Source organism: Lolium perenne, chromosome 5, assembly GCF_019359855.2.
Source record: "Lolium perenne isolate Kyuss_39 chromosome 5, Kyuss_2.0, whole genome shotgun sequence".
In the NCBI taxonomy this organism is placed as follows: Eukaryota; Viridiplantae; Streptophyta; class Magnoliopsida; order Poales; family Poaceae; genus Lolium; species Lolium perenne.
The window spans coordinates 160,175,389-160,245,691 of NC_067248.2; the positions used below are offsets into that span (position 1 = coordinate 160,175,389).

General features: G+C 44.9%; 6 protein-coding genes and 2 non-coding genes across 9 annotated transcripts; 3 read left to right on the forward strand and 5 right to left on the reverse strand.

Moving 5' to 3' along the window:
• Nucleotides 1–8,729: 8,729 nt before the first annotated feature.
• Nucleotides 8,730–12,068, reverse strand: LOC127300383 (uncharacterized). Its single transcript, XR_011745162.1, has 3 exons — nt 11,711–12,068; nt 9,307–9,439; nt 8,730–9,048 (listed from the first exon to the last, which is right to left on the reverse strand). It is a non-coding gene; the product is annotated as an uncharacterized protein (transcript).
• Nucleotides 12,069–25,172: 13,104 nt separating this feature from the next.
• LOC127300384 (CASP-like protein 5B3) lies at nt 25,173–27,904 on the forward strand. The gene is made up of 3 exons (XM_051330491.2): nt 25,173–25,429; nt 26,698–26,830; nt 27,237–27,904. Exons 1-3 carry the CDS (start codon nt 25,299–25,301, stop codon nt 27,438–27,440), a joined length of 468 nt encoding a protein of 155 aa, XP_051186451.1. The 5' UTR covers nt 25,173–25,298; the 3' UTR covers nt 27,441–27,904.
• Nucleotides 27,905–28,875: 971 nt separating this feature from the next.
• On the forward strand, nt 28,876–31,348 carry LOC127300385 (CASP-like protein 5B3). The gene is made up of 3 exons (XM_051330492.2): nt 28,876–29,229; nt 30,318–30,450; nt 30,918–31,348. The coding sequence occupies exons 1-3, from the start codon at nt 29,099–29,101 to the stop codon at nt 31,119–31,121; spliced, it is 468 nt and encodes a 155-aa protein (XP_051186452.1). The 5' UTR covers nt 28,876–29,098; the 3' UTR covers nt 31,122–31,348.
• Nucleotides 31,349–32,046: 698 nt separating this feature from the next.
• Nucleotides 32,047–35,942, reverse strand: LOC127300386 (protein RDM16). The gene is made up of 6 exons (XM_051330493.1): nt 35,185–35,942; nt 34,470–34,742; nt 33,955–34,374; nt 33,674–33,868; nt 33,433–33,596; nt 32,047–33,347 (listed from the first exon to the last, which is right to left on the reverse strand). The coding sequence occupies exons 1-6, from the start codon at nt 35,815–35,817 to the stop codon at nt 32,483–32,485; spliced, it is 2,550 nt and encodes an 849-aa protein (XP_051186453.1). The 5' UTR covers nt 35,818–35,942; the 3' UTR covers nt 32,047–32,482.
• A 1,537-nt stretch (nt 35,943–37,479) lies between these two features.
• TRNAL-CAA (transfer RNA leucine (anticodon CAA)) lies at nt 37,480–37,560 on the forward strand. The gene has a single exon. It is a non-coding gene; the product is annotated as a tRNA-Leu (tRNA).
• Nucleotides 37,561–37,804: 244 nt separating this feature from the next.
• On the reverse strand, nt 37,805–39,395 carry LOC127300388 (uncharacterized). The gene is made up of 4 exons (XM_051330494.2): nt 39,075–39,395; nt 38,776–38,883; nt 38,341–38,415; nt 37,805–38,135 (listed from the first exon to the last, which is right to left on the reverse strand). The coding sequence occupies exons 1-4, from the start codon at nt 39,206–39,208 to the stop codon at nt 37,904–37,906; spliced, it is 549 nt and encodes a 182-aa protein (XP_051186454.1). The 5' UTR covers nt 39,209–39,395; the 3' UTR covers nt 37,805–37,903.
• A 5,520-nt stretch (nt 39,396–44,915) lies between these two features.
• On the reverse strand, nt 44,916–46,007 carry LOC127303699 (BTB/POZ and MATH domain-containing protein 3-like). The gene has a single exon (XM_051334407.1). The coding sequence runs from the start codon at nt 46,005–46,007 to the stop codon at nt 44,916–44,918; it is 1,092 nt and encodes a 363-aa protein (XP_051190367.1).
• Nucleotides 46,008–52,066: 6,059 nt separating this feature from the next.
• LOC127300389 (uncharacterized) lies at nt 52,067–62,202 on the reverse strand. 2 transcript variants are annotated; one of them, XM_051330496.2, is made up of 13 exons: nt 62,045–62,202; nt 59,219–59,635; nt 58,803–59,049; nt 57,703–57,815; nt 57,463–57,542; nt 56,836–56,977; nt 56,668–56,748; nt 56,003–56,107; nt 55,323–55,505; nt 53,991–54,083; nt 52,734–52,873; nt 52,600–52,666; nt 52,067–52,490 (listed from the first exon to the last, which is right to left on the reverse strand). In XM_051330496.2, exons 2-13 carry the CDS (start codon nt 59,609–59,611, stop codon nt 52,383–52,385), a joined length of 1,752 nt encoding a protein of 583 aa, XP_051186456.1. In that variant the 5' UTR covers nt 59,612–59,635; nt 62,045–62,202; the 3' UTR covers nt 52,067–52,382. The 2 variants fall into 2 exon arrangements, with proteins under 2 accessions (XP_051186456.1, XP_051186455.1); XM_051330495.2 differs by having other exon boundaries at nt 52,067–52,502.
• Nucleotides 62,203–70,303: the final 8,101 nt, after the last annotated feature.

Sequence of the window (70,303 nt, forward strand, 5' to 3'; positions counted from 1 at the left end):
GGAATGACAACTACGACTCCGAGGACTCTATCCTTAGATTACGCCGCCATCCATGTTGGGAAAAAATATCCTTCGCCACATCCTCCAACCGTGTAGAAACCTCCATAAAGAGGTCTCGGCTCTCTGGCTTCTGAAGCAAGGACCACGAACGGAGCAAAGCGGTGGATCGGTTGATAACCTGCAAACATGAAGAATTAGTATCATGGAAAATCTTGTCATTTCTACATAGCCAAAGCGACCAAATAATGGCAATCGCCCCCACCCTAATAAAAGTTTTATACCTACGATCTACCCCATTGAGCCAGTCACCAAAAAAATTGGCAACACTCTGAGGAGGATACAAGGTCGAACCTATTTGGGTTATTGACCATATAGATCTCGCAAATTGACAGTTGAAAAAAAGATGATCAATTGTCTCGTCATGATGACAAAAGACACACTTTTTACTACCTTGCCAATTACGCTTTACAAGATTATCCTTAGTAAGAATTATCCCCCTACGAAGATACCACACAAATATCTTTGTTTTTAGTGGTATCTTCATAGACCAGATTTTTTTATTGGTAAAAACTGGCGTATCTGATTGGATTAACGCTTTATACATTGAATCTACCGAGAATTTTCCACTCTCATTTAGATTCCATCTAACCACATCGGACCCCTGCATCAACTGAACCCTTTCGAGTCGTTGCAGCAAGGAATTCCATGATTCTAGCCGAGGGCCAAGGAGATCCCTTCTGAATGCCATGTTACTCGGAGAATCATGCATCACCGTTGCAATGGTGTCAGATTTGTGGCGAACAATACTGTATAAAACAGGATACTGTTCTCGAAGGGTGGTATTACCTAACCATTTATCCTCCCAAAACCGTATCTGAGATCCATCTCTGATCGAGAAAGATGTGTATGGGAAAAAGAATTTCTTTGTCGCCATAAGACCAGCCCAAAAGTGTGAGTCCCCAGGTCTCCAAACCACTTGGGACAAAGCCTTTGAACCCACATACTTTCTCTTTAGAATCGTTTGCCATATACCTTCTTCTGAAAGAAGTTTAAATAACCATTTTCCAAGTAATGCTCGATTTTTGATCTCAAGATCATGGATACCGAGCCCCCCCTGGTCTTTTGGTCGACAAAGTATATTCCATTTAGCCAGACGATATTTCTTTTTTTCACCATCTCCTTGCCAAAAAAATCTAGATCGAAAATAATCTAATCGATGCAAGACTCCTTTAGGCAATTGGAAGAAGGAAATCATATACAGTACCATATTGCTTAGCACTGAATTAATGAGGACTAACCTTCCACCAAGAGACAGTAGCTGTCCTTTTCAACTCGTTAGACGTTTCTGAAGTCTTTCCTCAACTTGTTTCCACTCAGTTCAGGCTCCTGTCCAACAAAGATTACAAATGACATACCTCCACCTCATTTTTTGCACCTTCCATCCATATCTTGGTCACACACAAGCAATTCACATGGCCAGTTCTTTTACTTATGCTGAAAAGGATGGATAGAGTCAGAGACCAATCATTGGAGATGCATCTGCTCGCTTCGTCTATTCGTCTCCTTGATGTCAGGAACTAATCTTTGCACATCATTGCTCTGGTATTTAGAAAATCTCTCAAAATCAGCAATGGAAAACATGATGTTTCTCCTGGCAAAAGGAGCGCCAAATTCACTTAAAAATTCATCGAGCGTCATTATTTCTCCTACAAGAATATTGTAGAGAAACTAGGCGAGGTTCCATGAGGATCAGAGAAGAGAGTGCACTGGAGCAGTATTTGCATTCTCACAGTTGAGCGAATGCTTGCCTAAAGGAGGAACCGATTACTCGATTGGATCTTTGATCAAGATTGGGTGCCATGCCTCTGGTTGAAGGAGATTAATATCCCCAGGGGTGGCGCAATGAGAAAGTGCTAGAAAATCTAGGATTAGAGACGTGAGTCCAACCGCTCTTATGTCATATAGAGAATATTAAATCCTAATTGTTGGTGTTGTATTCCCCTAACCCTTTAAGGATTTTTAAAGAGGTACACAAAGGAATGAAACTTGGAGTAGAAGAAGACATAGAGTCCTAGTTTATTCTAACTCGTATACGTATAAAACATTGATTATATGATCTCAGACACACTATACTAGTCTCCCCCAAGTTGGCACTGCCTAGCGCTGGTTGGTTTATTTCTCCCTGATGATTAATTTTTGCGGGTACCCTGGTGATTAACTCCTCATGTGCTCACCGATCTTGACCTGATAGCCTGCCATGGCGACCACGCTGCGGCCTGCAGAGGCCGAGTAGGCAAGGCTAGGAGGATTGCGAGCCAGTGTTGGGCTTGCAGAGGTCGAGGAGGCAAGGCCAGGACGCAATTCATGGGCATACATAACACCAACAGTCTCTTGCAGACCGACATTGAAAGAACATATATTATCAGGTCAAAAAATAAAGAACATATTTTGGAGTTAGAAGTTTCTTTCTTTGCATAGCATTGCTGTGGTATTTAGACAGACTATCGCACGCAGCCAACAGAAAATCTTTTTGATAATGAGCGCTTTATTACTTATAGAGAAGCGATTACATCCGACCTCTGCATAGCTAAGATGTACACAACCGTTTAAAAAGTTTGGAGTACTAAAAAAGGCGAATTACATATCCGACATGAGCAAATGTAAAACACCTAAAGTGAAGGCGGAGGCCCAATCCGTAGATTATGCTGCCACCCATGTAGGGAAAAAGTATCCCTCGCCGTGTCCTCCAGCCATGTACAGACTTCTGTAAACAGGTCGCGGTTCTCCACCTTTTGCAGTGCAGACCACGAACGGAGAGTAGCGGTACCTGTAGATAACCTGCAAGAGAGAATAATTCTTGTCATTAAAAACTTTTTCATTTCTACACAGCCATAACGACCATATAATGGCAAGCGTTCCCACCCTAATAAATGTTCTAAATCTGTGGTCGATACCATGAAGCCAATTATCAAAGATATTAGCCACACTAGTCAGGGGGATACAGATCAGAAGCTACTTGGATGCATGATCATATAGACCTGCCAAACCGATATTAGAAGAACAAGTGTTTAATTGTCTCATTGTGTTGACAAAAAACACACTGCGTACTCACATGCCAATTGCGTTTTGCAAGATTATCTTTGGTTAGGATTACTCCACGGCGCAAATACCAGCAATTTTTTTTTAATTTTAAGCGGTATTTTCATCTTCCAAATCTTCTTGTTTTTCTCAACTGGTATTTCCGGTTGGATAATGACATTGTACAAAGAACTTACAGAGAATTTTCCATTGGAATGTAAGTTCCAACGAAATTCATCATGTTCTTCAGACAATTGAATGGATTCCAAACGTAACAGTAAGTCATTCCATGCGAGAAGTCTCGGACCGATTAAATCTCGTCTAAACGTCACTGTCAGGGGTGAGGTTGTCATTACTAATGCAATGGTATCACTTCTGCGACGAACAATACTATATAACGCTGGATATTGTTCACAGAGAGGTCTATTACCTAGCCATGTATCCTCCCAGAACCGTATCTGCGATCCATCCTTAATATTGAAAGTACCATATCTGAAGAAAAATTTCTTCGGTTGCCATTAGGCCAGCCCAAAAATGCGAGTCTCCCGATTTCCAAAGGATCTAGGATAACGCTTTGGTGCCTATGTACTTTCTTCTAACCATGGTCTGCCATACGCTATCTTCGGTTAGTAGCTTATAAAGTCACTTACCTAATAAGGCTGCGTTCTTGACTTCGGGATCGTGAACTCCTAGCCACCCATATCTTTAGCACGGCATACGACATACCATTTGACCAGTCGATATTTCTTTTTTTCACTATCCCCTTGCAAAAAGAATCTCGATCTATAATAATCGACTTGTGAAATACACCTTTTGAAAGGATGAAGAAGGATATCACATACAACAACATATTGGTTAGAACTGCATTAATGAGAACCAATCTTCCTCCAAGGGATAGCATTTTACCTTTCCAACTACTAAGTCTCTTCTGAAGTCTTTCCTCGACTAGTTTCCACTCAGCCATCGTTAATCTCCGATAATGAATCGGGATACCCAGATAGTTGATAGGAAACTAGTCTTACCCACAGCCAAACAGTTCCGAATATTCGGTGACTAAATCCTAAGCATCGCCAAAACAAAACAATTCACTTTTATGAAAGTTTATTTTAAGTCCAGATAAATGCTTAAAAGCTGCCAAAATTAGCTTTAAATTTCGAGCTTTATTGAGATCATGTTTCATAAATAAATTTGTATCATCAGCGTCTTGAAGAATTGATAAACCCCCATCTACTAGATTTAGCATGTTCTATCATGATAGCGAGCATATCCGCCACAATGTTGAATAAAAATGGTGATAGAGGATCGCCTTGGCGTAAACTTTTTCTTGTCTGGAAGAAGCGTCCCGTATCATCATTGACACGAATAGCTACACTTTCTCCATACACAAAATTATTGATCAACGCTCTCCACTCCGGTGAAAAACCTTTCATCCTGAGTGTCTGATTGAGGAAAGACCAATTGACTTTATCATGAGCTTTCTCGAAATCAAGTTTCAAGATTAACCCATTCATCTTTTTGGTATGCAGTTCATGAACCGCCTCATGTAGAACCACAACTCCATCTAGGATATTACTTCCTTGCATGAAAGCGGTTTGCGACGGCCTAACCACATGATCAGCCACTGTATTCAGTCTAATGGTGGCCACTTTCGTGAATATCTGGAAACTTACATTTAAAAGGAAAATGAATCTATATTGTTGGATCCTTTCCGCCTCTTTAACTTTGGATAACAAGATAACCTCACCAAAATTTAGACGGAATAATTCGAGTTGTTCAGCGTTTAAAACACTAAACATTTCTAGGAGGTCGTCTTTAATAGTATCCAAAAAAGTCTGATAAAATTCAGTAGAGAAACCATCTGGATCCGGGGCTTTATTATGTTCCATTTGGAAAATAGCCTTATTAACTTCCTCCTCCGACTAAGGAGCCGCTAAAATAGCATTCTCCTCCTGAGACACTTGGGGTATATCTGCTATTTGGGACTCATCCAGAGAGAAGGAAGTCTCATCTGGCGAACCAAATAGACCCTTATAATAATTAGTAATATAAGATTTGAGTTGTTCATGGCCTTCGAATGAATACGCTTTTTTCCTGTGACGACCATTGACAATCCCATGAAAATATCTCGTATTCGAATCTTCGTCCAGAATGAATTGGAATTTTGAACGCTGGTACCATTTCAACTCTTCTTCCCGAAGAAGACCTGCTATTTGAGCATTAGATTGATTTTTCAAATCCAATTCCATGCTCGACAGCGGTTTCACTTCAGCAAGCGCTTCTAACTCATCTATGATATTCGATAAGCGAAGCTTCTCCTTTTTAAGAATACCAGCTGTATGCCTCACCCATCCAGAAAGGTGTTTGCGAACAGCTCGCATCTTTTTATTCCACCTTATAACCGGATTGTCGGCATACACTGGTCTTTCCCATACATTTTTAACCATCTCGTGAAAACCTTCCCGCTGTAACCATCCAAGTTCAAACTTAAATGGTTTCTTAGACAACGGTCTTGTTCCGGTAGATAAAAATATGGGAGCATGGCCCGACAGTTTTTCAATACGTTCTAGAGCGCGGACTGGCACCATCGGATATTTATCCTCCCGCCTGGTGTCCATTTACACGCGGTCTAATTTTTCGTATGTTGGGTCAGGTAAACTGTTAGCCCATGTAAACTGTCGGCCTGCCATCTCAACATCTCTCAAGTCTAAGCTATCTATGACAGCATTAAACAAGAAAGGCCAATGGCCATTAAAAAGGCTTTTACTTTTCTCATGGTGGAATCTCAGCAAATTGAAATCTCCCCCTATGAAAATAGGGTGTGGATCATCCTTTGCAAGATTCACAAGCTCACGTAAAAAGTCAGCCTTAAAGTTGTCCTGAGCCGCACCATAACCGGAGACCAGACTCCAACTGAAATTATCAGCTCTATTCCGAATAGTGAGTTTGATATGATACTCACCATCAGAATTAGCCACAACTTCCATAAAATCTGTCCGGACTCCATGAGCAAGCCACCAGACCTATCTCTAGGTGGGCGAGAAAACCATTCAAAGTATATGCCACCGTATAACCGGTTTAAAATAATTTGAGAGTAATCACACTTACCCATCTTAGAAATAACAATAAAATCTAAATTATAGTCCTTACAACAACCGGCCATATGAGAATGCTTAGCCAAGTCACAAAGACCTCTGCTATTCCTAGACATGCCATTCATTTGGAAACTAACTTAGATTTTGTGGCCAAACCCGACCTATGCTTCTTCTTCTTTTCCGCAGAGGACTTAGAAGACCGTCTAGAGGTTTTTAGGTCATAAAATGACCCTAACCCCGACTGTTCTAAAATCTGATGTGTCGAGCACCAAAATCCAATTAAAATTGTCCGGTGCCATTATTTCCTATAAAAATAGTATATAAATTGGATGTAGAGAACCCAGGTGTGGCTCGTGAGACTCAGACAAGAGAGTGCACTGAAACCATATTTGTAATTCATACAATTAAGTGAATGCTTGCTTGGGGCCTCAGATAAAGGAACGTTTTTTTAATAAAGGAAATATATTAATATCAAAAGATACCAATTACACCTAGCCTCTGCAACAACGCAACACCCTAATTGCAGTAGGGATGCACACAACGAAAAAATATAAAAGAAAATTAAGAAAGAAAAGTCCCGCTATAGTATCCTAGGCCTAGCACCAATAATACATCCACCCCCTAGACAACACTTGAAAAACAGACTCTCCAAAAGCGACGCCTCCAAGAAGGGAACAGTGCACCAGCGTCGTCGTCGCCCAATCAAAGATCTTAGATTTTCAACCTGAAGATAGTACCCGCTCTCAAAATGATGCCTCCAACAAGGTCATTGCCAGGCATAACCACTTAAGGCCAGACCTTGGGTTTTCACCCTGAAAGGTAGGACTATGAACTTCACCTGTGCTACCACTGCTGCGAATTCCAGAACACCAAGCAAGTCCCTCAACATCGCGGAGACTTGAACCTTCTTTGGCTAATCCCCCAATCCCGCCTTCATGAAATTCTCTGCTTTTGACTTCACCATGGACCAAAAGTCTCTTGATGGCAACACAAAACAGAGCTTCGCGTCGCTCTCTCCAGAACCAAACGGTCGGAATAAAAGCATGGGTGCGCGCGATCGAATACCACCCGATCATGTGATTTCCAGGCAAAAGACGCACTGCTCCATTCGCTGTCGAAGCCTTCGAGAATCATCACTCCGGCTAGATGAAGAAAGATCGACATCCGGAATGTCTTCATCTTCGCGAAAGAAGAACCCTAGGACCACCACCATGAAAGCCGGAATGGTCGGCCCCCACGCCGCCGCCATGGCTGGGAACCGCAGTCCATCTTTCTCCTCCAACCCGGCCGGTGGAGGTCAGCAGCGATCCCGCTGCCGCCCTTTCCCCGCCGAGTTCCGCCACACCACCGCGTCTCCCGCCATGATCTAGGTGAAGTAACCGAAGGCCACCGCCACCAGACCCGCCGTCCACCGCCGCGGCCCCTGGAAGACCCCGCCTCCGCGCGAAGGGGAGTCCATGGACGCGCCACCACCGCCCCCTAACTTTGGCAGTCGGACGCGTCCGCCACCGCCGACTCCGACGACGGCAGCGGCCAGGAGGAGGAGATGTTCCGCCTCTTCTTGGGTTCGGGTCGTCGCCCGGAGCCACCTCGCGCGAGACGATCCCGGGGGGGGGGGGGGGAGGGGGGAGGTGGGAAGGGAGGAGAGGGGATGGGAGAGGACGGTGGTGGAGGGAGGGAGGGGCGGCAGCGGCGCTGGGAGGATGGAGGGTGGAGGGGTGGCGGCTAGGTCAGGGACAGGCGGCGGCTAGGGAGGGGAACTTGGTAGGCCGTGGCTCACAGTAATTACTGTGATTGTCAGTCTTAACTTCTGATGTGAACTGAACTGATGCGCATTACCAATAGCAAAAGACAACATATGAGCATCTGATTGCAGAGAGGATTTGCGCACACTGCATCCTGCAAAATAGAGTTAGCTCTAGTTTTTATTTCCTACTGCTGTCATTTCCCACAATAAATTGTAAACATGCACGTGCACGTGTAATACTGGACTTTGTTTGCTCGTCCTACAATTTGGACTGGATTAAACTGGAGTTCCTTCTAAAATTATAATGAACACATTGGTTGAACAGAACCGTGGGTATGAAACTGCATTGAGGCTTGCTTCGGTGTCCCCCTCACCAAAACTTGAAGAGGTAAATTTTTCCCAGTGCTTTCTTTTTTTAGCCGTTAAAAATCCATATCAAGCCCTATATACCCTTGTATAGATATTCTAGGTGTACTCAATGTTTCTACTAGTCGATGTGCCCGATGGAATATTTTACCACAGACGTTTAGGCTTTCAGCGTACACCGTTAACCCGTTGTCTGCGCGCCTGAACAATATAGACTTAAACGGACCGTACGGGGTACTCTAGGGCTTGTACTTATGTCATTTTATTCACTTTTAATCATTGCGCCCCTAGTACGAAGAGATCATGGCCGTTCATATGTTTCATTCCACCAAAGTTTCAATGTCTGCATGTGGGGGGTGTGTGTGTGTGGGGTGTGTGTGTGTGTGGGGGGGGGGACCCGAAGGAAAGGTGAACTGCATTGCCCAAATCACAAGTCACAAGCTCAATAACGGGATAACCAAAGCATAATCTTCATCTTAATTGGTTCCACATCATCTGAGCACAGTGCAATCAATCTACGGTCCTGACAATTAGCACAACGTGACGTTGATTACAGACTCGCAAAGATCACTAGGAAAATGAAGCATGTAGCCCAAACATGGAGAAAAAGTATGTAGCCACCAACAAAAACGCGATGAATGCCAGGACGATCGAAAGCACGATTTGACCGCAGGCCACCTTTGTGCAGAAGTGCACATCCCACACAAAGAGAGTCGATACACCGGCGGAGGCACATGCTGCTGTGAAAGTGAGAAGCGCCATGATCTGCAATGCATCCAAAATCATTGTGAGCTCCTAGCTAGGCCTGCTAGCTCAGTCAAAAGTGATTTGCTGGATATCTAAACGGCATCCGTTAGATGTGACAATTTCGGTTTAGCTCATACAGGAAAAAAAAGCTTTCACAGACTATACAGGTTGTTAACCAAAATTAATGCAAAGCACATTAGTAGTTTTTCATCCCTCATTCAAAATATTCTCAGTACAAGTGAACTATATATTTTGGTGAATCAAGGATTTACTTACCCCGTCACCGACAACCAAGAAGAATACAAACGTTCGTTCGTGAAGGTCTTTTCTATTCCTCATAGCATATATATCAACACAAGCAAGGCCCAAACTCCACACAAGCTGCAGGGGCATCATAGTACCCATAAAGCTGAAACAAAGAGAGACCATTATACACCCAGTAGGGTTAGATGATGTCAAGAATACACACTTCAGATTCTTCCCACACACTTCTGAACAATACTCAAGAATTTAATATTTGGTGCAGTTCATGATCTCAATAACATAAACTTAATATAGAATCCAACTTTAAACTCTGAGTGTGGTTTAACAATCCTTATAAAATAATACGAATCGGTACGCAGCGGAAACAGCCAGAGGCGGCGCAAGAAGCTACAAAACCCATCTAGGGTTCCGTCCTCCTCGCCGGTGATACCGCTGGTCCGCTCCACCTCCGGTGGCCTTGGGGCCTTGGAGGTGTGGTGGATCACGGTCCCTCGCCGGCGGGGAGTTTTCGTCCTTAATTTAGTTTGCTTTTCAGTCTCTTCTTTGGGATGGTGAGGCGGCGGCTACATCCTGAAGTCAGAATAATGTCCTCCCCGCCCTATCCTCGCTCCGGTGGTGCATCTAGCGCTGACGGAGGGCGCGTGGAGTTGTGTGCCCGTCGGATCTCCTGGGATCCGGTCGGTTTTCGTGTTAGTTGGTGTCGTTTCATGTCAGTCTCTTCCGATCTATGGTTGTCATCATTGGCGATGGTTACTGCTCTGGTGTGCTGGTCCTTTGGGACCTTAGCACGACGACTTCCCGTCTGTCTACTACAACAAGCTCTACTACGACAAGCTTTGCCTGACTCCGGCGATGGAGGGGCGAGGACAGCGGCGCGCCTTCGGCTCGTGCTAGTGTCTGTAGTCGTCGCTAGGTGGTCCGAGTACCAATTTGTAATTTCTTTTACTTTTTGGGCTAGTTGTACTACTGTTGATGATTATTAATAGATCGGTGGATTTCTCGCAAAAAAACAATCCTTATAAAATAGTACTATCACCGCATAAAAAAACTACAGGTAATACAAACATACCATCGCATGACATGTATGAACACATCAACACACGCATAAAAAAACATGCCCAGTATTCCAGTTTCATTTAATAAATTGTAATAAGTATGGTGTTACTCATCCCTTTCCAGCAAAAGTTGAGCTCGGGAAATCCTAGCAAACACTTTGGGAAAACCACAAACTTGTGTGAACAAGCAAATTAATTAATTTAGAATGCATACTCCACTCAAGTAAAGGAGCACAGGTGCACTCATGCACACACAAGACAAGAGTCCATATGACATACTTACAGAAAGCGACCAACTGTATTTCTAGCATTAAGTAGTATATATAATTGTTTTTTTCTGTGCCAAAGCCTGCATATTGAACCAAGGTTGGTCCTCATGTGTTTACACTGATTTATGGGAATTAGCTCAAAATTAACCATGTTCGAGATTAGTTTTGTCGGTGGAAACTTTGGCAAAAATACCCATCAAAAGATAAATCACCCTTAATCCACGAAATGAGACAGAGTAGACACTTTTCACTTGATTAGATTTCTTCCTTGATCTGTTCCCATAATAAGAAATTCTAGAAAGATCTGTAGCTAAGACATGATTCTAATTCGTATATTCCACATCCTATGTTATCTGCAAAAACTTGGGCAGCGCTTTTGTACATGACTTTATGGCTGAAGAAAAATCACAATAGACAGCAACGCAACTTATTCTGTTTAGGCAACTCCCCTAAAAAAAACTGCCAAAGTGAACACACACAAAAAATGAAGAAAAAAATTGCAGGAGCAAGAAAATCGACGATCAAACCGATCTGTTGGGGCTGGCCTCGGCGACACACGCCGAACCAGCCCTCCGGCGACAAACGCCGCTGCCCTCTCTCTCGCACAGACGGAGGTAGAAGAAGAAGTGGACAACACAATGGAGACAACACAGAAATTTTCCCGGCCGGCGCACGAACGCCGCCGTGGGCGCACCAACGCCCTAGTCTTTTTCCTTTTCTTCTCGTCACACCCACGGCCATGTACTCTAGCCCCTTATATAGGCAGGACCTGTGCATAAGCCACTAACACCACCTACACTCACGCACGCACACAGGCTGATCCTGCCACTAACTCACGACCTACAAGCACGCACACCACACCAGCCATCCACACATAACCCGGCCAAACACATCGGCCTGCATGGGCTAGCTAACAAACTCCAGTAAGCTAGCTAACAACTTGGTCATGGACCTGTGCCGCTCACGAGCACGCACACACGGGCGCACCTGACGTGGTTTACTCCAACACGATCAAAGTGCCAGACTCACTAGGAATGCAGGATATGAGAGGAAAACAAAATTATAGATGGTGTGGGGAGGACATAGACATACCACATGGCAGGGCTGTCCATCAAATAGAAGAAGGCGGGGCTCTCCGAGAAGAGGAAAGCGGTGAGCATGGCACAGACGGATGCGGCGGCGAAGACGCATTGCGACACCCGCAGCACCATTCCGCTCCATGTCCCTGGGCTCCCCACCATCTGCTCCATCCTCTTCGCCTTGGTCATGCTGGTTTCTCTGCTGCCGGGGGTGGTAGGAGACTAGGAGAGTTGAGAGAGCAGCGTGTAGAGGGTGGAGAAGCCAGCCGGGGAGTGGTCGATGTGATATTTTCGAGTGCTTAAGCCAAGGGCTCTCATTCTCTTCTTCTATAAGAATCAGGTCCCCATCGCCAAGCAATTCCCGTGATCTTCCAATTTTGGCCAGCGGGAGCAGGGCCATGTGAACCCAAGTTAAAGCAGCGTACTCCGCGCTTTACCCTTGCACCAAATAGGGAACTGGCATTTTTCTCTTTGCAGTAGGTAGTGAGCTGCCTCAAACGATGATCCAGGACCAGTAGTGACTGATGAGAGCAGTGGTAAAACCGTGAAATGCACCCGGGGAGTCGATACCTTTACTACCCACACTGACTAGATAGGCACAACATGCTACATCTGGTGGGAGTAGTATCCTTTGCTAATGCTACGGCACTAAATGTTGTGTTTTTTTCTTCTCAAATCAGTTCCTCTCTGTTTCTCCTAGTCGTCTCCAAACGCGTGCACTGACAAAGATTATCTACCACAGTTCAAAAATAAAACAAAAAAAGGTTAAACCGGTGCCTAGCTGATTCTGGATTTCGTGCTAACTTGATACCATGTGTCCTGTAATTTGAAACTCAAACCACTGATATACGCACGCTTTCTTCGCTTAGGACCTGAGCTTATCAGTTTTGTATATTTTTTGGGTAAAATTGAAGAAGCCTTTTTGGATCCTTGCTTCCACTTCGTCTTCAGACCGATGACCACTACGGGAAAGCAAGACTTTGCCGTGCAAGGATTTGCACGGCAAAGGACCCCATATGAACGGCAAAGCCTTTGCCGTGCGACGGCGCACAGCAAAGATCGCACGGCAATATCTTCGACGGCAAAGCAATCTTTGCCGTTCGCCTGGCCAATGTTACGCGGCAAAGCCTTTGCCGTGCGTCTAGTTCTCTGCCGTGCGCCCCTCGCGCTGCCGTGCACCCGAGCTTTGCCGTGCGCCCGGACGTTGCCGTGTGGCGCTTGCGTTGCCGTGCGCGTCGGCTTTGCCGTGGGCCTGCTCTGTGCCATGGTGGCCGGCTTTGCCGTACGCCCGCACCCAAACACGCACGGCAAAGATAGTTCCAGACACGCCCTTCCCCTGTGCGAAGAGCACAGGCTTGCGCCACGTGGTGTGAACAAGTGTCCTTTGCCGTGTGCATACACACGACAAATGCCCTAAGCTATTTTCAGTAATTGCAGTTTTTGATTATTCCCTGCATTTCAAAATAGAGCATATACATATATATTCATTTAGAGTCCACATAACATCACCAACACCACAAACATATCAACAACACCACAAATACAACAAACACACATAGTCCATACATAAGGTCCATACATATAGTCCACATAACAAGTGAAAGTAGCAATTCATGCCATATAATGGCTAAAGTTCACATAGTCCATACATAACAAGTGAAATGCATCTCATGGCATGCATCTCATGCCATCAACCTTGTCCTCCTCCATTGCTTCCCATGGAATCTTCTCCATTGCTTTGTTCTTCTCCTACAAGGTAAAAATGAGAAGCATGACATGAGATGCATTTTCAACAAGTATTAGCATGGCATGGCTACATTTTCAAGTCTAATGGCATGAAAAGGAAAAGCATGACATGAGATGCATTTTCAACAAGTATTAGCATGGCATGGCTACATTTTCAAGTCTAATGACATGGTGGCATGGAATGGCTAAATTTTCAAGTTGAAAGTTTACAAATGGCATGACATGGCTAAAAATAAAGTTTGGGCACAAGTGTCATGGAATTCTACAACCTAGAAGCGCGTTGGGAACAAGTGTAGGACAACTCACCTGGGATCAGTTCCGGATGACGTTCGTGTTGTTGACGGTGAAAGGTGTCACCGGGCTCTGAGTGGCCGGTGCCTGGATGAGCGGCATGTTCGGCATCATATGCTGCTGCATGTTTGGCATCATCTGCGGCGACGTCTGCATCTGATGTCATGATTAGTCAATAAGACAAGAGAAAATAAGATGGAGATATGGAGTTAACCACTTACCCACGGGAAGGCGAAAGGAGGAGTAGGAAGCTGCTGACTCCCCGGTGGAAATAGAGCGGCTTGGCTCATCATCCAACTCATCATCTGTTGCTGCTGCATCATCTGTTGTTGCTGCTGTTGGTAGTCCCTAAGCTGCTGCTCCAGCTACGCCTGCCGCTTCTGGCCTGTTGTTCCCTTGCTGCCATCTCCATCTACGTTGTGTTGCCGCGGTGTCATTTACACTTCAATGGAAAGCATGTAAAGAAACGTAGAGGATCGAGGAAGAACATACCCGTAACCACTCGACAGCTAGATCTGAAGCTTTTGAAGATTGTCTTGAAGAACAAGTTACCGATAAGGGTGGCTCATGTGATAATGGCTGCGGGTATACCGGAGGCTACCATGTGCCAAAGGGTCCCAAGCTTGGTTTTCCATGTGCATATGCCCTAAACAAACCTAAAACAATGAAAAAGTACATTGGTGGAACCTCGCGCAGAGAAATCTAGGGGGTAGACCCACCGCGGCACACATACCGCTGTTCTGGGGGGGAGGAGGGGGAGAATGACTGCTGGAGCACCGGAATCCCACCAAAACTTGCATGTGGACCTATGATATGTGTGAAAGTGTGGTGGAAGGTGTAATGGTGCAAAAATAGCTCCCGTAAACCCTAAACTGGGGAGGCTTCGACTAATGCAACTACACCTGCTGACACGGGAGCTGCAACACCCTAAATCCTAAACCCTAACCCTAAACCCTAACCCTAACCCTAAACCTAACCATAACCCTAAATCCTAACCCTAAACCTAACCCTAACCCTAAATCCTAACCCTAACCCTAAACCCTAACCCTAACCTTAACCAGTAGATCAAGGCAGCTCTTCTTGGAATAATGTGCCAAAGTGCCGTCAGCGCATGTGGACTACCTTGTTGAACACAACGAGATGGATGATATCTGCTTACCACCAGAATTGGATGGGAACCTTGGTATATATGCCCACTTTTGAAGATTGTCTTGAAGAACAAGTTACCGAGAAGGGTGGCTCATGTGATAATGGTTGTGGGTATACCGGAGGCTACCATGTGCCAAAGGGTCCCAAAGCTTGGTTTTCCATGTGTATATTGATGGGTTCGTTGCATAGAAAACAAAAAATTTCTACCATGAACAAGAACAAAACCAAGATCCAATCTAGGAAAAGCCAATATCTAATCTATGAAGATCGAAGCAACGAGATGCATGTGAGACTAACCCTCGAAGATTTCCAAAGCCTACGAGATTAGATCTCGTTGTTGATGTAGTCGATCATCCTGTGCTGCAATTCGGCAGCACTTCCGTACTCGGTTGTGCGTACGGTGTCGATGAAGCCCGTCCTCTCCCCGTTCCAGCGGGCAGCGGAGGTTTGGTAGATCCCCTCGGAATCCTAGCAGAACGACGGCATGGTGGTGGAAGTGGAGGAGAAATTCCTGCAGGGCTTCGCCAAGCCTGCGTAGGAAGAAGGAGGAGGGAGAGAGGGGAGGTTAGGGCTTGGGGGGATGATGTGCTGCGCCCCAGCCCTCCCCTCCCTCTTATATAGGCGTGGGGGGGCTGCCTTAGCCCCTCCTCCAAGCCAAAGGGTCGGCCAAAACAAGGGGGGGGACTTCCCCCCAAGTTAAGTCCCTATTTTCAAGGGATTTGATCTTATCCACTTGGTACAGCCACATGGGCCTTGGGGGGCTGGTGTGCATGGCCCATGTAGGCCTATGTGACCCCTCCGGTCCATGTTGGTCGTCCAGGATAGGTGGGCCCCACATGGTACCCTCCGGAACCTTCTAGAACCTCCGGTACAATACCGAAAAATCCTGAACTTTTCCGGTAACCCTGAAAATGACTTCCCATATATGAATCTTATTCTCCGGACCATTCCGGACCTCCTCGTGATGTCCTGGATCCCATCCGAGACTCCGAACAAACTTCGGTCTCCATCTCATATTCCGAATCTACTTATGCGACATCGAACCTTAAGCGCGTCACCCTACGGTTCGTGAACTATGCAGACATGATCGAGACTCCTCTCCGAGCAATAACCAATAGCGGGATCTGGAGATCCATAATGGCTCCCACATATTCAACGATAACTTAGTGATCGATTGAACCATTTACATACGATACCGATTCCCTTTGTCACACGATACTTTACTTGTCCGAGGTTCGATCATCGGTATCTCCATACCTTGTTCAACCTCGTTACCGATAAGTACTCTTTACTCGTAACTGTGGTATGTCATCTCTTGTGATCCAATCACATGCTTGCAAGCTAATCAGACGACATTCCACCGAGAGGGCCCAGAGTATATCTATCCATCATTCGGATGGAAAAATCCCACGTTTGATCCATATGCCTCAACTCACACTTTCCGGATACTTAATTCCATCTTTATAACCACCCATTTACACAATGGCGTTTTATGTAATCAAAGTACCCTTCCGGTGTTAGTGATTTACATGATCTCATGGTCGAAGGACTAGGTAACTATGTATCGAAAGCTTATAGCAAGTTGAACTTAATGACTTGATCTCATGCTACGCTTATTTGGGTGTATGTCCATTATATCATTCACCCAATGACATAACCTTGTTATTAACAACATCCAATGTTTATGATCACGAAACCATGATCATCTATTAATCAACAAGCTAGTTATACAAGAGGCTTACTAGGGACTCCTTGTTGTTTACATGACACACATGTATCAATGTTTCGGTTAATACAATTATAGCATGGGATGTAAACATTTATCATGAACACTAAGATATAACAATAACTAATTTATTATTGCCTCTTGGGCATATCTCCAACAGTCTTCCACTGGCACTAGAGTCAATAATCTAGTTTACATTTGTAAAGATATAACACCTTGGCCTTCTGGTGCTTATCATGTTTCGCTCACGGGAGAGGTTTTAGTCAACGGATTTGACACGCTCAGAAACGTATGTATTTTGCAATTCATTTGCGTCTCAACACATCACTCATTTTCCAAATGAGTCGGCATATATGCTTAGTCCTCTGGTGGAACCTGATACGTCTCCAACGTATCTATAATTTCTTATGTTCCATGCTTGTTTTATGACAATACCTATGATACGTCCATTTTGCATCATTATTTTATATCATAATTTACTGTTATTCATTGATATATTTCATATTTAGAGATGATACTTATGTTATTTCATCTATTTTGCATGTTTCATGGTTATTGGAGAATCGCGCACCGGAGTCAGGATTCTGCTGGAAAAAAGCACCGTCAGAATGCAATATTTCGGAAGATCAACAATTGACGGAAATTACACGGAAAATCTTATTTTTCCAGAAGATGGAGATAGCCAAAACGAGGAGCCAAGGAGGGCCGCCATGGCCCCCCCCATAGGCCGGCGCGGGCCCAGGCCTGGCCGCGCCGCCTTGTGGGGAGGGGGCCCACAGCCCCCTCTGGCCTCCTCTCCTTCGCGTATTTCTTCGTCCCGAAAACCTAAGCTCCAGAAGATAGTCGCGAAGAGTCACAGCCGCCTCTGCGGGGCGGAAAAACACCAGAGAGAAAAGAGCTCTCCGGGAGGCTGAAATCTGCCGGGGAAATTCCCTCTCGGAGGGGGAAATCGACGCTATCGTCACCGTCATCGAGCTGGACATCATTATGATCATCATCACCATCATCTCCATCATCATCACCGCCATCTCCACCGCTGCACCTCGTCACCGCTGTAACATCTAGGGTTGAATCTTGATTGTTTGATAGGGGAAACTCTCCCGGTATTGATTTCTACTTGTTATTGATGCTATTGAGTGAAACCATTGAACCAAGGTTATGTTCAGATTGTTATTCATCATCATATCACCTCTGATCATGTTCCATATGATGTCTCGTGAGTAGTTCGTTTAGTTCTTGAGGACATGGGTGAAGTCTAAATGTTAGTAGTGAATTATGTTGGGTAATATTCAATGTTATGATATTTAAGTTGTGGTGTTATTCTTCTAGTGGTGTCATGTGAACGTCGGCTACATGATACTTCACCTTTATGGGCCTAGGGGAATAAATCTTGTATTCGTTTGCCGATTGCGGGGTTGCCGGAGTGACAGAAACCTAAACCCCCGTTGGTATATCGATGCAGGAGGGATAGCAGGATCTCAGAGTTTAAGGCTGTGGTTAGATTTATCTTAATTACTTTCTTGTAGTTGCGGATACTTGCAAAGGGTATAATCACAAGTATGTATTAGTCCTAGGAAGGGCGGTGCATTAGCATAGGTTCACCCACACAACACTTATCAAAACAATGAAGATTAATCAGCTATATGAAGCGAAAGCACTAGACTAAATTCCCGTGTGTCCTCAAGAACGTTTGGTCATTATAAGTAAACAAACTGGCTTGTCCTTTGTGCTAAAAAGGATTGGGCCACTCGCTGTAATTATTTCTCTCGCATTTTACTTACTCGTACTTTACTTATCTGCTATATAAAACCCCCCTGAATATTTGTCTGTGAGCATTTACAGTGAATCCTTCATCGAAACTGCTTGTCAACACCTTCTGCTCCTCGTTGGGTTCGACACTCTTATTTATCGAAATTACTACGATACACCCCCTATACTTGTGGGTCATCAGCCTACATGTTTTAGTCACACTTTATATCATTTTTATGCATTTTCTGGGACTAACCTATTAACAAGATGCCGCAGTGCCAGTTCCTGTTTTCTGCTGTTTTTGGTTTCAGAAATTCTACACAGGAAATATTCTCGGAATTGGACGAAACAAAAGCCCACGGTCTTATTTTCCACGGAGCCTTCCAGAACACCAAAGAGGAGACGAAGAGGGACCACGAGGCGGCCACACCATAGGGGGCGCAGCCCCACCCCTGGCCGCGCCGCCATATGGGGTGGGCCCCTCGGGCGTCCCCCGACTCTGCCCCTTCGCCTATATAATCCTTCCGTCGCGAAAACCCTATTACCGAGAGCCACGATACGAGAATAGTTCCAGAGACGCCGCCGCCGTCAACCCTACCTCGGGGGGTTCAGAAGATCGCCTCCGGCACCCTGCCGGAGAGGAGAATCATCACCGGAGGGCTCTACATCACCATGCCCGCCTTCGGACTGATGCGTGAGTAGTTTATCCTTGGACTAGGGGTCCATAGCAGTAGCTAGATGGTTATCTTCTCCTCTTGTGCTATCATGTTTAGATCTTGTGAGCTGCCTATCATGATCAAGATCATCTATTTGTAATGCTACATGTTGTGTTTGTAGGGATCCGATGAATATGGAATACTATGTCAAGTTGATTATTCATCTATCATATATGTTATTTATGTTATTGCATGCTCTTCGTTGCTAGTAGAGGCTCTGGCCAAGTTGATACTTGTGACTCCAAGAGGGAGTATTTATGCTCGATGGTGGGTTCATGTCTCCACTGAATCTGTGGGAGTGACAGCAACCCCTAAGGTTGTGGATGTGCTGTTGCCACTAGGGATAAAACATCAATGCTTTGTCTAAGGATATATGTATTGTTTACATTACGCACAGTACTTAATGCAATTGTCTGTTGTTTGCAACTTAATACTGAAAGGGGTGCGGATGCTAACCCGAAGGTGGACTTTTTAGGCATAGATGCATGCTGGATGGCGGTCTATGTTCTTTGTCGTAATGCCCTAAGTAAATCTCATAGTAGTCATCACGATATGTATATGCTTCTCTATTTGTCAATTGCCCAACTGTAATTTGTTCACCCAACATGCTATTTATCTTATTGGAGAGACACCACTAGTGAACTGTGGACCCCGGTCCATTCTTTTACATCTGAAATACAACCTACTGCAATCATTGTTTTCTTTTGTTTTCTGCAAGCAAACATAATTCTCCACACCATACGTTTAATCCTTTGTTTTCAGCAAGCCGGTGAGATTGACAACCTCATTGTTAAGTTGGGGCAAAGTAGTTTGATTGTGTTGTGCAGGTTCCACGTTGGCGCCGGAATCACTGGTGTTGCGCCGCACTACACTCCTTCACCAACAACCTTCACGTGGCCTTCATCTCCTACTGGTTCGATAAACCTTGGTTTCTTACTGAGGGAAAACTTGTTGTTATGCTCATCATACCTTCCTCTTGGGGTTCCCAACGGACGTGTGCTTTACCGTCACAAGGAGCTACCACTGGCGTTTTACATCCTAGGGATTTCTAACTCCCTACACGCCAGCAGCTACTTTTCTGGCGCCGTTGCCGGGGAGATCAAGACACGCTGCAAGGGGAGTCTCTCACACCCAATCTCTTTACTTTATTTATTGTATTGCTTTATTTTATTTCCTATTTTCTTTGCTTTCTTTATATCAAAAACACAAAAAATAGTTACTTGCATTTACTTTATTTAATTCGGTTTGCTTTATTATTGCTAAAATGAGTTGTCCAGAAGTTGAAGTTCGTTCGTTTAAGCAACAAGGGGGAGAAAGATTTAAAGATGCTTGGTATAGGTTTAGTAATGCTCATCATAGGTGCACTAAGAAACACTCCACTATTATCCTCATTAGGAACTTTTATGTTGGTATTTCTAGCTGGAATAGGTATGTTCTTGATACTCTTTTAGGGGGTAACTTCCTAGGTACTCCTGCTTTAGAAGCTAGTTGCATCATTGAGAGTCTAGTTGGAACACCACCTGTTAATGAAGCTAAAATTGAAATCTCTCTTGAGGATGTCATGAAAAAGTTGGAGGCCATAGAGAAAAATCTTCCAAGTGTTGATACTAAATTGGGAATATTACTTGATAATACTGATAAACTTGATAAATCCCTAATAGGAATTAATGAAAGAATTTCTGTCTTAGAAACTTGTGCTATCCATGATAATCACACCCATAGGATTGGTGAACTTGAAGAAGGTATGGGAACCTTGGGTTCAACTTTTTCTTCTCTTAAGTTTAAGGAGAAAGCTTATGCGGGTAGGGAGCAAAAATTCATGTATGTCCCTAAGATGCCAAAGTCAAAGAATCATTATGAGCTTAAAATTGATAAAACCCTTAGTACCACTATGGGAAATTTAGATAATGGAGCATCTAAGGTACCCTCTGCGACAAGTTGTGTTTTTAATAAAAATTATGATATTGATGCTTCTTCTCTTGATATTACTTGATTTGCACTTTCTGCGCCTAGCTGAAAGACGTTAAAGAAAAGCACTTATGGGAGACAACCCATTATTTTATTCATGTAATTTTTGTTTTATATTTGAATCAAGGTACTTGTTACTACTGTAGCAATACCTCTGTATCTTTATTTTCTTGTATTTTTGTGCCAAGTAAAGTCTTTGATAGTAAAGTTGATACAAGATTTGGATTTCTGCGTAGAAACAGATTTTTAGCTATCACGAATTTGAGTTGATCTCTTTGTAGGAAACTCGTAAAATGCTGAAAAAATTCATGCGTGATCCTCAGATATGTACGCAACTTTCGTTCAACTGGAGCTTTTCCATCTGAGCCTGTTAAGTGCCTCGAAAAAATTCATCTTTACGGACTATTCTGTTTTGACAGATTCTGCCTTTTATTTCGCATTGCCTCTTTTACTGTGTTGAGTGGATTTCTTTGCTCCATTAAATTTCAGTAGCCTTGGGTAATGTCCAGAAGTGTTGGGAATGATTGTGTCCTTGCTGAACATGTGAATTTTTTATTATGCACTAACCCTCTAATGAGATTGCTTTGAGTTTGGTGTGAAGGAAGTTTTCAAGGATCAAGAGAGGAGGATGATATGATATGATCAAGAAGAGTGAAAAGTCTAAGCTTGGGGATGCCCCCGTGGTTCATCCCTGCATATTTCAAGAAGAATCAAGCGTCTAAGCTTGGGGATGCCCTAGGCATCCCCTTCTTCATCAACAACTTATCAGGTCACCTCTAGTGAAACTATATTTTTATTCCGTCACATCTTATGTATTTTACTTGGAGCGTCTGTTTGTTTTTATTTTTGTTTATGTTTGAATAAAATCGGATCCTAGCAATCCTTGTGTGGGAGAGAGACACGCTCCGCTTTTTCATTTGAACACTTGTGTTCTTCGTTTTTGATGTTCATGGCGAAAGCTGAAAGCCGCAGCACTTATACTTATTGTTATTTTGTTGGAAACAGAAAATGCTTCATATAGTAATTGGTATATTGTCTTGAATAATTTAATACTTGGCAATTGTTTTGAGATCTCAAGTAGATCATGTTTAAGCTCTTGCATCATGTAGTTTAAATATATTAGTGGAGAACTACCGTAGAGCTTGTTGAAAGTTGGATTGCATGATTGGTCTCTCTAAGGTCTAGATATTTTCTGGTAAAAGTGTTTGAAGAACAAGGAAGACAGTGTAGAGTCTTATAATGCTTGCAATATGTTCTTATGTAAGTTTTGCTGTACCGGTTTATACTTGTGTTTGCTTCAAACAACCTTGCTAGCCAAAGCCTTGTACTAAGAGGGAATGCTTCTCGTGCATCCAAAACCTTGAGCCAAAACCTATGTCATTTGTGTCCACCATAACTACCTACTATGTGGTATTTTTCTTCCATTCCAAAGTAAATTGCTTGCGTGCTACCTTTAAAAAATTCATTCCTCGTCTTTGCAATACATACCTCATGGGAAAGTAGCCTAAAAAAAACTATTGTGGTAATGAATATGTCTCTTATGTATCTTAGTTCTTATAAGTTGTTTGTTGAGCGGTAACCATGTTTCTGGGGACGCCATCAACCTGTCACACCTTTGTTGAATATCATGTGAGTTGCTATGCATATTCGTCTTGTCTGAAGTAAGGGAGATTTCTCATGAGTTAAATGGTTTGAGTATGCATATTGTTAGAGAAGAACATTGGGCCGCCAACCAAAGCCATGTATCATGGTGGAACCTCGGACAAGTAAAGTATCGCGTGACAAAGGGAATCAGTATCATATGTAAATGGTTCTTTCGATCAGGAAGTCATCGTTGAATATGTGGGAGCTATTATGGATCTCCAGGTCCCGCTATTAGTTATTGATCGGAGAGGAGTCTCGATCATGTCCACATAGTTCTCGAACCGTAGGGTGACACACTTAAGGTTTGATGTCGTTTTAAGTAGATATGGAATATAGAATGGAGTTCGAATGTTGTTCGGAGCCTCGGATGGGATCCAGGACATCACGAGAAGTTCCGGAATGGTCCAGAGAATAAGATTCATATATAGGAAGTCACATTCCAAGTTTGGGAATGGTCCGATGAATTTATGGAAGGTTGTAGAAGTTTCTAGAATCATCCGGAATAAATCACTATGGAAGGAGGGGTCCCGGAGGGACTCCACCAACCCTAGCCAACCCACCAAGTGGGAAGGTGGAGTCCACCAGTTGGCCGGCCATGAAAGCAAGGAAAGGGAGCAATCCCACTTGACCTAGGTTTCACCAATATGGAATTTTTTGAGTTGGACTCTTATTCGGATTTTGGGTAAACCCTAGGGGGGTTCCACCTATATAATGAGGGGGAGAGGGAGGGTCTGGTTACACTACTTGGCCGCACCACCAAGGGGCTCCCAAGCCGGCGCCCCAAGCCCCTCCTCTCTCCAAATCCTAGCTACTCCCTCCTCCTTCTCCCGCAGCGCTTACGGCGAAGCCCTGCCGGAGATCTCCACCACCACCGTCACCACGCCGTCGTGCTGGCGGGATTCCGAGGAGGATCTACTACATCCGCTGCCCGCTGGAACAGGGAGAAGGACGTCGTCGTCAACACCGAACGTGTGACCGAGTACGGAGGTGCTGCCCAACTGTGGCACCGTCAAGATCTTCTACGCGCTTTTGAAAGCGGCAAGTGATCGACTACATCAACAACGAGATCTAATCTCGTAGGCTTTGGAATCTTCGAGGGTTAGTCTCATGATCTTCTCGTTGCTACCATCTTCTAGTTTAGATCTTGGCTTGTTATTCATTCTTGCGGTAAATTTTTTTTTTTTTCTTTGCTACGAATCCCATCACATAGTTCTCTGCAGTCAACCGAAATGGATTAAATTTTCACTCTAGTTTTTTTTCCTGCGTCCGCCACTCGACATAGGGCTTACTGTCATTGCCAAGTCAATGAAGTTGTTGCGCACGGCCAAAGAGATGGTGGTGATGCAACACATCCAAATTTACTGGGTCGCGTCACCGGCGCTCTTCCATGTGGAAATGTGAGTTTCTTTGGGCTCCACCAGGCCTGGCTCCACAAAAACTGCGACTTAGCAGCTTTTAGCGGGTCCGTCTTAAGGTTTCTTTCTTGTACTGGCCTAGCTCAGAAACGTGTGTGGACTTTCGATTGGCCAAGAATTGTATCTCCATGGCCTTGTCTAGCCTAATGCGGGCTACCACGCAATATTACATGGAACTGTGCAGCTAAATCATGTGGTGAATTTGCAAGTTGTGGTACTGATTGTTACACAAGGTAAGTTAATTTTTTTTTTTTTTTGCGGGTTGTAAGTTAATATGTTTAGCTCAAAAGCAACCCAGTAAACCTTCTGTAAATATTAATAGTCTAGGTTTGTAACTATTCTTTTACCTTCTATAATACTACTACTCCAGGTCTACTTGCCTTTTTTGTTTGTCATTGGCACTGTCCACTAAATCACAAGTCGTCAACCAGGAACCAAAATTTTCGTGGCATGCCAACAAGCTCGAGGGAAACCGAAAGACCCGCCATGAATTCGCTCCTGCCCTACATCCCATTCCACGCGCACATTATGTCACATTGTCCGAGACGCGAGCTCGATTAGCCAGCAGCGACGTATACTACCGACCACACCCTTGGTAATTGATGTTTATTACACGATTTTTATGTACTCCCTTCTTGCCAAAATATAGTGCATATTAGTTTCTTTAAAGTCAAACCATACAAAGTTTAATAAATTATGTAGAAAAAATATCAGCACCTTAAATATCAAATCCGTATCATTAGATAGATGAGGATATATTTGGTGTTGGAGATATAGATGATTTTCTCAATAAATTTGGTCAAACTTTACATCATTTAAGTTTTAAAAAATATTGTATGTGCAATATTATGGTGGCAAGGAGGGAGTATTCTACAGTTTTAACTCATCTTTCCCCTGCTCTTGGATCATCGTTTAGGGCAGTTTCCAATTTGGTGCCGCAAGGGTAAGCGCGTACTTAGCTTTAACTTGGGTTCACATGGCCCTGCTTTCACTTAGCCAAAACTGGAAGAACACGGAAAATTTCTTGCGCATGGTCCAACGGGGACTTGATTCCTATAGAAGAAGAAAATACGAGCACCCGGCTGGAAATATCACATCGTGCACAGTTGAGCTTTTCCCAACGCTGCACTCGCCAGTTTTCTCCTACATTGCACTCGCCTACCACCCCCGGCAGGCGGCAGCACCAAGAACAAGGGGATGAAGCTCATAGTGGGGAGCCCAGGGACATGGAGCAGCATGGCGCTGCGGGTGTCGCAGTGCGTCTTCGCCGCCGCATCCGTCTGTGCCATGGTCACTGCTTTCGGCTACTCCAACTACACAGCCTTCGCGTACTTTCTACCCCTAATTTCATTTTCCTCGCATACCTCTCTTGCAGAGTAGCAATGCTAGTTCTGGCAGCACGGTTGGCTGTGTGTTCAGCTGAATTCCCATATTTTTCCTGTTTTGGTAGGGCTGAATTCCACAAGCATTTGGAAAATCTACCGTAGTTGCAGTTTCCTGAACAAAATCCTAGATGGTGTTGGTGTCCAATATAAGTTTTCCTTCAGCATCATGTCATACAAATCACTGCACAATTTATTCGAGGTGCCACCAGACAAGGAACTGACAAGTTCCTGGTTTTCTCCAAGAAAACCTTCACTTGTTGGATGGGCACCAGTGATCTCTTTTAAAAATTAAATAAAAATCATATTTTTGAGTTTTAAAAAAATCTGGAAAAACAATTCACACATAGACAATGATGTATCCCACAAACGAGCAAAAAATAAATTTTAAATACCTAATATTTTGAGCTACACAAAAATAACAAAATTGTAGATCTGAGTAGTCATTTTCAAATCTCAAAAACATATCAGATTTTGTCATTTTTCTCTAGCTCAAAATAAAAAGAATTTCGGATTGGGATTTTGCATGATTGTGGGATGTATCAATGACATTCTTCAGAATTATTTTCATGATTTTTATAACTTGTAAAAATATTTTTTTTTTTTAACATAGCGAGAGCACTGGCTCGGGAGCTAAAAGCACTTTTCGCACTTGTTGTGACTTCATCCAGAACTTAGATTAATAGATTTAATCTATGTACCTCGGTGTAAATAAAAATCCACCTTGGTTAAATATTCAGGCTTTGGCACGACCGAGTAAATAATTGTAGCAGACAGAACTGGGGTGTGGGTTGTGAGTGGCCGGGATTAGCTCAAGCTCAATTGTCTGCAAAACGGGGTGAATAACACCCTATTTGTTAAAAATGGAACTGGAATATCGGACATGTTTTAGACCCATATGTGTAATGAAGCCTTATGTTTTCATCTACGTACTTGTAGTACTTGTTCTGTCATAATATTTATCATAATTATTAAATTTAGGTTTTATGTGTCAACATTTGAAATGTCTTGACTGTTGTATATATATATGTGTGTGCATGTGTGCTCTGGTGATTTATCCTTTCATATAAAACTCATAATATTTAAACTGTGAACAGCACAGAATCTTCAATTTCTTGACTACTCTTCAGTATTGCTTAGGTAGGAGCTCAAGCTTGTTTTCTTGACACCATCTAACCTACTGACTGCATTATCGCTGTCTCTCTTTATTTCAGCTACATGAGCACTGCGTTGCTCCTGCAGTTCATATGGAGTTTGGGCCTTGCTTGTGTCGATATCTTCTGTGTAAGGAATAAAAAGGATCTTCACTGCCCGTTTATTGTAACCTTCATTGTCATCGGTGACTCGGTAGGTCATTCACTTTATCTATTCTATTATCCATGCAGCTATGTTTGAATGAGTTGAAGGCATGCACTGAGACAACTGAATCCAAACTTCAATCGATAGTTCTTATAACTTCTTGCACAAATGGAAATTTCTAACCAAAATTTAGATGGAACACCTGCGCAAAAAGTCTTTTAAGCATGCCTTCTTCTCTTGAAGGGAGGTAAAACTGGTTAACCAACGTTATAGTCTATCAAATATTTTAGTTTTTTGTTAGAACTGATCGCTCCATTTGTCTCACCCGAAGTTGTTACATCTAAGAAGCACGATTCAAATATCTTGAAAATTTATTTTCGACTCAGAACAGTTTATGGAATAGTCTACTAGCAAGGTCTATCTGAGTGATCACAGTAATTTCCATGCATTGCAGATCATGACAATTCTAGTTTTTGGGGGAGCCTCTGCCTCCGCGAGTGTGACGGTTCTCTTCACGAGGGATATGCACATCTGCAGGGTATACTGGCGACTGGCATGCAGTCAGTTCGCTCTTTCGACCGTCTTGGCGTTCATCGTGTGCTCCTTGGATGCTGCATCTTCTTTCTCCGGGTTCTGGCTACTGGTTTCGTTTTTCTAGTGATCTCACATATATGCCACGGTGTGCTAATTGTCAGTTCACAGTATATCCATTGCAATGTGCTCGGGGCACTTAGATTTGAGTTGATGGAACATCCTTAGTCACTACTAGATATATTTTTGTTTGATAGTTCATCTACTGTAAAAGTTCCCATAAGTCATGCCTCTACATGAAAAATGCTCTGGTCAAGCGAGCAATGGAATTTTATACATACCATGGCAAAAAAAACATGTGGGGTCCACTTGGACATATTTCTCTTCAACCATAATAAATGGATTAAATATATCTTCAGAAGGAAATTCAGTTGACCCATAATTTCTAATCTTGACCCAAGTTGCCTAAGTTGACCTGAATAAGCTGATTTTCGCTCTAGCTAGTCAACTATTTAGAACCACAGTTAAGTTCCTACATCAAAATGTCCCATCAGTAATGATGGACTATTTTATATTAACCAATCATTTATTTGTTTCTTTGTTGTTTTTCTTTTGCATGTAAATAAGGAAAGGAGGACCAATATTTAATTTAGTGTTTTCGTAGTATTATTTGAACTTTTTCACATTTTTCTTCCATTTAATTTTACATTTGTTTGTATTATTCATGGATTACTGAATACTATTTATTTGCAAATCAAATTTCCGAATCTATCTCAGCTTCCATTGTGATGGTGTCATTGGTATTTGTTTTTCTATATTCTCCGAGTTGTGCTAAAAAAAATTAAATTATCAAAGGTTAGTGGAAATTGATGGCAGCCAAATCAAACTTTAAATCGTCCATTTAAGTAAAACTTTGATCCCTGCGTTAACTTTAATCAAAGAGCTAGGTTTTAGTGTTCTAGGTTTTTACATGCATGAATTGAGTGAACATACCTAGAATCTACCCCTTTCAAGTATCTAAGCTATGGGATCTAACAATCTTCACAAAAATGTACTTGGGTGCTATATATATATTTGGTGTGGTAGATCTCAAGAACGTTTTTCCTATAAACTTGATTAAACATTTAAAAAGTTTGATTGATGAAAAAAGTAGTTAGAACTTCAATTAATTCGAGATAGAGTGAAGTAGCTAGCTAATTGAGGTATCTACTCGGGCTTACTATTATTTACACGCCACATGTATTCCACAGTTTTACCAAATCTTTCCCTGCCGTCTGATCATCGTTTAAGGCAATTTCCGATTTGGTGCAGCAAAGGGTAAGCGCGTACGTAGCTTTAACTCGGGTTCACATGGCCCTGCCTCCACTTAGCCAAAACTGGAAGAACACGCGAAATCTCTTGGCAATTCGGACCTGACTCTTATAGGAGAAGAAAACGAGGGCGCTCGATCGGCTGGAAAGGACGTAGAAATATCCAAGTGCTACTAGCAGAGGTACCCCCAGGCAGGCAGTGGATGCTCAGTTACTCGCGTTTCATCTGTCCTTCACAGTTTCACGGCATTTCAACCACCAGCAGAGGCCAGGTACCCCACACGGTGGACGTCACTAGCTCGTTTACATATTCTTTCGTTTTCGCAGTGAGCAGCTCCCCTCTCATCGTTCCTGCCATCAACTTTCCCATCGATCCCACCCGGCGCTGCTAAGCTAGGCATCCACCCGCGGCAGCACACTCGCCGGATTCGATCTCCACCCCCGGCGGCAGCATCCGCCCGACCGATCCAAGGATATGAAGCTCGTAGTGGGGAGCCCGGGGACATGGAGCGGCATGGCGCTGCGGGTGTCGCAGTGCATCTTCGCCGCCGCATCCGTCTGCACCATGGTCACCGCTTTCGGCTTCTCCAACTACACCGCCTTCGCGTAAGTTCTTCCTCCCCGCCACCCCCGATCTCAGTTTCTTCGCATACCTTAGATTGCATTTTGGGTCCGTCAGGGTTTTGGCCTTAGGTTGGGTGATTTCTTCTCCTGCTTTCGAACCGGCGTTATCCTGGATATAGATGTCCCCTTTTATTTTATTTTCGTTCCCCTTCCATCACCACAAGCGTTTGGATAATTCGCCGTAGTTGCAGTTTTCTGGGCGAAGATTTCTGAACAAAAGACTAGATTGTGTTGGTGTCTAGTAAGTAGTATAAATTTTCCTTCAGCATCATGTCATACAAATCACTTCACAATTTATTGGAGGCGCCACTGGAGAAGGAATTGACATGTTCCTGGATTTTTTTCCAATAAAAACCTTCACTTGTTCTGACTTCGTCCTGAACTCGGAGTAATACACTTAATTTCTGCACCTCTATGTAAATAAAAACCTACCTGGGCTCAGTGCCTCAGTCTTCAGGATTTGGCACACATTAAATAACTGTATTAGGGTGTTTGTAAGGATTTCTGAAACAGAACTCGGATGTTGAGGGGCCGAGATTAGTGAGAAGCTCATTTCTCTGCAGAACGGGGTGAACAGCACCATACTCTTTTTTTTTACTGAACAGAACCATACTTGTTAGTTGTTACAAGGGAACTTGAATATTTCTGCACCATATGCTTTCCATGTGTATGTGTTTTTTGTGCCACATGTGTAACGAGTTTAGTGTTTCTAATTTACCTGTAGTAAAATTATCCAGTGATATGTTTTATCAAAAAAAATACAGTATATTTTATTTTTCAACATGTGAAGTGTCTTGACTGTTGTATGTGTGCCGGTGTGCTCCAGTAATTTATCCTTTCAAATCAAGTTCTTGATTAATCTTCAGGGATTACTGAGATTATGAGCTGCATAAATCTTCAATCTCCGATGATTTATCCTTTCATATCAAGTTCATATTAATGAGATTCTGAGCTGCATAAATCTTCAATTTTTTTATTACTCTTCGGAATTGCTTGGGCAGGAGCTCAAGTGTTTTTTTCCTTCACATCATCTAACCTAATGAGCGTGTTATGGTTTCTCTTTATTTCAGCTACATGAACACTGTGTTGATCCTGCAGTTTATCTGGAGTTTGGGCCTTGCTTGTGTTGATATCTTCTCCCTGAGGAACAAAAAGGATCTTCACGACCCCGCTATCGTAACCCTCATTGTTTTCGGTGACTGGGTAGGTCATTCACTTTATCTCCAAAATCGGATGATGTTCGTTGGTTTTTCTTAATGAGTTGAAAGCATGCGCTGTGACAATTGAATCCAAAGTCCTTAAAACTTCTTGCTCAAATGGAAATTCGTAAGCGGAAGTTAGATGGAGCACCTGCGCAAAAAGTCTTTTTAAGGATGTCTTCTTCTCTTAAAGGGAGGTAAAATTAGAATTTAGCCAATAGAGAAGCACGAGTTGCTCTTGTCCTGATTTTTTTTCGTCAGTTAGGGATGAAAAACTGGTTAACCAACTGTATAGTTCATCAAAGGTCCTATTTTTCTGTTACAACTGATCGCTGCCATTGCCTCAGCCAAAGTTGTTACATCGCACAGTTAAAATGCCTTGCAAAATATATTTTTGACTCGAGTGGTTTTTGGAATGTTGAACAAGCAAGGTCCATCTGATTGATCATAGCAACTGTCCATTCATTGCAGATCATGTCTGTTCTCGTTTTCGCGGGAGCCTCTGCCTCCGCCAGTCTGGTGATCCTCTTCACGAAGGATTTGGACTTCTGCAAGGTATACTGGCGACTGGCATGCAGTCAGTTCGTGCTTTCGACCATCTTGGCGTTCATGGTGTGGGCGGTGGACGCTGCGTCTTCTTTCTCTGGGTTCTGGCTACTGGTCTCTTTCTTCTAGCGGTCTCACATGCCATGGTGGGCTAATTGTCAGTCAAACAGTATAGCGATTGCAATGTGCTCGGGGCACTTAGATTTTAGATGGTGATGGACAGCTTCATCCTTCATGACTTCTAGATATAACGTCTGTTTGATAGCCTCATCTTTGTTTCGGGAACTGGTTATGACTTATAGCACCCTGTGTGTAATAGTTATCATTTTGATGATGTGGAACCATTAATATGGAGAGCAATTATATATGGAGACAAGTCACGACTCTACCTGAAAAATGCTCTGCTTCCCAATCTTCTCGCTTGTCAGGTGTGCAATGGAACAATGGAGAAAAACATTAAGCGTCCAGTTGCATACATTTCTCTTGAGCCAAAAGAAATGTGTTAAATATATGTTCATAAGGAAGTTAAGTTTGGTCTTTACCCTAATCTATAACCAGGCTTTAGCCTATGTTCATAAGCAGCCGATTCTATAAAACACACAATTACAAGAGACAAACTGGATATCATAAGAAGTATAACTAGACAACCGCAGTGCAGTCCTGTGGAAGTTTTGACTAGTGGAAGAGCTTTCAGAAAACACTAAGCTAGATTGGCATATCTAAGAAAACCGATCAAAACTGATTTTGACCTATGCTGGACATCCTGGAAGCAAGACGATGCTTCTAATATCAGCACAACCAAAGCATACGCTTTAGCTTCCATTTATCTTCCCAAGCTCAGGAGCATGACAATCTGTCACCAGAGCTTCCATTTATCTTCCCCAAGCTCGGAAGCATGATAATCTGTCGCCAGAACTATGCTGATGCAACACTATACACCATTTATGCTTGGTTCACCAAGCTCATAATATCCACATCATAATCCTTCTATATACAATGCAGGAACAAAAATGCGATTGCATAAGATAACCCAAAGAATGTACAAGCATGAATATGAATGAACAGGAAAAGTTTAGATCATACTAGTTTAGAGATCACAACAGGATTCATCAGAAACAGTGTACCAACTTATTCAAACTAGCATCAGATACAACTCCTTAGAATCGATTCACAACTTAACAGTATTCAAGGCCTGCACAACCTGAGCTCTTATACTGATAGGACTGACTAGATACATCTGAAAGATATACCGCAAAATTCCAATAGCTCTTCCATGTGTTCAGTGTCTAGATAATGTAAGCAGATCTCAGAACAGGCATATCAACAGTCTGAAAATGAAATGTTCGTGACAATTCAAAGTACTACTCGGTCCAGTAAATGTCCACAGTACTAGAAGTAGGCTTTTGCACCTAAAGCAGCCTCACAAACTGCATGTAAATAGTAGATCGATCCACAGCAATTACCCTCCATGAATTGAACAGAAGCTGAGCTCAAGACGAATCTTCCGAAAAGTTGACAGCCAGGTCCCAGTAGTGTGGAACAGAAGCATCTGCAAACACCTTCTTGGCAGCAGCCTCACTGCGGCACTGGTGCACACTGAACTTCGTAAAGGTGCGCTTCCCAACACTACCTTGCCATACTAATGCACAGCTATTCACCGGCTTGTCTGGTTCATCCTCAGCATCATCCTCGCCACCAACTGCAGCAGCCCAGTCAATCCGGTTCAGCATCAGCTTATTGTACCTCTTGATTGACTTCTTCCCTCCTTCCACAACCACAACACTTATACCATCTGCGATAACTGCAGCACCAGTCAGCCGGTTCTCTTGAGCATTCACATCAACCTTGAAGCGTGTCTGAGGGTGTGACAGGTCTCTGATTCTGTACACACAAACAATCCAGTCTAGTGTGTTGGGATCATCAAAAAGCTTCCTCTCCTTCTTCTCACGGCGCTCTGCTGGTGTGAGTTTGCGGGCAATATTGCGATCCACATGAGCCTGCTCACGCTCTGCAGCAGCCGTTCGTATTTCCATCTCCATACGTGTTGGATCCTGTGTAGCCTCTGCACCCAGTACTTTCATAAGGTTGCTCATCTTGACCTTGGGCTTTGGCGGCTCCAAGAGACCTTGCCTAATCATTTCTTGCCTATCTTTTTCCTTTGCGAGGCGCCTCTGTGTTCTGAGCTTCTTCTGCTCCTTCTTAGTCAGCTTAAGAGGCTGAGGTGGTGGTGGTGCAGGCTCAGCAGGTGGTTCCAATGGCTCTGGATGTTCTACATAGATGGTTATCCTATCCATATTAAGCTTTTCCAAAGAGATGTCGTCCTCGTACGTGGCAGAAATTAAAATTTTCGAGTCCCTGCAAAGATATAGAGTAGGCATTAGTTGCTGTATGCTGATAAAGGAAGTCTGGGAACAATCAATAGAGGGTGGTAGCCACAAACCATGGCTCAATGTCAGGAATCTCTTCCTTCTGCTTTTGCTTTGGAGGCCTTCCGCCGGGAGCAATTTCAATTAGGTTTGGATTCATGTCCACTTCGACCTTCGCCTTAGCAAGTTGAGCTTGTTTAACTTTAAGCTCTTTAGCTTGTGCATCACCAAATTGACTCTGCATAATCGAACTTTTAAGTTCAGCTACCAAAGATACAGTAAACAACAACATGACCAACAGGAAAATTTTCAGACCTTAATCCTCTGCAATTCAGCCTGCCTCGTAAGCTTGCCTTCCTCAACAAATACGAATCCTGGCCTTTTAGGACGAAGGAGCTTGGTTGGGTTGATACCCATCCTTTCATCAAAATGAACAGTAGATTTTGCAAGTGACTCCAAGTCAGGTTTGATAATCTGGAACGCATCCTTCTTCTGCTTGTTAATGTTGACCTACCAAAGGTTGAACCAAAAGTAGCAGGTCAATATACAGAACTATATATCATATTGAAATATGTGTTAAGTTACAGAAGTTTTACCTTCAGAGTACTCAGACTGCTTGGCTTGGCCATGCTGATAACATTCCCATGCTCATCAATTTCCCTACCTTGAGCATCAAGACGGAGAACAGGAGCCTTGGCGGGTCTTTGAGAAACAGCTAATTCACTGGATGTACCAGGGAACATGTTGATAACAGGTGCAAACTGTGGATCCTGGCGAAATCCCATACTAGCAGCAAGCTCTTGTGCTCGCTTCACAGCATCCAAATTGGGAATGTTGGTAAGGCCTGAAATACCAGCTGCAACAGCTGCAGCTGCTGCCATCCCAGAGGCAATACTAGCAGGCAGTTCAGAAGCCGCACCAGCATGTCCTGAAGACGCACTCGAGCCAGAAACAGGCTGGGTTTCTTTCTTAGGAGTTTGTGCATCAGAAAGAGCAGTACCAAGTTTATTATTAAGCTGTGTGGGAAAACGTGAACTTAGAATGGTTGCAAAAGTAATAAAAAGAAGAATGAATCTGAAGCAAAGGACAAACAATAGATGTAATGTCTTACCCCAGATAATTTCTTGAGTTTTTCTGAAAGTTCCTTCTTCAGTTGCAAAGCTTTTTTAGCTTTGGCTAAAGCATCAAGACTTAAGTTACTACTTCTGCCAGCGGCTGAATTTGGAGTTCCATCTGTACTAGATTTTCCAGTAACTTGATCAGATCTAATACTAACTCCCCCATTTTCATTGGTGGTAGTAATCGAGGATACCTTTGAAGCAACAGGATCAGCAGATGGCACCGCAACAGCAGGTGCAGAATTAAGCGGCTGCTGAGCACCAGGCTGCAAAATATAATATGCAAAGTCAGCATAGAGATGGACCCAGTGATGAACCTCAACCTCAAAGAAAGCAAGAAGCGCAGACAAAAAAAAAATTCCGAAGAGAACTCAAGTATTTATTATTTCGCTTAACCTCACGTATTTGCTAAACAAGTACCCCCTCCGTCCCATATTAATCGACTCAACCTGAGTTGATTAATTCGGGACAGAGGGGATATCATATACGCCAGCAATGTACACTAGTATGAATTACACAAATGCAACAGCATCTCTTCCTTAAGGACTTCATTCTAATTCAGGAACTAATACTAGTATCACTATCACTATCTACTAGAGTTCATCTAATTGGTACTGAAGCACAATAGGAACCACTTGCCCAAATTTCAGAAACATAAATTGCATCACTAGAACACAACAGTGTACGAGAACAGCGCAGGATACTTACATTAGGCGCCGCGCCGCTGTGTGAACCTCCATTAGCACCAGGCTCTACCTTCCTGTGCTCACGAGATGAACCGTCCCTACCCCTCTTCTGATCGCCATTCTCGTCCCCGTCATCGAACCTCCTGCGCTCTCGCCGGGGCCTCTCCTCCGCCCGCGGGGCCGGATCCACCGCCACGGCCCTGGCCCGCTTCCCACCTTCCCGGTCAGCGGCGGGCTCGTCGCCGTCGCGGCGGCCCCCGCCCTCGTGCTCCTTCCGCTTCCGCGACGGCTGCTGCTCGCGGTCCGCCGGGTCCGCGGAGTCCCGCGGCGCGCGGCTCGAGGAGCGGTCGCGCTTCGCGGGCGGCGGGGACGACTCGGAGGGGGAGCGCGAGCGGCGCCGGCGCGCGCGGCGGCGGTCTTCGTCGGCGACGGCAGCGGCGGAAGTGTCGTCGCCGCCGCGCTTGTGGTGGCGGCGGTCGTCCTCGGCGTCGCGCGGCTTGTGGTGGTGGGTCTCGGCGTCGTGGCGGCGGCGGCGGTGGCGGTCCTCGTCGCGGTCGCGGGTGGCGTGGCGGTCGTCGTCGCGGTCCCGGTCGCGGTCGTCGTCCCGGTCGCGGTCGCGGTCCCGGTCCCGGCGGGAGGAGCGGTCGCGATCCATGGAGTGGGAGGGGGCGGATGGGAGCGGCGCGCCGGAGATGGGGGCGGAGCGGCGCTAGGGTTAGGGCGGGGCGGAGCGGGTGCGTGGTGCGACTGGCAGGCGCCGCTAATGGGCTGGGCCGGGCGATTCCGAGGCGATAGAGGGGTTTAAGAAGGTGTTTGGTTCAGCTTTGTTAACATAGACGGTGCTGGAAGCCTGGAATCAGATCTGAGACACGGGTTGGGGATTCCAGAGAAGAAGCACTGCAAAGAAAGATGATCGGCGACCGCCTCTGCTCTCTACCCGCGCCGGCGCCGGCGCCGCGGCTCGTCGGAGGAGAGGCGCAGCACTGCACGAGCGAAGTCGGTTCTGACCGGCGACGCGATTGGTTTACAATGAACCAAACATGATTAGCGGTATGAGATTAAGAAAAAAAATTGAAAATGAATTATCCGGCCGGCTTGCAATGCTTGAGAAATTGAAAATGGATGTGGTAATATTCGAATCAAGACGTCCATGGGAATGGATGTGGTAAATCTACCCATTCGTTTTACAAATACAAATATAAATGTGTCCACAAAAATGGGGTCTAATCTGCATCAGTCTATTATTTTTTATATATTCGTATCGGTTCCGGATCGAAAAAAATATCCCATCTACATTTGTATTCGAATAACATTCGCTTCAAATTCGTATCCAACAACATCAGTATTCGTATTTGTTTCGAAAACATGAAAACAAATGTGAGAAGGATACTATCCAACCCGCATTCCATCTTTTTCCACCCCTTAACTTATGCGGGCTCTTCTCACAAATTTCTGTTTTGCACTGCCAAGCTATACCGGAGTCTGGCTGAAAATTTTATGGGAGCGCACTTGATATGCGTGTTGAGGTGGATTGGTAAGGATGTTCAGTTACATTTAATCTGATTCAAAGCATAGACTAGTTTCATTTCAAACTGAACCAACATAAATTTCTGAAAAAATAGGCCAATCACGCCGACTTTACATGTCGGTGGTGCCAAGCTTTTGAATCAATGTGGGCGCAAAGTGCTTGACCTTTTGTTCTGTGTTCATGTGTTTTTCCGTCTTAGGAACTCATGTTATATCAATAGAGATGTAAGTGGGATCCCACCAAAATCTCAATTGTTATTTATTTTAAATTTCTTGTTCATATTTTGGGATCAAATTTTGAATTAGAAATAACAAAGTAAATTGTATGTGGAATTTTGGTGGGATCACACTTGACACCTTATATAGTACTCCCTCCGATACATATTACTTACCACTAAAATGGATGTATTTACAAATAAAATATGTCAAGATACATCTATTTTAGTGTCATGTTATGGGTTGTTGGAATTGTTTTCAGACTCGCTTTGTTAGTATGACCCTTTTTCTCCTTAATTAATGAAATGGCAAGCCTTTTGGAACTTTTAAACAAAAGTTTCTGAAACTAAGCAAAAGTTTCTAAAACCACAACCCTAAACGGGAAAACATCTGCACAAATGACCAGGTTCAGAGAAAGCTTGACTTCCATAAAAACGAATACCATAGACAGGAAAATGCAGGGATTTGTAAAACAAAGTGGTAGTTTCAAAGAGATCAAATGCTTACCAGCATGAACTTGCTAATACAGCACCAAGAAATTCAATCAACATGGAATATGATTCACTTTCAAGATGCCTTGATGGTGAAATGGTAGACACGCGAGACTCAAAATCTCGTGCTGAAGAGCGTGGAGGTTCGAGTCCTCTTCAAGGCATAATATGGAGAATGCTCATTCAATCAGCATTCCCCGTAGAAGTATTCCGAAAATCTGCGCCTGGCACTCTCCTCTATCTTCTGAGGTTGCTGCCAACCGCAAAAAAAATGTAAATACTACATTCCAGCATCACGATTTCGGTATGATGCATATCAGCAATTCATCATGTGCAAGGTAAGATGAAATGCATGCAAGTATGAGCTCATTAGGCATTTGCACGTTATAGCTGTTTAGGTCCATTACATAACATACGTGGTAGCCTCAGATTCAGGTTTCAAAAATATCAAAAGCGTAGCTACACCGAAGCACCGACGGTCCCAAACTTTCTACTAAACTACATTCCTCAAATCATGGCATCATAATCATCCAGTGCACCGTTATACTCCATGACCTTCTTCTTGATCTTCGAGGTATCCACCCAGGTGATGAAGTCCTGCATGTTTCTCGTTACAAGAAAGGCTGGATCTGTGACCGTCTCTGGGCCTACACGCACATGCCCTTGTTGGATGTAGGTGACAGCCTCTTTAAGGTGTTCCGCAAACTTGAGCTTCACCAGAACTGTTGCGAGTCTACGCCTACAATAGTTCAGCAAACGATATGGTAAGTGAAATATGACATATCATATTGCTTCATAGTTCTTACAATACAGCTACTAGGGCTATCGAGTGATTCATGTCAATGAACACCTCTAAAAGACTACGTACTGCAAAACAAAATGCACAATTTAATGAAGCTAACAATGATCGAAGGGTAAATCATTGCTGTAACGCAGGGAGGGACCTGCAGAAGGCGCTCACTGAAAGTTTCTCGCAATTGACCAAGCTCTTTTTGGTTGGAATTACACCCATATTGAACCTGAAATTTAAGAAAACTTCCTTAGACTACGCAAATGAGCAGGAAAGTAAAGTATCGAGGATAAACTAAGCGGCAAGCAAGAAGGTAGAGTGCAATTTAGGGAACGATCTATCTATGATCTGTGCAATATTGCAACCGATTTGTATGACTATGCTGTTGATTATATGACAATGCGATTACTATTAATTTGTATGTAAAAGAATTTAGAAAGTTCAATTTTGGAGATTGGTTAGGAATCGGGTTTTTTTAGCGGAGTAAATATACTCCTCTAGAAGAATAGGAAGCCGTTTACACATCTATCTAAATTATACTCCATTCATGTTTTCCCAATTATAAGTGATCGGTTAGAGATGCTCTTACAGCTTATCGATCAGCATGTCCGTCATCTCGATTCTGAAAGGGTCCCTGGGATCCATTTGCTTTATGATGTTCACGAGCTTCTGCGTCATGCAGCAGATCCCATTGTACCTGCCGGGACACAACCATCACAAAGTTAATTACAGAACAACACCCAACAAATTGCTCACGTAGACGACGATATCTCCAACTGAAACACGAGCAGAACAAATCCTGGAAGCGATCAGCACAATGCGAAATTGATCCATAAAGCAGTGGAACAAATAGGGGATTGATTAGGCGAGAGCGGGCAGCGTGTATACTTCTTGTAGTCGTCCCTCTCGACAAGGATGTAGCGCTGCGTGACGGCGGCCTCGCGGTGGCCGCCCTCCCGCGGGTACTCGGGGAAGTTGGTCCTCTTCAGTAGCTTCCTCTCGTGGAACCCGAGCTTCCTCATACTCTCTCAGGCAAGGTATCTGTCGTCGAGCGTGGGAAGCGGCGGTGGCGATCGGTTCGGTTCTTCGGTGTTTTAGAGGAGCAGCCAAAGGGAGGAGAGGCGCACGACGCGGCGTGGTGGCGGCGGCGGATGGCGGTATGGCGGCGACGGGCGCCCGGTGTTGCGATGGTTCACGGGTGGCGGCACATAGGGTTAGAAACGGGCGAGAATTTGGTGAGGGTTCTTCAACAAGATCTTTTATTATTGTTACAGCAAAAGGATTATTGTTACAGCAAAAGGAAAATGTTGATTTCGAGCGGGCATGTCTCGCCAAGAACAATGCAGGATTTGCAAAGGATCTGAAGGAAATCTGATTCGTTTAGACATTCTTCGTCGGACGGAGGGAGTATATTCCTTTCATTCTTAACGTGTTTACAACTAACCTGTGTATCTAGACAAACTAAGATATTTATTTTTCGATAAATGTAGTAATTATGTGTAATTTCTGATTTTTTTAACACATAAGGGCTAGAAGGGTCTCGAATCCACATTATAATGGCGGCGGGCAACCTTTATAGAAAAGACCTCAAAAAAAGGAAAATTACAACATAGACCAATTTTTTTGCACTAAGAAACCTGAAAGACATCGCAAAAACATGATCGAGTCCCTGGTCGCCGCTGATAAAGTTGGGCTCCCAGACACGGCCATCCGTGCATCCACCTCGGACAACACCACTTGGAGATGCTTGGACTTGCTCAGCCGCATTGTACCCATCGAAGATCCTCTGATGTAGGAGAAGAAACTTGAGTTATCAAGCTTGAGGGCAGCAGGGCCATCCCCATGGACGTAGATAGGGAGGCGAGCCTACGACGTCGCTTGGAAGCTGTTGCAGGAGTTGCATATTCCGTTGGCTCCCAAAACCTCATTAGGCTCACAAGGGCCACGGTACTCCTCATCTCCTTCCTACCATCACCACAACCGACCAGAAGGCTGAGAGATGCACCGACCCCGCTGATGAAGAAGCGGTCACCAAGAACCAGCACCACATCGACCTTGACCTCCACATATGGAGGCTGTACTTCAAGCTTATTAAAAAGAGACGACGCAGAGAAACTCCTCCCCGTCTCCGGCTCCAAACTCTGGAGCTCCATGGTGAGGAACAACACCACGACCAGTCGACTGACGCAGCTCAGATGCATCGGCCAACTAGATCCCTTCGACATAACAACACTCTCCTAGATCTAGAGTACCATACTAACATGGGATGCTGCATCGCCTCTCCCAATCACTCCAGCTGGCGATGTCACCGGAGGACGGCGAGAGGGGAGCTGGGAAGAGAAGAGGACTCTCAAGGTGTAGATAAGAGAGGAGGGGAAGAAGGAAAGTGAGAACTATCTCGTTCATTCACTTCCTCATTTTTTTTAAAGGTTTCTTTCAAGAATAGGAGTCCATGACGTTAAAAGCATTTCTTTTTTGGAAAAGGGTGTAACTATTTCTCAGTGAACCGAGAACTAACTTCGTTCTCAGTTAGATGATGTCATCAAATCTCAGTTGCAGCTCATGTTCCAACTCATGACTAACACGAATCACAATGCAAATCTAATAGTTGGGATCATTTGCTTTGTTACGTCCCCACTTACAGCTGAAAAAAATATCAGTTACGACCCCATTTGTAAACCAAAAAAGACTCGATTGCAACCAACCTTTTACAACTTATATGTATAAATCACGATGTATCAAACAGTGTAGGACTTGAGCACGAACTTAGAGAACTAGGAAATCCCCAAAAGGGCTCGTACGGACCATAATTGGTTGTACTACACGATGCCAACAATCTAAAACTTTAAATACGCTTTAAGTGTCGTTGTCTATGTGTCGTGCGTATCGGTGGATGGCGTTTTGGGAGGCAAACTTAATCAATTTTACCTAAAAAAAATATACGACCTGCGACATTTTAGTTCTAGATTGTTTGAATACCCCGGGTCAGGCTCCGTTCCCGTCACCACCCCGAGGCGACCGGGGCGCCCCACCTCGCCCGAGAGGCACATCGCCCCGCCTCCCACTCCTCCCCGGCCGCCGGGCGAAGCCCTCGCGGTGCTAGCGGCGGCGGTGCTCCTCTTCTCTCCATGCTAGGCGGCCCGGCGGGGCAGCCCCGTCCTATCCGCGGCGAAGCGCGGCGCAGTCTCCGGCTGATGCCGCGGGCGGCGGGCCGTGCGGTCGCAGCGGCGCCTCGTCTCCACGCTCCGCATCGCGCCATGGTCGCTCCCCTCCCGCGCGTCAGGCAGGCCAGTTGGGGCGGGCCGCGGCCTCACAGTGGGGGGCGTGTCGGCGATGGCTTAGGCCGGCGCTGCTCCGGCTCGGTCCTAGCGGCATGGTGGATGTCGACGGCGGCGGCGCCCCCGCGTGGTGCTGCTCCAGCCGGCGGCTGTTGTGGGCTTGGGCCTTAGGGTTTCGGCCAGATCTGGGCTTGTGGGCCCAGATCTGGGCCTGGTAGGGTCTGGCCGGAATTCCTTCAGTCGTAACGGGCGTGGTGACCTTCGGTCGCGGCGTTGGCTATCGGCCCCGGATATGTTGCTCTGCATTGGCGAAATCTTGCAACCTCTACGTCCGTCTTGTCCGGCTTTTTCTGGAACAGGGTTCCTAAGTCGGCGCGTGCTCGCCGGGTAGGCAGCATGTACTGCAGCTGCTCTTGCAGCTGTAGTTTCTCCCTCCGATCTATTGTGGTCGCGCTACTGCAGGGTTTGGCATGCTGTGGATGTTGCAGCCATCGTGGTGTCGCCGATCCAGCGTCGAGCGACGACTGTTTCCGGGTCTGGCCGGGTTGGCTAACCAGCTCTTGCGCCCCTCCTGTGGGTGACTTTGGCTGGGGCTAGGTCATAGTGTGGCTTGGGTTGGAGGTGCGGTAGCGAGTTTTGTTATGTCCGCTCTGCATCCTCGCGACAGCGACCAGATTTCAACCCGGTGGGATCTAGGCGAAAGCTACGCATGGCCTTGCCATTGCCCGTGACGGCGTCACCTTTCAGTTCCCTTGGTGAAGGCGTCCCGATGTGGATCCCCCGTTTCGAAGTGATGGATTTCGTCCCTCCGCCTCAACCTGCTAATCTTGATGGCCCCACTTTGGGCAAGCTTCTCTTGTAGTGTCTTGTGGATCACCCTTTGATCTCTCGCTGGTGTTCCAGTCCCCTCGCGTCGTCAGCCTGGCTGCCTATACACGACCTTGCTTCGGTAGCTGATTGCTCGCTTAGTGCCTTGGGGGGCTCTGCTAGGTCGTAGTTTCGGTCGGTGTGCTTATCCCAATGCCAGTGGAAGGTGTTGTGTTTCTGTTCTGGACCTAACCCGAGCTCGGGGGTGGTGGTTCGGGGTCTGGGTGAAAGCTTTGCAGGACCTCGGTCTCTGCCGACGACGATGACGCACTCGTGCGCCATGCACCTTCTTGGAGGAGTCGCCCAAGACCCCCTCCCCTTTGGATCCTCAAGTTCTGCTAGGCTGTTGACCCGTCGTCGAGTCCCCCTTGAGTTGTGGTGTTGATGTTTAGGAGGTTTGTCGGCGTGGACTAGGACGTGCTCGCTCCGGTGCAACAGAAGACAAGGCTCCCTCAACCAGACGCTTTTCGGCGTTCTTTTGTGTTGTCTTTTGTTGTTAGTTTTCGGTTTGCGTTTGGTGTGTGTTGTATCTCTTGGTGTAACTCCTGGCCGGTTTATGGCTTCGTTAGTTCAAAGCCGGGCTCATTTCGAGCCTTCCGTCTAGATTGTTTAAATACAAGTGCAGCTCTGAGGTTGAATTGAAGGAGATATGCCCAAGAGGCAATAATAAAAGTGGTTATTATATATCTTTATATTTATGATAAATGCTTATATATCATGCTATAATTGTATTAACCGAAACATTAGTACATGTGTGATATGTAAACAACAAAGAGTCCCTAGTATGCCTCTTAACTAGCTTGTTGATTAATGGATGATTAGTTTCATAATCATGAACATTGGATGTTATTAATAACAAGGTTATATCATTATATGAATGATGTAATGGACACACCCAATTAAGCGTAGCATAAGATCACGTCATTAAGTTATTTGCTATAAGCTTTCGATACATAGTTACCTAGTCCTTATGACCATGAGATCATGTAAATCACTTTTACCGGAAAGGTACTTTGATTACACCAAACGCCACTGCGTAAATGGGTGGTTATAAAGGTGGGATTAAGTATCCGAAAAGTATGAGTTGAGGCATATGGATCAACAGTGGGATTTGTCCATCCCGATGACGGATAGATATACTCTGGGCCCTCTCGGTGGAATGTCGTCTAATGTCTTGCAAGCACATGAATAAGTTCATAAGAGACCACATACCACGGTACGAGTAAAGAGTACTTGTCAGGAGACGAGGTTGAACAAGGTATAAAGTGATACCGATGATCAAACCTCGGACAAGTAAAATATCGCGTGACAAAGGGAATTGGTATCGTATGTGAATGGTTCATTCGATCACTAAAGTCATCGTTAAATATGTGGGAGCCATTATGGATCTCCAGATCCCGCTATTGGTTATTGGTCGGAGTGAGTACTCAACCATGTCCGCATAGTTCGCGAACCGTAGGGTGACACACTTAAAGTTGGATGTTAAAATGGTAGAACTTGAATATGGAATGGAGTTCGAATATTTGTTCGGAGTCCCGGATAAGATCCCGGACATCACGAGGAGTCCCGGAATGGTCCGGAGAATAAGATTCATATATAGGAAGTCATTTTATGAGATTTAAAATGATCCGGAAGGTTCTATGAAAGGTTCTAGAAGGTTCTAGAAAAGTCCGGAAGAAACCACTATGGAAGGCGGAGTCCCAAAGGGACTCCACCTCCATGGCCGGCCAACCCTAGAGGGGGAGGAGTCCCAAGTGGACTCCCCCTATGGGGGCCGGCCACCCCCCACATGGAAGGGGGGAATCCCACCCCAAGTGGGATTCCCACCTTGGGTAGGTTTCCCTATCACATGGAAGGTTTTGGGTTCGGGTCTTATTCGGAGACTTGTAGTCCAACACTTGGGGCTTCCACCTATATAATGAGGGACAAGGGGAGGGGGCCGGCCACCCCAAGAACCACCAAGGTGGCCGCACCCCTAGTGGCCGGCGCCCCCCTCTCCCAAACCCTAGCGGCCCTCTCTCCTCCACCACATCCCGCACGCTTAGCGAAGCTCCGCCGGATTTCTCCACCACCACCGACACCACGCCGTCGTGCTGTCGGATTCAAGAGGAGCTACTACTTCCGCTGCCCGCTGGAACGGGGAGGTGGACGTCATCTTCATCAACAACCGAACGTGTGACCGAGTACGGAGGTGCTGCCCGTTCGTGGCGCCGTGATCAAGATCTTCTACGCGCTTTTGCAAGCGGCAAGTGAACGTCTACCGCAGCAACAAGAGCCTCATCTTATAGGCTTTGGAATCTCTTCAAGGGTGAGACTCGATAATCCCCTCGTTGCTACCGTCTTCTAGATTGCATCTTGGATTGGATTGCGTGTTCGCGGTAGGAAATTTTTTGTTTTCTATGCAACGTTATCCTACATGAATTTGGTCAGCGCATAGGACCAATGCAGGTAGAAATGGAACCCATAGAAGATGAGATTTTATGAAACCTTGATTGACCTTTGTAGTGTCAATAAATTAAGGAAAGAAAAAGATATTACACCATGAAATTCACTATCCATTGACTACCATTGCGTAAGTTTGAAGTCAATGAGGTGAGGGAGCAACCCTGGCTAATAGCTCCACTACAACCGAGGGGTAATCGATGATGAGTTGCTCAAATCCCCCGCTCTTGAGAATCGCTTTTAGATTGCCTTTAGGTGGAGCAAGGAAATTGTAACATGCGTCCCTGAGCGCAGGACAACCATGCCGGTGAGCCAGCTCCAGAGTAGCAGCCACGCTGCTCGTGCTAATGTGTAAGCGTAGCTTCTCCGAACAGACGGACTTGAGCCTCTCAAGGTCGTACCTGTCCGCCGCAACGAGCAGATGTTGAGTCATGGCGACTCCGTCGTCGCCCTGGTCGACAGCAGGCGGTAGGTTGCCTCTGTAGATGAAGTCGAGCATCGCCTTGAACACCTGAGGCTCCATGTCGTGGATCCGAACCGAAGGGGCGGTGTTCTCTCTCATTGGCCCGGTGAACAACGCCGCAAACACCGGCGACTGAGCAGCGAGGAACCGCCGGTGCGCCCGGAAGGTTTCGTCGCCGACCTCGAGGGACACGTCCGTGGGCACGTCGTCGGAGATGAAGCGGATCAGACCCTCGTGCACGTCGGCGGGTACATGAGTCGGAGTAGGACTGTTCGGCGGCGCCTCCTCGTTCAGCCGCCGGTCGATTATGGGCACGCGGAATTCGCACCTGACGCTGAAGGCATCGTCCCTGAGGTAAGCCGACTCCTCCAGGGCCTTGTTGGTGATGAATCCGAGTCCGTAGTTTGATGGTTCGGCGTAGATCATCCGTAGGGTGCTTTTGTACTCCGGTACCGGATTGCCGTCCGGGCCGAGCAAGAAGATCTGGTAGACCACTGGCACTTCGTCTTCGTTGGCGGCGGCGTCGCGATCATGGTACAGTAAGAATGTTACACTCCCGTAGTCTTTTGGTGAGCAGCCGTTAGGGTAGTACCGCAGGTACCAGCGACGGCCTCCGGCGACGAATTTTGCAGATTTGATGTACGTGCCGCGGAAATAGCACATTTTGGTGGTGGAGTAGCCGCTTATCACCATATCGTGAGAGACCGTCATGCTTGTTGCGACTACTGCAGACGCAGTGCGCGGCAGCATGCCGCCGCCGGAGGATGACATCGGACGCAGCGGAACGTTTGGCTTCAGTTACACCTCCGGCCTGCCTCTGCGCGTCTCTTTATTTTCTGCAACTAGTTACAAGGCTATGATCTTCCGTGCTTATAAAGAGCAACATCGGCCGACTCTGGATCGTACAGGTGTACAACTTCTCTACGTACACGGAATCTAACAGCTACTAGTACTTAGAGCATGTCTAACAGGCCCCTTACTTTTCTGCCCCGTATAACGCTCGAAATTCGCCCCGTATAAAAAAAATGGTCGATCAGACACCGCTCCGTCTAGCAGAACCCGTATTTGATCCCGTATATTTGTAAATTTAAAACCGCGGGAAAGTTTCATTCATCGTTCGTCGATCATACATAGAAATCGACGTACCTACATACATACAAAATGCGCGATAGGATCGCGACTTCTAGTCGGAGAGGTCGATGATGAACCCATCGGCCTCCGCCTGCGCCTGCGCCGCCCGCGCCTCCGCCTCCTTCACGGCGGCGATGGTCGCCGCCTTTTCTTCCTCCTCCGCCTTGTCCTTCTCGGCGGCTTCCTTGAGGGAGTCTTGAATCGCCTTCAACAAGGCGGGGTCCTGGTCCTCCTCGGCTTCCTCCTCCTCCTCGCCGGCGAGCGGGGCACCTCCGCCGCTGGTGCTCCCGATCATCGCCCTCCACGCCTCGCTCACCCGGCGTTGGCGCTCCCACTCGGCGAGCCACGCCGAGAACTTCGGGCCACTCATCGGCTTGAGCGGCGGGTCCTCGTGGTACCAGCGGCCGCCCCGCGTGAAGTCGACGAGCTTCTCCGGCACGAACTCCCCGCCGTCGTACTTGCAGGCCGCGCGGCGGCTGCCTGCGGCGGATCTTTTGCAAAAAAGCCGCCACGCGTCCTCCACGTTGTCCGGCGAGCGGGATCGCTTCGATCCGCTCGCCGGCGAGGCGCTACTGCGGCGGCGGGCGTCCATGCCGGGGCTGGGGTCGAATGCGGCGCGGGGGACGGAGGAATTGCTCGCCGGAGCGGGGTGGAGGCGGCGGCGCACGGCGGAGCTAGGGTTGCGAGTGAGGGGTTAACCCCTCACTCGCACCTGCGCCCAGCATAAATAGTGGGCGGAGGGGCCGATTTCCTGGGCCCCGTATTCCGCCGAAACGGGGCGGCCCGAATACGGGGCCTGCTAGACGGCCCAAACCGCGCCTGCCCCGTATGTCGCCGGAATTTTACGGGGTGGGCGGGTTATAAGGGGCCTGTTAGACCTGCTCTTATAGCCGGACTCGGCTACAGCTAACTCCCTCATGCACTGCTAACTCTAAAAAAAACTACCACTGTTTCACAATTTTTGTCTAGATTCGAATGTACCACTTATACACTAAAACACCGTCTAAATACATGTAAATCTAGACAAATCTATGATACTTACTTTGGAATGAACGGAAGTACAATGAGTACTATAGCAAACTAATACTCCATCTGTTCACCTTTTTAAGTCGCGGAAGCATTCCATGGTCACGTTCCGCAAAGCTAGCGATACATTTCGATTTTATAAATTTGCCCCTCCCTTGCCTCGCTCGGACATCACCTCGACTCGCTCCCCGCATTCCTTTCTCACTCGCTCGCATTCACCTCGCTCGACCAGCATTGTTGATATTCTCCATCGCACGCCGCTCTCTCCCTCGCGCGCGTCGCCACCACCCTGCTTTTCATCTCGCGCGTCGTCGCATCCTCCTTGTAAAATCCGATCCAGGAGATGAGTTTTTTTCCCTCCAGTGGCCGGATTTGCAGCGGTGTTGCTGGATCTTCTAGGGTGGTGCCGGATTTGACGGTGGCACCTCGTGTATGTTCTTACTTCTTAGGCCGCATGGACCGGCTGCTCAAAGGCCCGGCCTCCACCAGCTGCCCCGGGGCTCGAGCTCGGAGGATGTTATAGTGAAGCCAGAGGGCTTCTTTTAAGGGACACTCAATTAAGCCGAAACTGACTCCTTTAGGGAGGATGCTATAGTGAAGCCAGAGGCTTGTGCTCTTGGAACATCAGTGCCATGCAGTTAGTGAATAGGGTGCTTGCACTGTTATGTGTCTCTCTATTGGATTCAGTTTCTGATTGCAATCTTTCGTGGGGAGTTTGGATAGTTACAAGTGGCATTTCTTATCTGTTACTATGATTATGTGTGATGGTTAATTGATTTATTGGCTAAGGAAATTATTTAAGTGATTTCTGAAACTTTTGATAATTAAGAAGTGCATAGGAGTACCACGGATATTCCAAGTACTATTTGCATTTGCACCGTCGCTTGTTTCAGTATCGCGCTTCCTGTGTGTAAATCTCCATTTGCACCGTCGCTTGTTTCAGTATCGCACTTCCTGTGTGTAAATCTCCACAAAGAACAATTCTCCAGAATTTCAAGAAAGGAAGAAACAGACAGCTTCTCCAATTGCGGTCTACTGTGTGCTCACTTACTATGTCTGCTGTACTCGTTGAGGGTTCTTCAGATGCCGTCTGATAAAAAAAGTTTCAAAAGCTAGCAAACCAAAATAAACCGTGGACATGAATAATAAGTTTGTCAACTAAAGAACCACACTGCAAGGAAATACAATGAACAAATAATTATATCACTTTTAAAAAAATTGAAGACTTGACTGTATGGGAGGTCCCAACAGTCAGAGCAAAAACAACCGTTCATCCCAAAAATGCAGTCAGACAGGGATCAGAATACAAGTGTTCCTGACATACTATGGGCGCGTTTGGTAGCCTGGCTTCGCCTTGGCTCGCATCGGGCCATCAATTTTCGATCCGTTTAGTTACATGGCCAAGCCCGCGTTGTTGCAGGAAAAGCATCCTCGGGCCAGGCCCTAGAAGAGCGCCCGGATCGGCCGTTTCTAGCGAGTCACCCTCATCTCCGCAAAAGTCGACAACGCCGCGTTCCCGCAGAGCCACCGCGGGAGATGGCGCGGGAGGCGAAATCTCGGTGGGATGAATTCGGTCACCGCACTCTAATTTTGCCACCTTATATAGGGGCGGCTCTCTCACCGCCAAATCCAAATCCCCCATCTCCCCTCTATTTCGAGCTCATCCACCCTTCCCGATCTAGCGACATGGCCGACTCTTCCTCACCCACACGGTCGGCGAGGTTTGCAGCGGCGATGGTGGCTATGGCTGCGGCTACTAGCCACGGATGGTCGTCTTCTTCCTCTGCTTCGATGACTTCGGTCGTGGTAAGCTTATGCAAACCCTAGTCTTAGATCTAGATCTTTTGGGTACGGGTCTAAACGAATCCATTGTAGGTCATTCCTTCGCCGCCGGTCGAGGTTGTCGAGGTTGTCCAGGTTGCATCTGACTCTACCACGGGGACGGTTGTCGCCGTTGCATTTGATTCTTCCACTGGGACGGTGGTGCTGCCTACATCTTCGCCATGGTCCCCTGCTTCCTCGACCTCGGTGCTGCGTGTGACTCCTCTGACTTTAAGGCCGTTCTTTCTTTTCTCGTTGTTCATTGATATGGTACTGCTCAAGGATGTGGTAGTGGTAGTGGTAGTGGTAGTTCATTGATGTGCTAATGCTTAAGGACGTCGATGTGGTAGTGGTAGTTTATTGATGTGCTAGTGCTTAAGGATGTGGTAGAGTTAGTTCATTGATGTGCTGTTATTTGTCATGTAGGCGATCATACCATTGGGCTCCCCTGATCTTTCTGCTTGTATTGTCAATGGTCATCGTTGTCTGCTTTCAAACAAACCTGGCATGGTTTGAAAACCTGAGTTTTTAGAGTTTGTGCTGAACCGGTTGGTTCAGCTCGTCCATAGCGGCGTCTGTTTTAACATGGGTGACGAGGCGGTTCCTCGGTAATGTCCACCATGAGGGGCTTGGGTTTTAGAGAAAGGCGACGACGGAAGTTCCGGGAGCGAGGCGGTACACGATGTACCCAGGTTCACGTCCCCGCGGTGGAGGATCGCTACGTCCGGCTAGCAATTCAGTATATGAATATATGTGTACAGGGGGCCGCCATAGGCGGAGTTGTTGTATCTAGTCTAGTTCTAATCCGCGGGTTGCGGTGTCTAGGCGTGTCGCCTCTATGATTTATGTTTCTGATTCTGTCCCCTAAGGGGTGCCCCTGCTTGGCTTTATATATCAGCCAAGCTAGGGTTTACAAGAGTCCTAGTAGGATTCGTATTGGAGTCTTCTTTCCTTGTAGTCCAAGTTGAGACGCGTGCAGGTCCAGCTTGTCGAGTCCTCGTGCTGGTCCAGCTTCATAGTTTGCACCGGGTATGGCAATGTCAAGTACCCGAAGGGTTATGCCCACGTCAATGGGATTCAAAGAGGAGCAGATGAAGAAGGTAGTTGCTGATGTTCTTGTATTTGATGGCATACATGTGACCACTCTTCAGATCTACAACCACATCAAAAACGGGAGGACCAAGTGGAGCGTCATACTCATGATGAAATCCGATCGCACTCTGGACTGAAGCGAAGATGGTTGCTGCTTCTATGTTGCTGATGAAGAGACGGCGGATGAGTACATTCAGGTAGTAAGCCTTGCTGATTTCCTTCATAAATCTACAAGTATGGCATTGTCATCTGTACTAACAGTTCTAGCTTCCTACTGGATTGCAGCCCTACCCGACGCATCGTCAGTACGTCGGGACCCCGATTACGAACTATGCTTAGATGAAGACGATTTTCACGCCCCGGTTTGTCTGCAGGGCACAGCTGTTTCAACCTAACTTGCTGGTCAGAAATCGACTTCATTGTAGAGAACGAAGAAGAGTATACCGAGTACCGTAAGCTGCAGCCAGCGGAGAGGAGGAGCTAGCTTAGGACCTGGCTTCGCAAGCAGTTTCCTGCTTAGTGCTTCTGCTTCCTTCGTCATGATCTGATGATTTTGGGAGGTTCTCTCGTATCCCTCCATTAGCTAGAACTTGCTTGAACCTGATCTCCGGCATGTAATGATGAACTTGTTGGTATATACTAACCCCTCGTGTGATAAACCTGTGATGCATCACGAAATATAGTTGCTTCGCTCGTGATGCATCGCCTAGTAGGGTAAGTATTTGCTATGTATTACCAGCACCTTTTGATGAACTGAATCTAGCTGAATGTGTTGTTATTCAGTTAGCAATAATGGGTAACCTCACCACTCTAAGGAAAAGGGGTTACCACAACACGCTCATATCTGCAACTAAACAGGGTGTGGGTTGCACGAGATAGGGGCTGGCTTCCCTCTCTGGTGCAGAAAAGCAGCTCAGGCTGCCAAACGACATGCGTTTTATGACCCTTGGCACACGTTTTATGGGCCATGGCTCGTTCGCGACGCGCAAGTGAGCCTATCTCACTAGCACAGTGGTACACGAATTAGGCCCAAGCAACCAAACACGCCCTATATACCTCCCTCTTGTCTGCAGTAAAAGTGGGTCATCTATACATTTCGGACTTTCAGCATGCATACCCTTTAATTTTTTGCGATGTTTTTTTTCGCTCTATTCCATTTATGTGTTTCCACTCTATTCCATTTATGTGTTTTCTGTGTTGTTCCTCTATTAACATAAATGTGAACATGTGCATTAATTGATATTTCAAAGTGTGCTACTCCCTCTATCACACTTTATTAGGCATGCGCGTATCCCTAGGTCACAAATTAGTTAGCATTAGTTATATATTATAAAAATTGTATCATTAAAAAGTTTAGATATTCTATTTTCTAATAATATAATTTTTATATTATATAATTTAAATTGACAACCTAGGATACTGAGAAAACTAGTAAACTGAAACGGAGGGAGTACTACCTCTGTCCAGCTTTACAGGTCCTGAGGGTGTATCCCTCGCCAATTTAACCAATGTAACACAAGATACATACTACAAAATATATACTGTATATTGGAAAGTTCAGATGTTGTACTTTTTAATGGTATAATTTTTGTAGTGTAAATCTTATATCATATTAGTCAAATTGACAATCTTGGGATACGCATAGGCCGTAGTAATTAATAATCATGAACATGACATTTGATCATGATTTTACACAAGAATCTGAAAATAAGCGACGTTACAACTGTGAATATATTATCTTTAGATGAGGCAGCCAAAAATCAACGGGTAATGATTGCATCCACTAAATATCACACCAGGCACATTACATCCAAAATGACCGAAAACATGTTCAAACTACTAGTACTCCATTACTCAACTACAACATTAATGACTAGGAGTACTATATAAACACACACTAGTAACAACATATGCGCTAAATTACTCAATTACAACAATAATGACAAAATCCATTATCAACATGGAAGCATAGGTCAGTTTCTGGGCTCGAACAAACTCTCCACTCTAGAAGGTAAATTACATGTATTCCAAAGCTGGACTGAGAAGAATATCTTCTGAACACTTGACAGTAGCTACTTAGCTTGACATCATGATTTGGTCACATGCCTGAAGGGCCTGGTTGGCATAGTATCTTACGTCCACATCCGGGTCCTCGCTCAGCTCGACGAGGCATGGTTTCACCGTCTTATCGACGACCTGCAAAGTTAGCATTCATGATATTCCTCAATAACACATAACTCAACTGAAAGATACTACAAAACTGGACCAAGGCAGAAGGAAATCAGGAACTCACAGATTGATCAAGGATCGGTACAAGCGACTGCAGAACTTTTGCAACATTGAACTTGATGTTCGGAACCCTGGATATTTAGAAATGTGTGAGTGAAGCCTTCAAAAAGATTGTTTTATCGATCTTTTGTCACCCACCTGTCCTTTGACGAATTAATGACGACAGGGAGCAGCTTCTGACATGTTATGTCTGCACCCATGACAGGCGCGAGCAATGAGATAGCTTGCAGGATGGTCATGCGATACAGATAATGTGGGTTGTTTATCTTCTCCAATACCTACAAAATCAAGCATGTAAATATTCAAGGCTAGTAGATATTAAATGCCATTACAGAAAGGAAAATTTGACATACTACCACACAACTAAATTATATCACTCTGTCCAATAATATAAGATGTTATGTATATTGGATGTAATAACATCTTATATTATGGGGCGGAGGGAGTAGTCAGGGACAAACTGGTTCAAGGCTTCAAGCAACACAGCGTTTGTTAGAACAGAGAGCTCTCTTTGCTACAGAGACTTGTTTCATTATGTACCTTCCGCCACCAAACTTAATTAACGTTAACATTTAGCAAGTCCTATTGTGTGTAAACTTCCACCACATATCAACAAACATAGCTTCAGGAATTGCACATCCACATCTGCTAGTATCAACCAGCACAGCTTAATAAAAGTCCAGAACACTCCACTGTGGTACAACATGTTCATTTGGCATGACACGGCTAGGTGGCTACACCTTTTGATTAAATTATATTTTTCCTTGAACTGACTGAGCAAGGGCTACACAAGTCGCAGCCCCCTCTCCCCAAACCCTAGCAGCCCCCTTCCTCCTCTTCCCTCTTGCACAGCTACAGCGAAGCCCTGCAGGATTTCTCCACCACCACCCCATCTCTACATCACCATTGTTGAAAACAAGGTCATGCGCACCCTCCTGGTGCTGCTACACCCTCATGGCCACCCTAGGCATCTCCAAGGCAGCTGATTTTCATTGTAGGATTCTTTATGACATATGGGCTTCTTGTCACATAAATATGCCAAGTGGACAGATTATGCCGCACTGGTAATTTTGGACTAAAATGAGCTACTAATACAAGTTACCACCCATGGATGTACAATTTAGTGTAGTTAGTTGACCAAAGCATGCACATTCAAGGACTGGGTGCAATGTACTCAAAAAATAACTATATTTGTTCACCTCTAGAGAGAGTACAGATTGCTGGCCTGTGTCCAAAACATGACATAATTAACGCAAAAATGGTTATTATTAATTTTCACTAGGCCATGATCGAAACTGTTGCAACCGAAAAACCAGAAACCTGCTTAAATTCAGTGCACTAGCTTTACTCATGCAAGAAAAATAATGCCTAGTGTTTATACGGTACATAACGAACCTGAGGAATTATATGTTGCATTGCCCACTCTGGACCAAACTCCTCTGCTAGGCGCTTCAGGTTATTCGCAGCAGCTTCCCTGATGGAGAAAACCTGAAATTCAAACTTTGGTTAACTATTTCTTCATTCATGGCAGTGGCAGCGTTTTGTTCATTTTGTATCAACCGTAACCACAGAAAATACCTAAACAACATAACACAGGGGGCAAATGTGATGCAAGGAAAGAACCAAATAAACTAGTGGGCTGTTGCATGGTCTATCCTTACAAGCACGTAACTGAAAGTTGCTAATTATCAGGTTCCTATCTGCTGGAGAAAAATGTTTGAGGTAATATGTCGAAATAGCATCAGTGTACTCTTGGTCATCATGTCGTTGAGTCGAGTCGAGTCGAGCTCGTGGATTTGAGTCGGCATGTCGACGATTAGGCATTGGGTGAAAATAGTAATAAATAATATATTATAGGGTAACAAATATGAAATTATACAGATATGGCATCAAATTTTCACCATATGTGACAATTTGGCCCAAAATGTATACTCTATAGCCCATTAGGCCCAATAGCCTCGACGATATAACACAACATAAAACCTAGCAGCTCCCAACACTCTCACCCTCTCCCTTCTACCGCCGCCACTACTTTCTAGACTTTCCCCACCTCTACTGCTCCTTCAGCACCCATTGCGGGAGCCCCATGGCGAGCTCCAGCAGCCCCATGGCCGGTGAGCCACTGCGAATTCCAGCAGCTGCCCAGCTCCACATCTCTGTCCACGAGCAAATCAGCCACACTACTCCCCTCTCCCGTTGACTTGCTACCTGCAGATCTGAAGTTTCTGCCCATTCTTATGCAAAAAAACTCATCTTATTCCGCCGATTTCCCCCTGGTCGAGCGGCCCAGCTAACCGCGACGATTCCCAGGCAAGCACTGCAACGCTTTTTTTTCCTGGGCACTCGCCTAATTGATAAATTCTAGGCGTCGCTCCCAGTCGTCCACCTCAGAGCGCCCGGACGAAATAGAGACGTTTAGGCGACGACTTAATAACCAAGAGTTTACTTCTTTGGTTTTCCAAATAAACTAGGGGGCTGTTGCCACGTCTATCCTTACAAGCGCCATAGTTTCAGCGTGTGTTTAGTTTTTGCCATAGTTGCCGCACTTCGTTAGCTATATGGCCAATGTGTCAAACTCATAAAACGATCTGTTGCCAACTTTTCCCACACTAGTGGTTCAGCTTTGTTGGCGACAATTTCATTGAATACCATACATTGCCTAGGCTTAATTCCAGCAAAATTAACCTCGAACGAAACATGTCATTTAGTAATCAGAATAGCATATACCTTATCTTCCAACCATTGCATGCAAAGAGCCCCGAGCTTGTCATCAAAGAACCCAACACCTAACTGACTGGCCAACAGAGGGATGTACTCAATTATTGCAAGTCGAACCCTCCAGTGCCTATCCTCTGCAAGTTCTACAATGGCCGGCAATAGAGATTGTGACAGCAAGTCAATTCCAATGACCTGAAAGATCACAACAGCCTCAGCAAACGTGAAATGAACAATGGAAAAAAAAACAGCATACATCAGTCAGTAGAGGAAGCAAATATTGATGGAGGGGATGTTACCCCCTCCATTTCTTATATTTACCATGCATGATGTTTAGGAACACACAAGATTCAACATTTCTGAATACATGATGTTTTAGAACATTGCACTTATATTTATCATGCCACTTATAACCGTTCAATGTTGTGTGTTACTTTAGTCCATACCAATAAATGGCACTGTAAATTGCAAAAGGAAGGGGTTTGTGATGGGCGGATAGCTTAAAGATATCTTAATTGGTCGAATAGACTGTATTTAAGAAACAAATCTGATGTCAGAACAGACTGTACTTTTTGCATAGGGCCCTCATATTTGTCGTGGTAAGCAAATGGTTAGATTAAAGAAGGATCACAAAAGAACCAGCTACGAACTCTAAGAAAGGGCACACCTCAATAACAAAAGATGGCACTAACCTGATTGACTTGATCAAGCTTGCTGATTATGTTGAGCCGCACATCAGGGAATTCGTCCTTCAGCAAAGAAAGAAAAATAGGAAGAAGTTGCTCAATGGTAGCATCCTGCAGAAAGAAACAGATGAAGCTGGTCAGGTTTACAAGGGTGGTGAATTGCATAGTAATTATATGAAGAGCAGAAGCTATTGGCAACAAATAATTACATTATCAAACAGATACACAGAATAAATATATTGGATTTGTAGTGACTACCGAAATAGGGATAAAAGAGTACAAGCAAGGGAAATATAGTTTCATGCTGACTGCAACATATTCAAAGACATTCCAATTTCTCAACGAAACGTCGAAACCTCCCTCCACATTGTTCAAGTTGACATGCTGAGAAGTCCAAAAGAATAATTCCAATAGGAAAGTATTTATGCATTATTCCTCGTTACAGTTTCAGTACAAATTAACAATACCAACTATTGTATGGACCAAATAATGGTGGATCAGAAGAGTACAATGAAAAATATATTTCATAAATATTCATGGGGCTAAAGCCACGAACACTGGGCACAAATTTACATTCAAATGTAACACACGTTAATGTGCCGGAAAACATGTTTGCAACACTGAAAGACAGTTCAGGAAAAAAAGTGCATCATTGCTCACACGAGTCGCACCTTTCCCAACACAGGGGCCATTCCCATAATGACTGAAGCCAAAGCTGAGCGAACATGCTGAGACGAATCCGATGATAATTCCTGCAGATACAATTGGCATGAGTGAGCCAGAAGACAATAACAGTAGAAGAATATAAATGATGTTCAGTAACTGCCATGTCCTCCCACCTTAACACATGGAAGAATGTGCTGAATTGCAAGCTGTGGACTTAATATCCTACAGAACTTCGTGACTTTCCCGGCAGCTGCTATCCGCACTTCAGCCTCATTATCACGAAGGAGACGAACATATGCAGGCACCAAGTCCGCTCTATTACCCACCACAAGAGCACATGGATCAATCGGGTTTGAATCTATTTCTTATCATATACATAAATTGCCACGTATATCCAAGTACAACTTAGAAGTCGTTTGGAAGCCAGGTTTTCATTTCATTTGTAGCATTTTGAAATGAATACATGTATTCATTTCATTTACATTGTAATTCCAGAAATGGACACTTGTTTGGTTGCCACAGGAATTGTAAATGACAGTAGAATTCAATATTGAATTTGTTTGGTTGCCACAGGAATTGTGAATGACAGGTTTCAGTTCGGAATTGTGATTACACATGGCATCATTTTGCTGGATTTCCTAAATGAAATGATGGCCCAATTCTGTGGCAACCAAACAGCTCACCTATGGAATTTTAAAATGAATTCCAGGATTCCAGGCTCAAATGATGGATACCAAACGACCTCTTACAGATATGGAAAATTTAAGTATCTTAGAATAGATGGAAAAGACAGAACTAACCTCGTAGGCTCAGGACCAACAGCCTCGCAGAGCTCATACAATTGATTGGCAACCATATAACGGACACGCCAAGATTTATCCTATCAAATAAGTTAAATGAGTGTTAGCAGTAGCACAACCATTATAGTGCACTTGGCAACAACCATAGTTGAATTAAAGAAGCAATCCTAAGTAACAATAAACCTGTAGCAGTGTATTCCAATACCCTATAAAGACTACAAAGAAATGTCAGAGATGTACCTGGGAGAAATTGACAATGACTGGAAGGATATGTGCTACACAATCTTGTGGTTCCAACAGTTTTCCAAGAGCGGCACATCCTTCAACAGCCAATAAACGTACTGAATCTTGATCTGTATATGAAGGCCAATAACAGTTTGTAATCAAGGTCTCAATAGGTTATGTATTGTACAAGATCTTGGACAAGAAAAATTCAGGAGTCCATTTTAGGACTCATATATTGATCTTTTAGTAAATTCAAGCATTTATTTTGATATATTGAAGAGTAGGAAAAGCAATATCATGCTCACAGCAAAGAAGGTTAAATAAAACAGCTTAATTTGTTTTCAGTCATCAAGGATTATCATCACAAAATTGCACGTAGTCTCGTGAAAAGAAACACAAGACCAAAACTGAGACAAGTAACAGTACCACACAAATATGCAAACTACAAGGTATGCCAAATTTAAAACTGCAATTAAGATAGAGATAAGCAACATGTAACAGATAGAACTACAGTAGTAAGCACTAAGGAGCAAGAAACTTGGTTTATCTGATATTAGATGTAAGGCACCACTCACACAAGCTCTAAGCCAACATGTGAAGTGGCACAAAATTCATATGATTATAACCATTATTATACTTAGTTCATTCCATAGGAAAAAATCATTTAACTGGAAAAGGATTTTCTGAACGTTAGCAATACATCTCAATTGGTAATACTCCCTCTGTCCCAAATTAGATGTCACCGATTTGTCTAGATTCGCATGTATCTATAAACTAAAACACGTCTAGATACACATGCGTATCTAGACAAATCTGCGACAAGTAATTCGAAAAAGAGTACTATAAATTTCTGTTAAAGTGTTAAGTGACTGATTAATTCGATCGGTCTGTCACACAGAACCAATTGAAATCCAGAACAGTTTGACAATTCATCTCCACCGCAGAATAAGAGGCCACTTGATCAGAGACATAAACACTCAGTCAACAAAACAACAGTTATGGCAAATAAGCATTTACATATTTTATTTCGCTTTTGAACAGATAGATAACTATTTGTACGAGTCGATGGATAACTATTTTATAAAATAGTACATCAAACATGCATAAGAAAGTACCATCTTGAGTCAGATCGTCGAAGATCGACATGATTTCTGTCTTCAAATGGCTCTGTTCAACAGTAGCAGCAAATTTCCCGAGGTTTGACGCAGCCGCCCTTCTGACCATAGGCATATCATCTTGACATAACTGACCATAAATGGTCCTCAGTTCTGTTTTCAATGGATCGGTGGCACTTGGGTAGGCGATATGGAAAAGACCACAGGATGATACTCGAGCTGTAAACCACTCACCAGACGCTAGCCTCTGAAAAGCATAAAGACTTGTTAAACAGACAGACATAAAGATACGAGCAGAATATAAGTGTACCCACAGAAAACAAGATACGTGTGGCCACAGAAAACAAGATACATTATATAGGAAGCACACTTGATAACAAATCAAAAGAATGTTCCCTAATTATTGGATGTCTTACCTTCACTACTGGAACGAAGAAGTCAACAATGTCATTTTCCTTCATCTGTGCACCAATACGGCACAATGACTCGACTGATTTGTCTCGGACACAAGTCTCCTCCACTGTAGACAATGTCTCCAATGGTGGGAGCAAGACATGGGCATGTTCTACACCCCCAACATAAGGAATGAAAACACCCAATTCTTCAGCCATTGCAAGAAGCACCTCATCTTCATCATCATTGTTTTCGCTGAGGAAAGGTATCAGTTCCTTCCTGGTTCTTTCTTCCCCAAGTGCCCGTGCAATTGTGGAAAGTCTTCTGATAGAGTTCAGACGCAACTGAATGTCTTCATTTTTAAGCTCATCTATCAGCACAGCAATTGGATAAAGAGGCTCATCGACCATAGCCATCAGGCTAATCAAATATCTCTACAACTGTAAACAAAGACACAACATTAGGACAATGTGACCATTCAAATTGAACACAAACAGACACGTATCTGTTCTTAGATACAAAATTGATCAAAGTCAAGACCAAGTTAAGAAGGTAGAGTTATGTTCCAATGAGGTCAACCAAATGTCCCATCAAGTGGTTAGATATGTGAACCCATTAATACGTTGCTTCCAAAATAGCATAATTAATTTAAGACAAAACATTTATGGAAAAATCTACACACAAGCACCGCACTCTGCATCTTACTGTGCGGCACGTAACCGAACCATCCATCCACATGCGGTGGACCTGGTTCGTTGGATGTACGCTGTAGCGGGGCGAGTCATCCCAAAACCAATTTGTTCGTAACTGACACATGAGGCGTGTTATTAAATGTCTACACTGTTTGCTACAACTAGGTACCTCCATGCCGCTAAGTGGTCCTATTGGTCCTGTGCGCCCAAGAGACGTGGGTGCAGGTGTGTAGCAGGCCTATTTTGCCTACGAGTACTAGTACTACTGCTTGACATGGTTCCTTCTTTTTGATTTTTTTTTTGTGGTTTTTGAAGTCGTGATTTCATAAAGCAAACTGATTCATACGTTGTTGGTTCCAAATTTTCTTGGCTTGTCTGCGACCAAAAGTCGTACATTCCAGGCTGTAGTTTTATGTAAACTAATTTGTAGTTGCATGAGAATATTCATAATTCTTGTCGCAGATTCAGATGTATCTATTCATAAAATATGTCTAGGTACATATAAATTTGTGACAAAACTATAGAACAGAGGGAGTAGCTATTTCAGGAACGCAGTAGCTGGTAGTATATAATTTATTTGGATGCTAATGAAACCCTGGAGACTTTTTAAACAATCTGGTTCATATATTAGAAAATCTGGCAATTATTCCCAACCAATCTGGTAATTATGCTGGGAATTAAACAATTTAGAAAGTGTGTAGAAGAATCTGGCAATTTTTTATTTTAAATCTTTATTTTTTTCAGAAATTCTGGCAATCATTCCTAATTAATATGGTAACTGTGTTGTAAAATCTGTTAATGGCTCTTAAGGTTCAGATAAATGTTTCGGAAAACCTGGTAACTATTTTGTAGAATTTGTTGATTGGGTATAAAATACCTGGTAACTATGTTTTAAAATACGATAAGTGTGTTAGAAAACCTGGTAGCTATCCTTGGTTAAAACATGGCAATCAAGTCTATGTTACGATTTTCCTGGCCACTTTCACCTTGGTTAAAAGGACGCAACCATATGTACGGAGTATCTTTTTTGTAGCAATCTTGTTGATTTATTTCAGAAACACACCTAGCGACCTAGGCAGCTAGTAAGTGCTTTAGTTCCTAGTAGTACTACTGTTTCTCCCTAGCTACTTTTTTCTTGGCGACCATCCCTTGACAGCGCAAGGAAATGCTTTTCTCTTTCCTGGATTTTTCTCTGTCTTGTGTTCTCTGCTAGATTCCTGACAGGATTATGGTGTCCACCGGAAAGAAAAAGGCTGTTTTACGTCGGAAGCGTCATTTTATACCCGTGTCACGACGTAGCGCGTGTTCCTGCTGCACGCTCGGAGCCTCGGGTCCTAAAGGGAACGCTCGGCGGGAAATGAGTGGAGCGGAGGGTGGTCAGCAGGGTGTCACCGGGTGCCGCACGGGTAAGCCAAATATGCGGCACCGCCGGGTAGCAAAGCCCAACATTTATTGCCTAGCAGTTACTTGTTGATTACATCAGAATGTGAAACAAAGATGTCATTTATTCTCTACGAACGGTTTTCAGGGGCAAACAATCATAATCCCATCAACGTTCAAGCGGCTGCAAAAATATCATTTTATTTTCCTATCAACAGATCTACAGCCAAGGCTGAGAACATTCTTGATTTTCCAGTCACTCCTATTTCCGTTTTCCACCTTTCTATCAACATGCTCTAGAACATTCAGACGCTAGGGAAGAACCTAAGCGCACTCCCTAACTTCCTCCTGATCGAGTGCATCTTCATCATCAGGGAAACCAATCGAACCAAAAGAGTGCAGTCCAGCCACGAACGCATCACTATATGAGAACCTACACAGCCCATCTGGGAGCTAATAGCTCTCCCAATCACCCCCAAACCAGGCTCCCCGAAGGGAACCCCTAAATCCGTCCCCAATCGCGCCGAAACCGGCGCAACCCCACCCTGTCAAGGCGGTGGAACCACGGATAAACCGAGAAACATCGCGTAACGCCGGAAGGCGGAAGCCGAAATCCTAAATTTCCGGCACCCGCGCGCGGCGGGATCATGGAGCGGGTGCGTCTGGCCGCGGCAACGGGAGCGGGCCGACCACGACTCGGAGCACAGATCTAGAAACGGGGACGGGGGAGGGGCGGGGCGGGGCGGGGGCGGAGCAGACGGGGGAGGGGAATGTCACCTCACGGGATCAGATCGGGCTTCTGCGGTGGCGCCGGTGCCGACGGTGGGCGATGAGCCGAGGAGGAAGGAGGTCGGCGGTGGGATTGTCTGGACGCTGTGGAATGGGACGCGAGGACGGGAGAATGAAGAGGGCTCCACTTTGGGCTTTGCTGGGCCGCGCCGGGCCGGGCGGGGAAACCGACATTTTTCTGAGAGGATAAATCCAAAGTCGTGTGTAGATATATATATTCCAAAAAATTGCATGATGCGAAATCTCTAGTGCTTAGTCATATTTAGTTACTCTGCTAAAAAAACTCATATTTAGTTACTATAAACTAGATATTATTACTATCCATGTATAGAATCATAAGTGCAGGAACAAAAATTTGAAAAGGAAAAGAACGAAGTAGCATGAAAAAACCGGTAACCCGAAACGCTCTAGCGTGGGTGACACAAATGAGCTCACCACCCTCGTGCCTCTCCCCTTCCTCCTCCTTCGTCCCTATCGATGCCGCAAGGCATCGCCGCTGGGCAAAACATGGGGTAGTCGGCGGCACCGGGCTATCCATCCTCCGGCGTGGGGCCTCCCGCTAGCGCGGCGCCCTGGGCTGCGTGCTGCTAGCGATGGAGAAGGGCATCGGGCGACACCATGTATCTTCGGCACGGTGTTGCCTACTTGTTACCCTCTTCTGTGATGTTGGAAGTTACTGAAGCTTGAAGTAGTTGTTCGGCATGCGCAGTTCAGTAATGAGCGACCTGGGCTGAGCTCTGAGAGGGGGACTAGAATACCGGAGTGGTGGCCCCGAATCGGTGTCGGTGTGGGATGTGCAGATTTGGCTTACTCCCGGTTGGCATGGTGCGTACGTTAGAACATGAGGTTCCATGGCCGATGTGGTCCGTGCCTGAGCTTGGTGGTCGATGCTGGAGCTACCATCGTGAAGTTCTCCATTGGAGCCTCCCAGGACTCGGTTAGGTGACGTGTTCCAGGCTAACGCCTACCACTGGCTATGGGTTGGTGCTGATGATGATGGTGCCTTGTGGCGTTGCTATACCTTCTTGGGGGGCATCATCATGCATGGAACATCGTCAATCGTTGCATTTTTCATGGTATCTCCAGGTGAAAACCCAAAGTCCTTGGAGTGAGCGGTGACGGTGTCTACATCGCTATCTTCATCAAGACGTCGCTTTGGAGTCCATGACTATCCGCAAGAGTTTTGGCGGTTGCACGTTTTTGCTACACTGGCAAGCACAAAGGAATCCGGGGCGGCGGCCCAATACGGTGGAGGAAGTCGGTGTGGAAGCCTCGGAAGGGTTGCCGAATTAGCACCAAAATGGTGGTTGGTTTGTGGCCATGGTCTTTTTCTCTCTATTTTTTTGTTCTTTTAAGGACGTAAATGCTTTTGCGCGACACATCACGTGTGCCAGTTGTTTTAGGAGTTTCCTTCTACTGAAGCCATCATTTGATGGATCTTTCAAAAAAAACATGATGGACATAAACAAAAGTAGGCACTATGAAGAATAAGTTGATATCACAAGGATATAAACAATATATTATTTCTATATAAAGTTTGATTTCTAAAACACAAAATAGGGGGAGAAAATGAAAATCGGAGGAAAAAAATGTTACTGTAATAACATCGGCAAGATATTTTCGCAACCAGCGGTCGAGGCGACCGTTCTTCGCCTTAAAAATTCATATGATGAAGACGTGTGATAGAGTGAAGTAGGATTATATCCATGGTTGTTTGAGCAAGCTTGGTTTCAACACTACATGGATTCAATCGGTCATGCGATGTGTGACTTGTGTTCGCTATGTTGTTCGTGTTAATGCAAAGCTAGCGCCACCGGTTGTACCACCATTGTATCTTGAGCGATATCTACAGAGAAAGGACACAAAGGGATATTGTGGCAAATGTGCAAGGGGAAGTTATGAAGAGCTTTCTTTTGTAGGTAAGTTAACCACCAGGGAGTAGGCAAGCTTTTGTTGAACTAGGTTGGTAATTTAGTTTCTAGATGAAGGTAAATGTGGAGAAGAGAGGTTATGGAGGGCTTTATTTGCTAGCTGAATTAGCTTAGCTGTCAGGAGTAACTAAACATCCTCTTTGTTGGACTAGGTTGGCACTTCAGAATTAGATGGTAGCAAATGTTCAAAGGGGGAGTAATATAAAGCTTCATTTAGTACCTCTCAGGAGTAAGTGAGCTTTTGTTGAAATACGTTGATAAAGTAGTTCAGTTTTCAGATGGCATGTGCCAGTTCCATGTACTTTGGTTAAAATTTTGGTGTTGTAGCCATCATGTACTCAGTATGACTGGTTGGCAAGGGACTAGACCATGAATTTCATCTAGTTGTTATCCATATGCAGTATGGTCTCCTAATAGAGGAAGAGCAATGCAAAATCTTTCTTGCCGAAAACATTAACTCTTGGACCGTCACTATGGGCAAACACAACGTCCCTTACGATTGTAGTTGTAGTATTGGTGTTCAATTTTTAGGAAAAAAAATCGTGGGAGTATAAGAGAGAAGTACAAAGTAATAAAAAGCCTTGTCGTGGAAAAGGATGCCTGCAAACTAAATTCAGGCATTTCCATGGAATCATCATAATGTGCGATATCACAATCCTATTAACTAAAATTGCTGAAGAGCGTATACTTGATAAAGCAAACTTGAAGCAGTAACTGCATATTTCCTTTGAGGTGCTCTAGAGAAGTGCAGGCTCATAGAACTCTTCACAAAGCAAACTTGAAGCAGTCATATTTCCTTTGACTTAAGTAACTTGAGAAGGGAGCTAGACCGGGTACGGAGGATTTCTGTGGGTCGTGGACCATCTTTAGAAGAGAAACGGATCATGGAGAGCATCAATGAGGTTCTTATTCAAGAAGAAATTTGGATTAAACAAAGATCTCGTGTCAACTAGCTTAACTCTGGTTTTATTGATAGGGATGTCCGTGTGTGCCATAGATCACCATGGATCTCTCATCTTTTATTCGCTGATGATAGTTTGATCTTCATTAATGTGAATGGTGCTAGTGCTGCTGGACTAAATGAAATCCTGGATATATATCACTTGGCGCGTGGATGGCAGCTCAGGATCAGCCTCATGAAAATCTTATATTCCCTGAGGAGGTTCTACCACGTGGAAACGCTCTTTAATAGAACTTTCGTTTTAACTGGTTGTGACCAAGAAACCACCGGCTTTGCTTGGTGGGCTAGGAATGCCAGACTTATCAATTTGTCTGGTAAGCTATTTGGAGCTCACATAGCTCATGCCGGATTAATCGTATTCTGGGCCGGAGCAATGAACCTATTTGAACCTATATGAACAAGGCTTGATTTTACTTCCACACTAGCACAAAGTTAATAAGGAGAAGAGTGCTATTTTCTTCGGTCCTTGTACATCTGAGACTAATAGAGTGGCAGTGAAGCAACATCTGAACATTCAGATCGAAGAATTCAGTGAAAAATATTTGGGTCTGCCTACTATTGTTGGGAAGCTAACAAGTGAGGCCTTTGAGTATATTACTGAAAGTGCAAGAAGTTGTGCGAATGGATGGGCTGAAAAGAATATTTCTTATACAGGTAAAGAAGCGTTATTGAAATCTGTGATTCAAGCTAAGCTGATCCATGATATGAGTTGTTTCCTGCTGTCCAAAGGCTCATGTAAGAAGTGCACTTCTGCTATGGGAAAATTTTGGTGGAGTGGAAATTTAGATAAAAGATCTATGCATTGGTTAGCCTGGGATAAATTGGATGTTCCGAAATCCGAAAGAGGAATAGGATTCCTTGATATGCAGGCTTTTAATGTAGCGCTGCTTGGTAAACATGCTTGGAGAATTATTATGAAACCGGATTCTTTGTGCTCTCAAGTCCTATGGACAAGATATCTTCATAACCAGAAATTAATGGATGCTTCTGCTCCAAGGGCAGCATCCAGGACCTGGAAGGCGATTTTGGCGGGAAGAGAGGCCTTGAAACTGGGACTTATAAAGCGAGTAGGCTCGGGCCAGTCAATCTCAATTTGGGAGGATAGCTGGCTACCAAACTCTGCTACAATGAGGCCGATAGGCCGGTTGGAAGACACTGATCTTGTCATGGTTAATGAGTTGATGACAGGAAAACATGAGTGGAACTAATTCGTGAGCTTTTCTTTGCCCCTGATGCTGATTCGATAATGAGTATTCCTCTAAGAAGTTCAGTGGGTGATGATTGGCTAGCATGGTCGAAGGAAAATCTGGGATATATACTGTGCGATCGGCGTATAGAGCCTTGATGGAGGCATGTCAGTCGGAGGAGGTCAGGAATAACATTTATGTGTCATCTTCATCTGACAATGATGTTGATGTGTGGAAAAGGTTGTGGAAACTTCCAGTAGTACCAAAGGTGCGTGTCTTTTGGTGGCGAGTTCTTCAAGATATTTTACATGATTATAGGACTTTGTCACGGCAACATATAATGGAAAATAGCACATGTGCTATGTGTGATGAGGACATCCATGCCACACTACTACCTCCGTCATTGCAAGATGAAGATGATGCTGCTGTGAAGCTCAAGTCAAGTGAAGTCAGGATTGGACCGATGACACGAGCTCGTGCGAAGCTACTTAAACAACATGTGAACTTGTTCCTAATTGATACTTTGATCGATGAGAACTTTATACTTCCTAAGTCGTATTACTTATGTATGATCAGGTATGAAGAGGAACCAAGCATCACACGAGGAGGAGAGAAGCAGCTGGACAAGAAGATGGACGTGAAGCTGGACATGGAGCTGGACATGAAGACATCCCATGGACGCGCGAGGGAGGAGCGGGAGGCATGCACGAGAAGAGGAGATGTAGTCCAGGCTGGCGCCAGGTCCGGTCCGACCGGCTCTGCCGCCGGACCATCCGGTCCCAGGCCCGGTCTGACCGGCTGCCACGCCGGATCCGTCCGGTCCAAACCGGGCGTGGCGCTTGTGCCAGCCGGGTGACAAGGGATTAACTTATCAATGCCTACAGATTGTAGAGTAGGGTTTTAGTCGGAAGTAGAGGGCAAGTAGATCTCAAAGGTTTCAGCCGAAAAGTACTCGACGATTATGAAAACTAGGGTTGTGTGAAACAATGAGCTGATCCTTTCTTTGTCCCTCGACTCCCCCTTATATAGGAGGCGGAGCCGAGGGATTCGTAATACACAAGTTTACAGAGTCCGGGAGGGTTTCTAACCCGTCCCGTAAAATTACAAGTCTATATTTCCTAATACAACTCTAACTTTCCTTAGTACCTACTTGGGCTTCCAATCTCCATATTCTTCAACTCATGGCCCTTCGATAAACCCCGGGTACCATCTTTGGCAGGCCCACTGGGGATGCCTATGTCAGTAGCCCCCGAGATTTTGCTTGAATCGAAGAATCAGGGAAAATCTCCAACTTTATAATCATCCAATAATTCTGTCAAATTTATCATATATCTTTGGATACGCAATTATATATTGTACAGGGATAATGGTAGTTGGGGCTAGTTCATCTGATGGATCAGGTACTAGTTAACTGCTCTAGTGGCAATCCGCAAAAACCTACTTCAAGATCACGTCCCTGGACATGATCTCGGGATACTGGTGTTAACTCGACAGGTGCCGCTTAAGGCCTTACCATTCTGTCGAGTCCCAGTCATGTTTTATCGGGTACCTAACGCGTCCGTTAGGATTTTTCTTCGTATCTGCTGATACGGAAAAAAGTAGCAAACCGACATCAGAGACGGCGCCACGCCGCTCAGAACGGATCTGGGGTCTTACCTTCGCAGAGTTTTGCGGCATTCAGAGATTATTCGCAACTTTGGCGCTCTGAGAATATATTGTTGAGTGCTTTTTCGGCTGTTGGAATAGCACATTTTATTGAGTCAACGAATGACTTATATCGTTCTCCCGATGGGAGTATATGTAGAGTTATTTGTATAACTCGAAATATGCTCACTATATTTTTTATAATTTCATCGGGCACGCGAACAGCGTTCCCGATGGGAGTAGCCCTCGAGGCTACAGCCAAGGACTTGTGCTTGGTTGTAGGCTCAACACTTTAACGCCTTATGTCGCTATATTGTCATTCTTTCTCGAGCTTTTTATTTCTATCGGGTGCGCGACCAGCGCTCCCGATGGGAGTAGCCCCCGAGGCTATGAACAAATGCTTGCTTTTGATCATAGGCTCCCGCCATTTCTATTTTGTCATACTCGAGTTTTTTCTTTCTTCCAAAGTAGCCCCCGAGCATTTGATCAAAAACTTGTATTTGATCAAAGGCTCTCGAGATAATCAATAATCTTCTGCTGCCGCCAATTTTATTAATCTTCACAGCCGAGATTTTCTCTTGGCAAGGTGACATCATTACTGACGATAGCCACGATCACTGTATCGGGAAGACGCGAGTACTGCTCTCTCTCTGTCTTGCGGGCCCAAAATCCTCATCAACTTGACACGTCGTGCAAGTGGGGGACACACGTCCTCCGCTTTTCCTGGTGCACGCACTGTAGCGCTTGTTCCTTTCCTTCACAGTGAAAATACACTTTTACCCCTTATCCACGTGTACATCATCCATCTCACAATTTTTCCATCCAACGGTGCGTCGATTCGCCAATTCTCTATTTAAGGTCTTCTTCTTCCTCCGTTCACCCTTTCGCTCGCGCCGCACCTCTGCTCTCCTCTACAAAAATCCCCCATTGCGCCCAATCACTTCCTGAGCTCAGACACACTCGAACTTTCGCCTACGCCATTGTTGATGCTGATGACGCGTGAAGCACACGTTCGTTGGGAACCCCAAGTGGAAGGTGTGATGCGTACAACAGCAAGTTTCCCTCAGTAAGAAACCAAGGTTATCGAACCAGTAGGAGATGAAGGCCACGTGAAGGTTGTTGGTGGAGGAGTGTAGTGCGGCGCAACACCAGGGATTCCAGCGCCAACGTGGAACCTGCACAACACAATCAAAATACTTTGCCCCAACTTAACAGTGAGGTTGTCAATCTCACCGGCTTGCTATAAACAAAGGATTAAATGTATGGTGTGGAGAATGATGTTTGTTTACAAAGAACGGTAGAGAACAATGATTGCAGTAGATTGTATTCAGATGTAAAAGAATGGACCGGGGTCCACAGTTCACTAGTGGTGTCTCTCCAATAAGCAATAGCATGTTGGGTGAACAAATTACAGTTGGGCAATTGACAAATAGAGATGGCATAACAATGCACATACATATCATGATGACTAATATGAGATTTACTTAGGGCATTACGACAAATAACATAGACCGCTATCCATCATGCATCTATGCCTAAAAAGTCCACCTTCGGGTTAGCATCCGCACCCCTTCCAGTATTAAGTTGCAAACAACAGACAATTGCATTAAGTATGGTGCGTAATGTAATCAACACAAATATCTTTAGACAAAGCATTGATGTTTTATTCCTAGTGGCAATAGCACATCCACAACCTTAGAACTTTCTGTCACTGTCCCAGATTCAATGGAGGCATGAACCCACTATCGAGCATAAATACTCCCTCTTGGAGTCACAAGTATCAACTTGGCCAGAGCCTCTACTAGCAACGGAGAGCATGCAAGATCATAAACAACACATATATGATAGATTGATAATCAACTTGACATAGTATTCCATATTCGTCGGATCCCAACAAACACAACATGTAGCATTACAAATAAATGATCTTGATCATGATAGGCAGCTCACAAGATCTAACATGATAGCACGAGAGGAGAAGACAACCATCTAGCTACTGCTATGGACCCATAGTCCAAGGATGAACTACTCACACATCAGTCCGGAGGCGATCATGGTGATGTAGAGTCCTCCGGGTGATGATTCCCCTCTCCGGCAGGGTGCCGGAGGCGATCTCCTGAATCCCCCGAGATGGGATTGGCGGCGGTGGCGTCTCTTGAACTTTTCTCGTATCGTGGCTCTTGGTAATAGGGTTTTCGCGACGGATGGAATAAATAGGCGGAAGGGCAGAGTCGGGAGGCGCCCAAGGGGCCCACACCATAGGGCGGCGCGGGCCCCTCCTTGGCCGCGCCGCCAGGTGGTGTGGCCACCTCGTGGCCCCACTTCGTATCTCCTTCGGTCTTCTGGAAAGCTTCGTGGAAAATAAGACCCTGGGCTTTTGTTTCGTTCAATTCCGAGAATATTTCCTGTGTAGGATTTCTGAAACCAAAAACAGCAGAAAATAGGAACTAGCGCTTCGGCATCTTGTTAATAGGTTAGTGCCGGAAAATGCATAATAATGATATAAAGTGTATATAGAACATGT

Coding starts and splice junctions, on each gene's coding strand:
- LOC127300385 (XM_051330492.2), top strand. CDS start 29,099: ATGAAGCTCGTAGTGGGGAGCCCGGGGACATGGAGCGGCATGGCGCTG. Junction 29,230..30,317: donor TCCAACTACACCGCCTTCGC/GTAAGTTCTTCC, acceptor TCTTTATTTCAG/CTACATGAACACTGTGTTGA. Junction 30,451..30,917: donor TCATTGTTTTCGGTGACTGG/GTAGGTCATTCA, acceptor CATTCATTGCAG/ATCATGTCTGTTCTCGTTTT.
- LOC127300384 (XM_051330491.2), top strand. CDS start 25,299: ATGAAGCTCATAGTGGGGAGCCCAGGGACATGGAGCAGCATGGCGCTG. Junction 25,430..26,697: donor TCCAACTACACAGCCTTCGC/GTACTTTCTACC, acceptor TCTTTATTTCAG/CTACATGAGCACTGCGTTGC. Junction 26,831..27,236: donor TCATTGTCATCGGTGACTCG/GTAGGTCATTCA, acceptor CATGCATTGCAG/ATCATGACAATTCTAGTTTT.
- LOC127300389 (XM_051330495.2), bottom strand. CDS start 59,611: ATGGCTATGGTCGATGAGCCTCTTTATCCAATTGCTGTGCTGATAGAT. Junction 56,108..56,667: donor TGGCCCCTGTGTTGGGAAAG/GTGCGACTCGTG, acceptor TTCTTTCTGCAG/GATGCTACCATTGAGCAACT. Junction 52,503..52,599: donor TACCGATCCTTGATCAATCT/GTGAGTTCCTGA, acceptor CTAACTTTGCAG/GTCGTCGATAAGACGGTGAA.
- LOC127300388 (XM_051330494.2), bottom strand. CDS start 39,208: ATGAGGAAGCTCGGGTTCCACGAGAGGAAGCTACTGAAGAGGACCAAC. Junction 38,884..39,074: donor GAGAGGGACGACTACAAGAA/GTATACACGCTG, acceptor GTGTCCCGGCAG/GTACAATGGGATCTGCTGCA. Junction 38,136..38,340: donor TCAGTGAGCGCCTTCTGCAG/GTCCCTCCCTGC, acceptor GAACTATTGTAG/GCGTAGACTCGCAACAGTTC.
- LOC127303699 (XM_051334407.1), bottom strand. CDS start 46,007: ATGTCATCCTCCGGCGGCGGCATGCTGCCGCGCACTGCGTCTGCAGTA.
- LOC127300386 (XM_051330493.1), bottom strand. CDS start 35,817: ATGGATCGCGACCGCTCCTCCCGCCGGGACCGGGACCGCGACCGCGAC. Junction 34,375..34,469: donor AACTCAAGAAATTATCTGGG/GTAAGACATTAC, acceptor TTTCCCACACAG/CTTAATAATAAACTTGGTAC. Junction 33,348..33,432: donor ATTCCTGACATTGAGCCATG/GTTTGTGGCTAC, acceptor ATATCTTTGCAG/GGACTCGAAAATTTTAATTT.